Consider the following 72,089-nt stretch of genomic DNA (forward strand, 5'->3'; position numbering starts at 1 on the left):
TATAAATAAGCGAAAAAACCAGAGGAACATCTAACAGCCTTTCTGTGTGAAAGGATGGACATTTATTGAACTATAAAATTACTCCAAAAGGCAAGGCTTGATCTTTAATGTTGCAGCTCATTTCAAACATTCCTTTTAATGAATTCCACGTACAGCAATTTCCTAGAGGTATGAACACCCCAAATCTCCTCTCTAAATATAGGGAAGTTTGTAACAGGTTCAATTGGAGACATCAAAAACATTTTAAATAGACACCACAAGATGCATGAGTAGTTTAAAGGTCAAATTTATTAGGAGATTAAGAGATGTATTATACATGGACTATAAATACAGCACAGCTGACTTTATTCACAGTCAGACGCAGAGACAGCCAATGCCAACCTATTTTGTGGACACCCTTGTTCTTTTGTTCCAAGAAAAGTTTGCACCATAAGACTTGGATTTAGGTTTTGGAATCCTCTGCTCTTGAACATCATAGCTCCAGCCTAGGAAAAAACATGTAGAGAATTCTAAACAACACACATGCACCCAATAACAGAGCAAGTGCAACACAAACAATTGCAACGTCAAGCTTTTAAGAGCTAACAAAAAAGAAATAACCAACATATTTGATATACTATATGTAATTACTAGCTTATTCTTTTGAAAAAGGCAGAGAACAATAATCCTTTAAGACAGATATGCCTTAAATGTGACCTCCACCTGTTCTCAGGTTTGTCAGATCTCAGGCACTGTGTGTTCCAACTTTCGCCGCTCCTGCTGATAGACCAGCACCAACAGTTGACACATGAAGTCCTGTAATCTCATGCATCTACACCTCTCTTTCTGATGTCGGGCCAAGTTTTGAAAATATGCATGGTAGCAGAGTACCACAATGCCACAAGGAAGCCAGAAGGACAAGGAGGTGAGCTCGGGAGAATTTATTAAGCAGCCTTCTAATCAGAATCAGCTGCTCTGCAGACCAGGGACACTGCCAATTCTCCCATTGCTTAAAAAAAAAAATCAGATGAAATCAAAGGACACTAATCTCTTGAAGGGGGTTTCTCTCCCTGTAAACCTTATTCCAGTTGCACCCATCAGATTCAGCATATGGACTTGCATATGATGATAATACCGGGGTGGAACTGCTGACCACAGAAAAGAGATGGGGAGTCTCTTGCTGATAGATAGGGTTAAATGAAGGGCAGACAATCTTGATAACAGACTATTCAGATACTCAGCAAAAGTGTAACACAGCTAACCTCTGTCAGTGAGCAGGTTCTAAAGGCTACCAGAGAGTAGAAGGGAGGGACACTTCCTTCATTCTTATATACATCTTATGCATATAAACCTGGGCCGAAGGAATTCTGCATATGCTTTTTTTGTGCCCAAGTGTGTGTTCCGGACTGATGTTTCTGAGGTGGAGCTGAATATTTCAGAAGCAGTTTGCAATAAGCAAACTGTACTTCACATTTTAATCTAGGCATATTAGCGTATCTTTTTTTGAGCGATATTTTGCCATATATTCATCAAAACATTTCCACTCCTTTAATTTTTAATTCGACTGATTTCTTATTATAGCAGTTAATTTTGCCAAAATTAAATATTCATTTAGTTTACAAATCCATTCCTCCTCTGTGGGTATAGTTTGTGACTTCCACCTAGCAGCAATCACTATTTTAGCAGCTGTACGCATATAGAAAAAATATCACCCCCCCCCCCCGCACCATGGTATCTCTTTATCTATCAATCCAAGGAGATTGGTTTCTTGGTTATTGATATTTTCATCATCTTCTTTAGTTCTTCGTGTACTACTATCCAAAATTTCTAAATTTCCTCACATCTCCAACAGAGGTTGGATTTCAATTTGCATATCTTTGCCAACTTAACTGGCATTAAGTACCACTTATAGAACATCTTTACAAAATTTTCTTTAATTGTATGAGGCAGTAAATCGTATATCCTCTCGCCAGAGTTTCTCCCATTGCTCTAGATAGACATTTTATGTCCGAGATCCTGAGACCATTTAATCATCGTTTCTTTCACTTCTTCTTCCATCAATTCCCAGTCCAATAAAAGATTATATGTTTTGGACAACAATTTCTTGTTATTCTGTATCACTGTGATGTTAAATTTTGAATCCTCTTTTGCAAATCCTTTCTTTTGATCCAAACTGTCCCCACCGCAAGCCTTCAGGACAGGTCCGGGAACAGAAGGGAAGGCGCGCTGCGCTTCTCCTCTGTTCCCGGAGCTTGCGGTGAGGAGAAGGGCTTTTGTCCCCACCGCCAACATTCAGAACAGCATTCTGAATGTTGGCGGTGGGAAGGAAAACCCTCCTCCCACCGCAAGTCTTCAGGACAGGTCCGGGAACAGAGGGGAAGTGCGTTGCTCTTCAGAACAGCCATCTGAAGCCTGGCGCGGGGAGAAGGGCCTCCACCCCACCACCAGCCTTCGGAATGAGGTCCGAGGACAGTGGGGAAGATGCACTGCGCTTCCCCGCTGTCCCCAGAGATTTCCCTATGGGCTTTCGTCTTGTGAAGGAAGCCCATAGGGAAATTCGTCTGGCGAAGCACCTCGAAAAATGGAAAACTCATCTTGCGAGGCACCACTGTATATGCAATTTTGAATTTCCTTTATGCACCCAGAATCTCTTCTGTACTGGGCCGAGGTAACAGCTATGTTTCCAGAGATCACCCAATTTTATAGGAGCAACTTCTCCGAGGGAAAAGTGGCACAGACCAGCTCCCTCTTATCCCTTAGCCTGGTTAATGTCCTGTCACGCCATGATCCCAGGGGAGCCCTCCTTCTCCCAGATAGGCAGGCATGAGCTTCTACTTGCCCTCCTGTGACTAAGCAGGGAGGAGCAAAAATGCTCTGCGCACACATACACAAAATAAAACCCTACAAATAGAAAAGGTGCTGAACTTCCAGTTTCAGTTAAAAATACCTTCAGCATAATTCTATTCTGGGATTCGTTTAAGGAAAGTTTATCCTGAAGCAAAAAAAATATGCTAAAAAGGAAGATATTAGACAGGCTTGGGTTTAGCACACTAGCCTTCATCCCTCTAGAGACAAGCTCAACTTTTGACTCTAGAATTTGAGAGTGAAAATGAGTTTAATGGCCCCTTGTTTCCTCGAGTGTTATAAACTAGCACATAATTTGGCATCTTTGCCAAGCAGCTCCAATCTCTGTGCTCAGGAGGCCTAGTTGTGGAATTAGTGAAACTTGTAGACCAAGATAAAGGTGCCCTGGCACCGGCAGAGGGAAAACCTTGTCCCTCGCCCGCATTACACTGGGCTGTAGGCCAACACTCTTGGTTCTTCACGTTAGCGAGCAGAGTACTAAGTTTCTTGTCAAATATTTGCAGGAAATGAGATAGATAAAAGGGTTTCATTTTTTGTGCCAACACTTAAGGAGCTGCAAATGCTTACAAGTCCTCCTCCTCAGAAAGCCCTCAGACTATGCTAGGGAAAACTGACACATCTGAAGTGTGTTTTATTTCCGTTAAGAAGACGGCTAGTTGAACACTTTCAGCCTTATATAAATAGAGCCAGATAATAATAATAATAATCTAAAGATGGGTTTTTAAGAAGTGGTTTGATAACCGCCTCTTTGAGCGGGTCTGGGAAGGCTCCCTCACAGAGAGAAGCATTCAGCACCCCGCAAAGCTCATCGCCCAGCCCTTCCTGGCTAGCTTTTATAAGCCAGGATGGGCAAGGATCAAGGAGACAGGTGGTTGGTTTCATGCGTCCAAGCAGCCTGTCCACATCCTCAGAGGTAACAGATTGGAATTGATCCCATGCAACTTGACTAGACAGGCTCGGTATCGGAAGCCAGCTTCCCAGTTTGCAAAACTGTAAGGATGTGTGCCCCGCACTGACTTGTGAGCCACATCAAACTATTGTGCTTTAAGCCACAGGGCTTAAGCCAGTCCTTTAAAAAAGATGAGTCTGTATGCAAATGCATATTGTAATTATTTTTCCAAATTCAAATTTCTCACAGTAGCAAAGAATGTGGCTTGGGACAGCAAAAGTCAGGAAACAAGGCAATCCCTGAGTCAGGCATGAGCATTCAAGGCTGGGTGCCGCTCACCACCTGGCCCAGGGAGGGATCTGATGGCCTCTATAAAGGACTGCTGCCGCTGCTGGGCAGAGAGGGCTCCATTTTGTTTTTTGTTTAAATTGTTGTTGTTTTTACCTATGTCATTTTAAACTGTGATATTAATGCTGTATTCTTAGTTTTAGATTTTGCTTTATATGGAAATTGTTTCCCATTTGGCTGTGTATTTTTTTGATGTGGTTTATTTATTGTTTATGACTTGTAATTATGTAAATCTTGTTATGCTGTAAGCTGCCTTGAGCATCGTTTTTTTAACTGTGGAAAGGCGGCATGCAAATAAAAAATGATGATGATGATGATGATGATGATGATGATGATGGAGAAACCTGCCAGGGATAGTTGTGGAGCACAACCGGGCAGAGCACTTGGTGGGTAGGAGAACAATGGATTCCTCTTTCCCATTAAGCGGCAGAAGCAGCCAGTGTGCCACCAAAGCACTACATGGAGTGTGGTCTGCACATACCGTTTTTTTCAGCGAAGGCTATAGCAGCTTCTTTCGTAGAAAAGGTCATCAACACATTGGACAGAGGATCCGCGCTGCAAAATATCAATGTTTAGTTATTTCTTTGCTTACATCATTTTAAATACCACTCCCCATCACAAAATTTATATGAAAACTTATCCCAAGGTCACAAAATGGGGAAACAGACCCTTTCACTGAGGACATGGTTGCATCATTATTAAAACGGTGTTTTGGCATGCAACATACAGATGCTTGCAGAATATTCAGTTATCTTCTTTAGAGATGCTGAACTAACTTGCTAACTTTATATGCAAAGACTGATTGTGAACATGATTGTTTTTTACCATGCCTTTTAAACACAGAATTGAACATAATTCTGTGGAGATGCCGCCGCATGCTACTGTCATACAAACATACACCAACTCATTTTGGAGGTCACTCAGTATCAAATTAGGTGGAGAAGGAAATCGAAGGTATTTTCCAGCCCCTTGTAGTCTGCCTTGGGCGACAGCAATTTAAATATGTTACTGAACATATTTAGGGCAGCAGAGTGAGCTCCATTATCAGTGTCACTGCAACACACACTTATTGTAACTGTTGCTGAAATTTAAGTTCATTGAATTGCTAAGATCTCTTCTCAAATGTGCAGTGAAAGATCCTCCAAAATCTAATTTCAGAATAAATCTGCTCCCAAAATAATACTTAGTTGTTGTTGTTGTTGTTGTTGTTGTTTTACTACATTCCTATCCCACCTTTCCTCTAAGGTGCGCATGATGGCATACATGCTCCCCTATCCCCATGTTATCCTCCCAACAACACAACCCTGTGAGGCAGGTTAAGCCAAGAGATTGCGACTGGCTCAAATTCACCTGATGGGTACATAGCTCAGTGGGGATTGGAAATCTGGTCTCCCAACGAGCATTGCAAATATAATGCTTCGTGTGTTTTATTTAAATAATTTCAATACATTATCTTGGTAATCTTTCAGTCCCTCAATACAGTGGATCATGAGTATTGTGCTCATATTACAGATGGGGAAATTAAGGCTGAGAGCTAATGCCATGCCTCTGTACTTGAAAGTTTCTAACTTGCTTGCTTTGAGAGGAGGCAAAAGAAAGCCCTCTTGATGCACAGGCAGTTCTGCGTTAGCAGAAACTGAGCATGGACCTTGGAATTAGAATCTTGTCTCTCGATGTCCCATTTAAGCAGTAACACCAGTGGCAGCCAGAAGATCTGCAACAGCCTGTCTACCAAGCCTCACTGCAATATCAGCTGATGGATTCTTCGGAGATGGTGAAGACAGACAGACAGATGAGAGAATGTAGATTCAAAAGGTCAGAGAATAAAGCTCCATAGCACTTAACAGCCTACCAGCTATGGAACTTGCCAGCTATTTTATACTTACGAAGATGCCCAGCCCATCAGTGGGTTTTCCCAGCGCTCCCTTGTGTCAAATTCTATCTTCCATTTTTTTGTATTGTTAACACCAGCTTGCATGGCATTACGGGCTGGAACAAAAATGTGAACTTTTCTGGTTTTGATATGCTCCTCTGGTACACCTGTTAAAGGTGAAATGTCCTGGGGGGGGGGGGAGAGAAAAAAGAAGAATAAACAGGTTACTTTCCTCTTCTTAAAATATGTCATTTCCATCCAGAGAAATGATACGAACAATCCAGAAGAAAGAGGCTTATCACTTCTGGGTTGGATTTAACCAACTGCTCCCACTAGTGCAGACCCGTGCAAGGACTTTTGGTAGTGTTAAATCCAACCCAGAAGTGATAAACCTCTTTCTTCTAGACTGTTCTATCCATTGCCCTTAGTGTTACATGTAATTCCTCCCTCTGAATTAAACTAACCTGCAAGTAAACACACTCTTTTGAGACTCTCTTTGCTCTCTGTAGAGTCTTGTTTGAATCCCAATAGAAGTGGATGAGACGTTTAGACATTGGGGGTTGCAGAGACGGATTTGAATGGGCTGCTGTAAACCTATTTTCCTGTGGCTGTCAGTGCTGAGCATCTTGTTTTGGACTAGCTGTACCAACCTCGGTCATTGCTGCTTGGTAGCAAGTGGTGTATGGGCAGGTGTGGAAGGATATGGTTTCAACCTGACGAGTCAGAAATTCCAAACTAGGTTGAGGCAAGTATTTGGGCAAGATTACTTGAAAACATTGACTTCATAGACAGTTTTGGATGCCATACTGAGGCTTCTGAATACTTTGATAAAGCAGTTATGAACTGTAACACAATCTGGTTGAAATCTAAAGACTTGCAAGTGCACTCAAAGATTTCCAGATCTACACCAGGGTTCTCTCTCCTCCTCCAAATGCAGTTTCCCGTGCAGCATCAGAGGCTATTTCAAAGGCTCCCCAACTTTCAGGAGTGTCTTTTGGGGCTGTGAAGGGGTTTGCAATAGCAGCAGAAACATTCAAACAGCCTGCAGTGTTCATATAACCCTTTTGGATCCTAAGCATTGCTGGAAGAAATTAACCAGTTTAAAATATAATCTGTCTTGTTGCTACAAAGCAGCATTGCAGAAAAGAGGGTGCCTCCCATGTTACTTTTTATTAGTAAAAATTTGTTTTTTTAAAAAATAAATGCTGAGTTATTATTATTATTCAGGTTTTTAAAAAGGCACATAATGGGAACCTGAAAAGTCAGTGTAACCAGTGTTAGAAAGCTAGGTGCGGAATGGCTCCTAAACCAAGGGTGCAGTCACCAAAACGGAATGTCTAATTGCCATTTTGAGCCAAACAGCTTGAAAAATGTATTTTTCAATACAACTTTTTGGTTCCTGAAACATGTTCTGATTGTGCAGATAAAATATCACAGATAAAATTCTACAGGATGTGTTGCCAGTGTGTGCAAACAGTCAAGATCCAAGGAGGCATGCATGGGTCACAAGTGGCCACTAGCCAGGTGTAAAATGTGCCTGGCGAATTTTGAACGCTGCTAGGAACTTACTGTAGGCAATAGTGTCATTGTATGCATTCTGTTAAGGTTTGAGAGGGGAAAGGCAGTGAGAAAACTGGATTGATAGAATGATGGTGTGGAAAGAGAGGGTTTGGCTGTATGATGCAAGGAGCGGGCCAAATTTAACCAACAGGAAGGTATCCATCTCAAGCCCTTTGTGTTACCTGCTCCCCGCCCTTTATTCAATTATGTGTGAGATCCTGCGGGACAGAGAACTGTCTCTTTACACTGGTGCGGTAGTATTATATCCATCTCAAGCTCTTGTGACTGGGTCAGGCTATGAAAGTAAACTTTACGGAAAGCCTCCCAGCAGTTCTCTATAATTTGCACAGCAATCCTAGTCCTTTAACAGCTGTTGACAAAAAAAAAAGTGTGGATCATCAAATACTTCCTGCAGAAGCCACCACATTAAGCTAGCAGAAGTAACTCAAAACTGCCGCCTACTTAGATTCTTGCATGGACAATGCCAATGGGAGAGGCTTGGACTGTCTTCCGCTGCCTTTCTCCAGGAACAAAAGGCTGATCTGGTACAGGTCCAACTGCAGGCAGACAGAACTAATCCAAACCAGTGATGACATGACTTAAATTTGAGGAGGCAAACAAGTCTAAATAGCACATTGGGATTTTTAAAATAAGCCTCCAGCTACCAACTTCAGAGTCTCTTCTGTCACAGAGTTTAAAAGCTCTTCATATTCTCACCAGACCATCCTTAGAAAGAAAGAAAACAGGAGGCCCGTCTTCTATCCCCTTCCTCCCCTTTTTTTGCTTCACTTTATAAAATAAACTCAGAGAGATCAGTCACAACTGCCAAGTGTGAAATGTTTGTCTTGCATTTAGAACCAAGGAGGGGGGGGGGGGAACCCCACAGGAAATTACAACAACGGCACAAAAGCTGAGCTCAGACTACCTAAAGCAAACTGTCAAAATATTTTAACAATTTAATCATAAATGTTTTCTTTGAGTGCAAGTAGTGTTTATGTTGAATACCAGTCTAGTCATAATATGAAGACACACCAATTATTAGTCAAAATGTTGCAACACACAAAACTACATTCTCTCCTGACAGATTGGCATTTGATGGCTAAAAAAAGAAATATCTGAAAAGTTGTTTGGTTGGGCAACCAATTGTCAGGCTTCACACAACGTGTTTTACCTGCAGAAAAAAATAAGGCGAGGCTTGATTGTTCCAACATGTCTGTTTATAGAAATCAACTAGCAATAATACATCCGCTTTCATATTAACATATCCTTGGGATTAGGACATATTAAAAAAAAGAAGGCGGGGGGAATCCTTTATAGGTCACCGACTAAAAGGAATCCAGTTCTCATTAACTTCCAAAAGGTGAGGCATTTTTTTAAAAAACCAAACAAACATGAAAAACGAAGTAGAAGATATTAAGGAAGAATAAAAATGCAAAACTCATTTTTACTGGTTTGAGGGTGTGTCACATATATTCAAATGATACGATTCAAGTCTCTCTTTTTGTTAGAGAGACAGAGATGGGGTGGTGTGTTTGTACACAAGAGGGTTTTGGGTTTTTTTTAACAACCAAGTGGCACATAAATTTTATGAAATAAGAAAAAATGCTCTTTACAACAAAGCTTATAGGAGGCTTCAGCATGAGCTGCCCAGCTCTTTGGGAAAAAGGCAGAAGATCAACGGAAGACAAGGAAGGCACGAGCAAAAGCACACTATTTGGGTTGCCTGGAGGCAACAAGTATTTTGGATGGAAAAGCGAGAGCCAGAAAGAATACCCCGATCTCCTCCACCAAGTGCGACAGCTCAGTGCGCAGGGTATATGCATGGTCTTAAGTGAGAGAGATCCTGGGTTTTGGTCTCTCGGCTTTTCTTTGCCCTTTCAAGCAGCACAAAGCCATCAAGAGTGGTTGCTGACTACATCACACTGGGCCAACATCAAGGAAGCAATCTCTTCCCTTCCTCACACCCTCAGCATAGTTTCCATTTCTCCTACTGACCATCTATGTTGGGAGCTCAGCTGTTGGGGAAGACAACATGGCCCTTGCCCTTGCAAGCACATGTTGGGAGTTTGCTGGCTCCAGGGGTGCCCTACTACAACCTGCAAGCTTGCTTCTGGGTCCTCTGCATCAGGTATGAGGAACCTTTGGCCCTCCAGATGTTGCTGGACTGTAATGCCCAGCAGCCTGAGCAAGCGTGGCCAAGGATGATGGCAGTTGCAGTTCAGCAGCATCTAGAGGGCCAGAGGTACCCCATAGCTGTTCTACATGCTCATCAAGTAAGGGAGCACTGTTCAGTGTTACTTATAACTGCAGAGCAGGTGGGGGAGACGATCATCTGCAGCCATATTTTGCACATCTATTTCCCTACCCCAGTAATATTGAATTATTTAAAGAATCAAAGAGAGAGTTGCAGGGGCTATATGGCGGAGCCCTGGCAGCCATGTTTGGCACATGTGAAAAGGGGCTGTACCATCTCTAGAATGGACCAGGATGCCCCTTGTGTATAGAGGACCAGTGTGCATGAAGAGCCCCATGACCACTGAACACACAGATGGCAGCAGCACAGGGGACACACACATGACTACTGAGGGCACTGGCAGAGGCAGCATAAAGCACCCCACAACCACCACCCCTTAATTTATTTCCAATGTAAAAATGCAGCATCCCAAAAAGTAACGCTGCCTATTTGTTTGCATTTATTTATTCTCTCGCGCACTTCTCCATGAAGCACTTCTTTTATCGCTCTGTGGTTTTTCATACCATATACAGTGGTACCTCGGATTAAATACTTAATTCGTTCCGGAGGTCCGTTCTTAACCTGAAACTGTTCTTAACCTGAAGCACCACTTTAGCTAATGGGGCCTCCTGCTGCTGCTGCGCTGCCGGAGCACGATTTCTGTTGTCATCCTGAAGCAAAGTTCTTAACCTGAAGCACTATTTCTGGGTTAGTGGAGTCTGTAACCTGAAGCGTATGTAACCCGAGGTACCACTGTACAAGAGGTGGTAGCCAACTAAGTCATGCTCAATCCACTGAAACAAGCGAACTTAAGTGGATTGATTTCAATGAGTCTACTCTTGTGTATGTCTTAGCTAGCTATCACTCCAAAAAAAAAAAAAAAAAAAAAAAAAAATTCCCTAGTGTCAGAAACTCCCCAACCCCTTTTTTTGCAAAATCTATTTCTTTTGTGAGCGGTCAGCTATAGCTTTGCAAAATATGTTCTCCCTGCCAATCAGCTCCCACCTTCCCTATTTGCTAATATTTGTTCAAACTCACAGATGACTCCCAGCCCGCTTGCTGCCCCCCTGCACACACTATCGTATTTCCCTCTTTTTTTCCCATACCACCCAAAACACGTGCAAGGACTTCAGGACCACAACTGTTCCAGAAGTGTGAAAATGCATAGTCCTGATGTCCTTGTATCTTTTTTTTAAGAAGAAAAATTAAGTAATATTAGGGATGAGAGCCTGGCTCACATGGAACATAGCTCCTGGAGTTGTCTGGGTGGAATGCTTGCTTCACAGCTCACATTCCACTCATACTCTCTTTTCTACCGCCCCCTCCCCACAGTGTACCAGTGCTAAGCAAAATAAACTTGCTTCACTGCTTGCATTCTATTCAGCCAGTCCCACCTCCAAATGTATTTTGAGGCCAAGCCAATTGCTCACTTTTGTCCCGACTCCAGTGTTACCTCTCCCTTCTTTGCGCTTGCACAGAGGCTTCAACTCCTGTCTGCTCATCCCCAGAATCCTCCAAGGGTCCATGCAGCTCAGTTTCTCCCGATTTTTTGGCTCCCCCGATCTTGCCCCCCTCCTGCAACATTGTACGCTTTCCTCCCCAGTTCCACAAAACTAAATGATTTAGTTTGATATATCTCAACAGTTTCCCTAGGCTTGTTCCTGCATCCACCTCATTTGCATGTGGAGACACTAAGGAGCATGATAGTATTATAAGCTTACACACTCTCAAATTTGCAAAAAATAGCAGGTTTTTAAGGAATTTTCTGTGTTAGCTTCTGCAGTACACAAATCATGGCTGCTTATTTTTTTTTTTTGCAAACACATGCAGGTAGGGGAATCCTCCCACAAAGTGTGTCATATTTTTTAAGATACTTGAACAGGTAAATCTCTGTTTTACATTGTCAGATATAAGTGAGAAGATACGATTATACGTGACTCACCATCTCTATGGGAAAAGCATGCCATGGAGGCCTCCTGTTTACCATGGTTGCTAAACATGCATTGGTCTTTAGACTACCACTATACCAGGTGATCTTCCCAGGTGCTTTCCTCACGTCAAAAGTGAAAGTACAATCCTGGTACACATGGCGCTTTGGATTATAATCTGTGGGTTGTAGCCAACAGTGGCTTCATGCTAGCAGAAAGTGCTTGTCCATGGCTAGTCTCCATTCTTTTCTTCTTCAACCCTCTGTACCAAAATCCCACATGCTACTCCAGAGAGTCACCCAGCTCTTAACAGCAGGCCTGTGGGGAGCAGGAAACTGCAGTGGGTAGATCGGAATTGATATTCTTGCACAAGCAGAAGTGTTTTCTATTAGAATTAGGTCACCACTGAATGCAATCACATTTCTGTCCTTTATATTCTCATAAGACATAGTAATCATAACTTTTCTCCTTCCCCAGTTCTGAGCAACAGCGAATCGTCCCCTGCCACCCCAAAGAACATCTCTTGTTGGTCCTGAGTACATGGAAGATGTGCTCTAGATAGAGGCCAACTGCTGTCTGCAGTAGCCGGACTTGCAAAAGAAGCCAAGGGAACTCTGGAGAGGAATCTCCTTCGCGACTCGGTGGCGGAGGATAGAATCCAGTCTCTCCTCTCCCCAGAAATCGATGGGGAAAGTAGGTCACAAGAAGGGGATATTTCTACTGAAAAGCAGCACATCAGAGATGAGGACTTCTTCACTACTGGAAGTTAAACAACTAAAGAAAGCTATGCTATGTCCTAGGTGCACAGCATCAAGTCTCTCTTTGCCTCACTCCCATCCAGTCAATCCACTGCAGGGCCTTTTCTGTAGTTATTTTAAAACTAGTGTATAGCTTTACAATAGGACTATGCTGCCCTTGGAAGATTTGTTATGCTTAAAAATTACTTCTAATGAAGAAAAAGGTCTAGTCTAACGTGAAAAAGTCAAGCCGTAGATACCATGGTATTTGACTGGCTGCAACTAAAGAGAAAAAAAAAACCCTTTAGTGGTGGCAAGGGATTTATCCTTCTGAAAGCCTCTTTTTCAGAGCAAGAAGAAAAACAGGGCCTGCTTTAATAATTTAAAATAGCTGCATGATGCTGCTAGCTCGTTGTACTTTTGATTCATTACAGCCAAAGTTTCCATGCCTTCTGGGAATACAGCAATTGTTTATTGATATCTCCCCTCCCCTCTCCCCACATACACACTCCTCCCTCCCCTAGTTTAAAGCTGGCAATTGAACAGACAGTTGTTTAGGACAATGAGTTTCTGGATTGTGAAGCCCTGAGTTGTCCTGACACAGAATTGCTGTTTTTGCTTGCACTAGACATGTAAGGTACTGTAGCATTGCTGAGCTGTTGCCAAAGATATGGAATAAAGGCTTGGCATCTCACATACTTGACACCTAAAGAGCACAGAAGCTCTAAAATTCCTATTCCCTGTAGGCGCACTCTCAGTCTAGACAAACTGATTTCTCACACTTTGAAAATGCATTACAACACTCTATTGTGATCATTTCATCCACACAGCTTCAGCTACTGACAGAAGAACCTGTCCTTTTAGCGACATTTCAATGGGCTAAAGCTCCCGCTTCAAGACGCCATTAAAAACAATATAATACTTGAAAAGAACTAAGTCCAACTCTCTACTGTGTCTCCAGCGCTTTGTTCCGAGTTCAAGTTCTCAGTGAAAACTACCTGTGAACCAACTTTCTGAAACAAAGATGTTGGGAAAGAGTTGGGTTTCTTAATTTATTTTTTAAAAAATACCTTTTTATACATTTAGCAGTATTGTGCTTAACAATTCCAAGCTTTCTGTGTCCATTCATTTTCAAATGCTGACAGCAGAGCACCTGTGGGATTTCTTTGATATTATGTAGGGGTGTGTGTGTGTGTATCTTCAAAATATAGAAAACAAAAAACTGGTGCTTTGCATATATAATGAACTAGAATCCTGTTTGGCATGGCAGATGATTCTTTCCATTTTGAAGCAGGTTTTCAGGTGGAGTGATATAAGAGAGGCGCTTTTAAGAACAGGGAACAAAGAGAGGAATTTTAATAATGAAATACCTCATAACACAACTGTAAAACAACAACAACAGGAAACCAATTTCTAGGGTTCTAACCTTTAATTTTCACTCAAAGCAGAAGAAGTGGGCTACTTTTAAATTAGATCACTCCCTCCAAAATCATGGAAGAAGTTTCATCTTTAGTGTTCTGCTTCATTTCTGAGAGTAATTGTATTACTTCAGCCACCTTGTTATGGGGAAAATTAGTAATGTAAGCTTCTAGACAATGATATGGCCACAGAGAAGAAACAATAGAAAACCCACCCTCCTACCCCCACAACCTTTGGGCATCAGCAGTTTTTGTTTCACAAAATCAGGAACATATAACAATTTCACATTTGCATAACGACAGAGCACACAAATATGACCACCAGAGATTGTACAGAACCCATGAGAGCAAATATCTACTGTTTAACATTTTCCTCCTCTCTAAATAAAAGGAAGCCGGGAACAAGCAATGGGAAGTTGATGTCAAAATGCAGAAAACCTCCCAGCAAGCTTCCAGCAGCCACCCAAGATTCAGAGCCTTGCTAGTTGCCCTCTTTTCAATGCCAGAATTTCACACATTTCAATGACCATTATGACTTCAAAGAATCAAATTTTCATCATTGTCCATCATCTGCCGGTTGATTTGTATAAAAGGGTTCTTCTGCATGCACTCCAGACAAAAGCCCCCTAACTTCCATTATATCAAGTTTAAAAGTTCTGTTTGTGACAGTTGTGTCTGTGGTAAATTAGGGTAACACTGAAGGAGTGCAGCTGCTCTGCAGGAGCCTCCTTTCTGGCACCATTTCACTTAAATAAAAAACTGAATAATTAGCCTCTGCCTTTATTAAACCACACTGGACTTAGTAATTACTTCCGGTTGCCCAACCTACTTAACCTCCACAGTTTATACTATTTTATATATAAAGATAGGGACTGAAGAGATGGTTATCACTACTTTAGATAAGTTTAGACAAATTTGCTAGCATGCCTCATATTTTAAATAGACCACTAAGATGTTGCAACGGAGTTGGTTAAAACAGACTGTGCCAGGACAAGCACTGGAAGTTTAAAAACAAAATTCAAGAGCATGGAGTTGAAAAACATACGACTGGGACAACTACAGTGTCTGCCTCCATGATACTGCTCCTGAAAATTGTTTGTGTGGCTTTTTGAGGGTGAAACTGTTTCATTTCTCAATGCTTTTCCCTATTGTCTTCTGGGATGAGGTTTGAGGAAGGGAAGTCTACAGAATAAACACTTAACATGAGCAGGTATGTAACTAATTGATTCAAACAGTACAAGCAGTGGAGAAGCGCATTAGCCTTCAAGAAATTACTTACTATACCCAAACGCTTGTCTTTTTGCTACATAAACATTCATACAGTAATTCTGGGTTGATTCCCACATGGAGGGCAGCTGTGGTTTTTCTCCATTTGATCCCTTCTGTCTATCTCCCAATAGGGAATCTTTGGGAGAAATGTCAGCATGCTGTACAAAGATATTGTTAGCAGTGGTTTCCATAAATACTGTGGTGGAAAAAATTCTGTCAATCACTAACATTGCTGCTGGCCTGGTTACTGTATCTATGTATAACCCAGCTCATGCTTGTATTTCCCCACAGGCACCTGGAGATGACCAGGAGGGAACGAAACACCAAGCTTTCATGCATCACTGGGCACTGATCTGCCCAGAAATAGCATCCTACCTGAACCATTTGCAATGTAATGGCTTCCCTGCCACACAAAAGTACTGAAGGAACAGCATCAAGGAAGGGGTGAATATTAAAGAGCAATTCACACAAACAAGCTCTACCACAGTTCCTACTCATAGTTTTCATATTCACAACAATCTAGTCCAAGCCTCACCCATATATGCATTAAACCACAAACGTGCACAAATGAGAATGCAAAATATGGCTGAAGATTTGCTATCAACTTACTTCTCCTTTGCCTATCCCGTGTTCACTAGAGGGGCAAAATATTAGAGACCTGAGATCCCATCTTGATGACAACCCAACAAGAGTTGTCACTGAATTTTCCCTAAAGAAAAAACAGCAGTAGGAACCAAAGAAAGCAAAAACAGAATTTCTGACAGAGGGGATCAGCCCCCCATTTTCAGGGACGATTTGCAAATTACTTCCTTCCCCCTTTTTGTGAATACCTATGGTGTTTCAATAATGCATCATAAAAGCATAACACACTAGGGCTTATTCACACTTCCTCTGGCCCCACTGCTTTCTCCCAGGAAAAACAGCTCTTTGCTCTTTAATGCTCAATTTCAGGTATCCAAGAGATGTCACTTGATCTGAGATTGAAGAGATGTGTCTGTAGGCTCTTTGGTTTTAGCCATACTATCAGTAAGAACAATCTATAAGCTTAACAACCCAGCCTGACACCATCACAGGCATTAGTAGCATTAAAAAAATTTTGAGGGAGAGGGACTATCAAACCAAGACTACCTTACTTCTCTTTTGCTTGTTTCATATAACAAATTAGTGAAACAGTAATGTTTGCTTTTGTGTCCCTCGTTGTCTTCTCCCTCCCCTGCAACTATAACAAAAACAGAGAAAAAGTATAAGCCCTGGTAACCCCTGAAATATTTGGTGCTTAAGAGATTTCTTTAAAAATAAAAAAATCACCACTGCTGTATTTATCCACAGGTACACTAAGATCCTGCCAACAAATATTTCTAACTACCTGTGCACATTAAACCCTTCCATACAATTTCATCAAGAGAATGAGGTGTTTGGAAATTGTGAGTTATACCCCTACCTCAGAAAGAAAGGAACAAAACTGCTTGCTCTGCAGGCAGACACCCAAATTTTTCATCCACTCCAAACACACACACAGGCTTTAAGTATATGCATTGCTGTGCTTGAGTTTTTCAGACAAAACACAAGAAAACCAGCAGCGAGGTTCAACACAAAAGGAACTGTCAGACTAGACATGCAGGCAAAAAGATAGATTTCTGAATTTTCATCTTCCCAAAAAGAAGCACCATGCTACACAAACCTGAGAAAGGCCAATCATGAGCAATTTCCCACCAAATATGCTCAGTTGCAGATTCTGGCAGTTTGCCACTGCTACCTTGCTGCTGCCATTCTGTGCCACAATGAGCATTATTTTCTGCTTTAAAAATCAGGGAATAATGGTTAAAAAAGAAGAAACTATGACTATAGAGCAGCTAAGGGGAGTTGCACAGGATTTCTTTTGACTCCACTGTATAGCATACCATTTACACTGTTGATCAAAAACACAGCTATCAATGGCCTCCACAAAGCTGACAGTGAATCATAGAACTGTAGAATAGGAAGGGGGTCTGGGGGTCATCTAGTCCAACCCCCTGCAATAATATTCTCTATCATTCTCATAACTTATATTGTCTTATATTGTTCTTCCGTAGTGATGTCAGAGCAAGTTCTAGCTTTGGTACGATCATGAGAACAGTGTATTGGAGTGTCATCCTGAGATGCATGGAGCAACTACTGAGGTGTTGTTCTCTTTATATAATTAGAATGGTGAAATGGGGAGAGAATGGACATGCTAGCTAGCTTCACCCACTTTGTCAAATTGGGATTGCCCTCCATGTGCTGGGGTTGCAGAGTCTGCTGTGCTCATGGAGGCTCTCCCCACAATTTAGTATTCTGATCATGCATGATTATACCTAAACATGGCTAAAGTGATTGATGAACCTGTGATCATTGCAGAGGTAAAGCATGCCTGAAGAGAGAAAGGGTTGTATAAAGGGGGGTGGGAAGAGTTATGGATTTTACTGAACTTATTTCTTGGACATAGACATCTTTCTGTGAAAGCTTTGGTCTCAAAACAGTGTCTTCCCAACTCAATTAAAAGCTATTGAATTTTTTTTTAAAAAAATAACTACTACTACTACTACTATATTACTTATACCCCACTTGCCCATCTGACTGGGTTGCCCCAGCCACTCTGGGGAGCTTCTAATAGAATATAAAAACATAATGAAACATCAAACCTTAAAAAATTCCCAGTATACATTTGACTGCCTTCAAATGTATTTGGAAAGTAGTGTAGTTGGTGGAGATGCTCCTTCAGGTATACAGTGTCGGGGCCATTTAGGGCTTTAAAGGTCAACACCAACACTTTGAACTGTGCTCGGAAACATACTATGAGCCAATATAGATATTTTAGGACCGGTGTTATATGGTTCTGGTGGCTGCTTCCAGTTGCCACTCTAGTAGCCACAGAGTAGTTTCTGTTAGTTTCCAAATCACCTTCAAAGGTAGCCCCATGTAGAGCGCATTGCAGTAATCCAAGTGGGAGATATCCAGAGCATGTACCACTCTGGTAAGACAGTGTGCAAGCAGGTAGGGTCTCCATTGGCACACCAGATGGAGCTGGTAGACAGCTACCCTGGACACAGACTTAACCACAGAATTAAAGGCAGGTTCTCCCACTAATGTGTAACTGTGTGGGAAGACAGGCCACAAGGCATACATAAAGCTTTTAAATGTTCACATGCAAGAGGCTAGGGCAGTTTAGGAAATAGGAAAAGGGTCCAACATGCCAATTTCAAGCATTATCAATAAACACAAGGTTGAGCTGAACACAACTACGCATCTGCCACAGAGTAAACAGTGTGGGCAAAGATTTTGGGTCTAGAACAGCCTGCACTAACCTGGAGCCTTTCAGACATTTTGGACTACAACTCCTATTAACTCCAGCTAGCCTAAAACACATGGAGGTTACTGAAGGCTACTCTAGAGCAGCCTCTGCAGTGGCTTAGAAGGTCCTCTTACGTTAACTTGCAAGCGTTAATATGAAATATTTTAGGAAGTAGAAGTATTAGATGCTGTGCCCCCAACCTTTGCCAGTCAATATATTTTCCCCCCACTCTTCCCCGTTTTGAGTAATGAGAGATGTTTCACTTTCATGCTGTGATAGGCATTGTTAATGAAAGCGGAAAAACAAGCACCAAGTAATGAAGATTATTTCCAAAGACAGCAGGTGGGGGAGCTAGGAAGAACTGACACAGTTACCCTGTTAAAATAGTACACAATAGAGAACTGTTAGTGTTAGCATTCTGCACTGCTATGCTTTAGGGATGTCACAGCTATTAACAGTTTAAACTTTCACTTTGTTTTGTTAATTAATGCCTAGAACTTTCAAGTCCCCATTAAACACTACTACTAGAAGCCTGTTTTCCTAACTCATATTTATTATATACCAGAAGTACTCTGGTGCCCCCCCCCCCAGTTTCTCCTCTCAGCAACTGTAAATACCCAATACATTTGTTAACATTTATTTTAAATTTTCCCTTGCCCCGATTACAAAACAGAAACAGGAACCTCTTTGTTGTAGAAGTCGTCTTTTGTTGTGTTTATGCGAGCAACTTAGAGGTTTTCTCTCTCTATTGTTTAATATAGTAACAAAAATAAACAATAAATAACTTTCCAAATTCAGCAAAAGCCAATCCAAATTAAGGAGGTCTTTTCCAAATTGTGGCAAGATTTCAACTCTCTTAGGGAAGCAAAACTGAATTTAAAAATGTATTGAACAAAACCCACACAGATTTCCCCCTTGCACTGGCAGACCCCAACATCCTTCTTCCTGCCACACAGATCTCTAGTAGCAGGGGGGAAAGGAATGTGTCTGGTTGCATTGCCCCTCCAGACACTCCTCCTAATGCTGAACTCAGCCTGGCCTTGTCAACTGCTTTGTAGGCGAAACAGCCCCACAGAAAGGCAAGAGGGCTTATATGCTTCCTATGCAACACCCCTGACATATTACAGACCTGTGGGGGCACATTAAAGAGGTAATACTATAGACCAGCTGAAGCATGATCACATATGACCTAAAGTAGCCTTTCCCAATCTTGGACTACAACTCTCATCAGCCTCAGCCAGTATGGAATGTTGGGAATTGTAGTCCAACGGTAACTGAGGTTGGGAAAAGGTGACCTGAAATATCACAGGAAGCCATTGCCCCCGGCCTTCCATAAGAAGCTGCAGCACTTTGTTATCTTTCTGGTTGTATGCTTGAACCCATATTTTAAGGTGGATTCAAATAAACCAGACAAGATCCAGTTTATTTGAATCCAAATATGTGAAATTCATAATTTCAAAAAATAAATAAATAATGAAATATATAATATTAGAGGGGAGGCTCAATGAGCACATTTAGTTTGTAGCTGGTTGCAATGAGACACTAGATTAGTTCAGAGGAAGCTCTAACTGTAGGTAGCTAATTAATGAAAAACTTCTGCAGGGAAGCTGAAGAATCTTTAATAGAAAAATTCAATAAGATATTGGAGGGGTGTTCAACAAGGATAGGGAATTCTGCCGCCTCAGGGAGTTGTTATGGAATTGCTCTTATTAAAAGACCCCAACAATTAGAATTCTGTGTTATTTCTGGAATTAATTGTAAAACAAAAGGCTTTTCTTTAAAAGGAGTGCTAAAGGGACATTTATTATTGACAATGACAATCTCAGCCATTTGTATGGAAGGTACGAGAATTGTCACCTCCTCAGAACAGGGGAAGGGGCTGGATTCAGTCTTGTAGCATGCCTTCTCCTGCCCAACCACCCCAAGAAAGCTACTTTGCACTGTTCATATGGTTCTGATTTCAGAAATTAAGTTCAGAAATTACATGTGTGGTTCCTGATACTACAGGGAATGAATGCACAGAAATCTTCTGTGAGCATTAAACTAATGCTGGATTGGAGTGGTTCTGGATAGCAAATTTGAAACCTTGCAAAGTTACTCTGACAAGTGTCTCCCAAAGTATCTAAAACAGATTGATATGTTGCATGTCTTCTTAAAGGGCTGCACTGAACTTCCATCATAATGCGGTCTGAAAACCTACTATTCTTTGATGTAAAGTGAAATGCTACTTCATGAATAAAAAGGTCTCCCATCTGCCTTCTAAAGAGACATATCCTTTGACCCAGTGCTCCAGACTAAAGCGTTGAAATCTCTGCACAAGAATGCCCTCTGAGCAGACAAAACAGACACTTGAGATGTTAGAAAAATTGTATAACCCCCAATCTCAGACGCTCCTGCAACCTAGCAGAGATAGCACAGCCATGTACCAAAGTGAAAAGAAACTGAAGAAATGAAAGCCAGATTCACCAGTCCCTTAATCTGAAAACTAAATGTAGCTACCATCACCAAAAAGTATTTTGTCAGGTTAGTAATTCAAAACGAGCTGTTGCCGACCCACAAAAATACTTGAAAAGCTAGCAAATGATGATCCAATGCCATCATGGGAATTGAGCATCTCTCATGTAAAGCCTCTCTTTTGGAAGACCATAAAACCCTTTTACAAACAAGGATAAATATATTGATTTCGTTGCTAGATCTGCCACTGCTACAGTCTGTCGACTGGCGGAGAACTTGTTGCCTGCAGACATTTTACAGAAAGCTCTGTATCACTAGCCAGCCAGCTGAGCTTGCTAACACTACCACATGCTTAATCAAACAGTAATTACTTAGAAAAGCAAGTGGCAGCAAGCACTGGGGGCTGAATTGAGATACACTATTCCAATTAAAGAGGGAATTAATTGGCAGGCAATGAATTGCAATGAATTATCAATCTTTTAAAAATTGAATATACTTATCTAAATATAAATATGCATGTACTATGTTACCGTGACCTCTGTTCTCAAAATCCTATTCATTTATTTTTAAAGGGCTGCGTTGGAGCATTCTTTTTTTGGGGGGGGGGGGCGGCTGCAAGCTATATGGTTCTATTACAGAAATGCACACCGTCTCAAAAAGTTTAAGGGTAATGGCTTGCCTGTACTAGCCCCAAGGCCCATTTGCAAGGGTTCTTGTACAGAAAAATCATGTGGCATATTACTGCACTTTCTATCAATCAAATGCTATTTTAAAATGTACCTTCACCACCAAGGTTGCTACATAACAGCCGATAATCAATTAGTAAGCTCTCCAGAATAGAAAACAAGGCACCTCAGTGTTTGCAGAGGTCTGCCCATTTACAAATGGCTTCTATTTTCTACTCCCTTGCTTCACCTACACTACTTGCGGAGTTGAATCTGCCACCACTAATTGTGGCTTTGATTATCACTTTCAACATGGCAGACTTCAAAGTGATAATCATGAGCACAATTAGTGATGGAAGAATGCAAAAGAAATTGAAAGTTAAGCATTCTGGAAAAGAAGGACTGAAATAAAGTTAGATAAATTGCGCTAAACGTTAAATGTGAACAGTCAAAACAGACCATAAATTAATTGTACATTTCCATTGTCTTTAAGTCTGAAGCTTGTCTCCCATCTAATTAATCTGGAATTTCTTTTCATAACAATGCCACCATATACACAAAACAAGACTCCACAGCTAACATGGGTTCTGTGGCAATAGGGTACAATTCAAACAGATGATGCTCTAGTTATCTCTGCTTTTAAAGCCAGTTTGGAGTTATTTTGTCTAGTAAATACTGTTAAAAGTTTCTCTATATCTAAAACTGAACCAGTTTACAGTTACAGTGCCAAATACTAACCAGTGATATCACCTTCCACTAGAAATGAACATACAGATAAATAGTTACTTTTGTCTTAACAACTTTCTCTTCCTTCACTTTCCAAGGATGCAAATCTCTCCCCCCCAAAAAACAACAACCCCTAATTCAACCAACAAATTGTGTTCAAAGAACTTCAAAAGAGAAAACCTCACCCACCTCTAGGGAAATGTAGTTTAAAGCCATCCCAAAAAAGTCTGCAGACCCCAGATATACTAACTTTTCCAGCAATGCAATTGCAGCTACAAATCTGATGTGCCTAAACATCAGGGCTACTTGAAATTCATCAAATTAAACCAGTAATGATAAGCAGAGAAAGTGCAGCCAGCATTTGAGGCAAGGTGTAACACCAGACACAAAAAAGGACTAAATTGGGATTTTAACATATTCTGTGCACTCTGTGCTTATAGCTTAAGCTTTAGACAGCTGAAATAAGTGTGACAAGAAAGAGTGCCCTTTCCTGTCAAACTCCACCTTTCACATAAATGAAACTTTCTAGAAACTTTAAAAATGTAAAAATGCACTTTAATTTCTACACAGATTACAAGGAAAACAGTTTCATGTAATAGTTACTTTTCTTCTCCAAATTAATGTGCATGAACATGTTTAATATCAAGAACTATATAATTAATTAAGCACAGTTTTACAGCTCTTATAAGAATTTCAAGCAGTAAGGACCGCAGTGTACTAAGAAGTATGGCATTGGAGCCCCATGCCAAGTTATTTAGGCATGTCTTGGATTTGCTTCTGAGGTTCCTTAATTACCCTTGGAAAAGATGGGTGGGAGGGCAAAACAAATGTTTGAAATAGAAAGCATTAATGTTGCAGTAAACAAAAAGAACGGTTATGTCCTTTAGTCCAAGGAACAGTGTACTAATAGGACACAGCATATCAAGCAACCAGCAAATAAAGTAAGAAAGCCTCCATATTTTCCCTAGAAAACACCTCCATATAATAAAAACTGCAATTTCATTGGGGTAGGTTGAAAAATACATGAAGAATGGATGAGGATTTGTGGGGGGTGGGCTCTGCTAACCATAGCTGCCTAGGAATTATATCTTGGTTGCACAACACATGTTGTACATGCAGAAAATCCCAGATTAAATTCCTTGTATTTTCTGGGAAAGATCCTATCTGAAACCATGGAAAGTTGTCGTCAGTGAATGTAGATCATTGGTCCAGAACTGGTGGATAAGGACCCACTACCAGGCTGAAGCCTTTATCTAAAGTGGGTTGTAACAGGAGTACAACTGCAACACAAATACCTGATTTTAAAACTAGAAAAGCGTTCCCAAAATCGATGTTTGGATTAAAGGTGGGTCCCACTGATAGGGACAATACTGAGCTGGATAGATCAGCGGACTGACTCAATGTATAAGGCAGCTTCTATGGCTGTATGTTGACAATGTGGCACTGCAACCTATTAAGAGAGTCAATTCCAGCAAAAAGTTAGGTCTGATTGGTAGATGCTGAGGAACAATATAATTCTAGTGGGGAATACTCAAAAGCACTGAGCTTCGGAGTTGGAGTGCTGCTCAGATAACTGGGCCTCATGTGGTCATAAGACACTTGAAATAAAATTTGCCCGAGTAAATGCAAGTCGTCATATAATGATTCTGTCAACTGGTCAGGAAAGAAAGAATGCTATCCTATCAGTAAGAATGGTGCCAAGAATTCAGGATATTTGACAGCTATCTTAAACAACATTGCAATTTTTCCAGATTTCTCTTCAACAAATTTGTGTGAGTGTATGAAAAACAAACAAACCAGTTCCTATATTGTTAAGGTCAAAGAAGAAAAAGTTTCCTCCTGTCAAAGACATTAACCTTCAGTTTAAACAGAAAGCTTTGGTCACATGGCAGTTATAATCCTTCCAATGCCTGCGTCCAAGATACAGCTGTCCTTCAACTATGCTTTGAACTGGAACTAGCTGTAAGAATATATTTGGATGGAGACGAGAGAGTGAAACTAGTCTTCAGCAGCTAAATGGGGCAAACCACAAGTCTTGGAGCACAGAATACAGTGGTACCTCGGGTAACATACGCTTCAGGTTACAGATGCTTCAGGTTACAGACTCTGCTAACCCAGAAGTAGTACCTCGGGTTAAGAACTTTGCTTCAGGATGAAAACAGAAATCATGCTCCGGCGGTGCAACGGCAGCTGGAGACCCCATTAGCTAAAGTGGTGCTTCAGGTTAAGAACACTTTCAGGTTAAGAATGGATCTCCGGAACGAGTTACCATATTTTTCGCTCTATAACATGCACCCGACCATAACATGCACGTAGTTTTTAGAGGAGGAAAATCCGTAGGCATGCCACCCGTAGGCATTCCCTCCATAACACACACAGACATTTCCCCTTACTTTCTAGGAGGAAAAAAGTGAGTGTTATGGTGCAAAAAAAAAATACGGTAAGTACTTAACCCGAGGTACCACTGTAAGCTGCAGATAAGGCCTGAGCCTGTCCTGTGGGGAAGGCACTCTGGGGAATCTCTTTACAGAAGAATTGGCTGCCTCTAGGATGCTTGTACAATGCTAGCACATTGTTCCCACAAATGGAGTTTTCAGCATAGTTAGGAAGCACTGAACAATTCATTTGAGAGGATATTTCAGTAATTGTGGCAAAATCGCTTGCTTGTGCCAGAAGCCTACTGATACTTGTTTAGGATTTAGGTTTTCATGAGCTAGCAAAGACAAGGTTATGTTTAGATTAGGGAAGGTATCTCCAATAACAAAAATGCAAATACAGCAGCCTGAGATATGTTTCGGCCCTGCCTTTTAAACATGGATTTTTCCTCCAGCCTACTTCATCTGCTGAATAGGAATCACGAACCCAGTCCTTTTTGTATATCTCACAACGGAGGACAAGCAAGAGTTAAACCACATTTCATCCAAAGTATGTTATAGGACATGCTATGTCTATAAAAGATTACAAGGGATGCCTTTCAGCTCGGTTCTTTTTAATTTATTCCAAACTCATAATGGCAGCTCATTATAAAACCAAGACCTTTGATTTATCCAAGACATTCCTAGCAAAGAGTCATGTCCAACGAAGTCATTCTGCTCGCCCAAGGACTTCTGCCTGCAATCTCCCCCTCCTTTTCCAGCCCCACAATCTAAAACCCCAAACAGATAGGGGGTGGGGGATGCTGTGGAAGGAGAAGTTCCATTGAAGTGGAAGTCCTTGCATGAACAAAAAGATGTCGCTGGATAGTATTTTTAAAGAGTAAGCCAATACTTCTTGTCCCAACAACTCAGACCTGTTGTTTCTCACCAGGCTACTTGCCCAGGTTAACTATTCTTCCTGGTGAGTAGTTTGGCAGACCCAGTCTCTCTTTCTCAGGGACATATACACAGAAGGGTTACTAACATTTTGGGAGCTTATTTGCAAAATATATATATATCAAAAAATCATTATGGATATTTCTATGCTATCACTCAATAAGATCCCCAGGGAGAGTTACATAATCACAACACACTCCCTATGTCGAAACTTAATCTAAGCTATCAGTGCCATTTACAGGGAAACCTAACATAAGATGCCCATCCTTTGTGGTTCTAGATGGTTACTGATACATTTCCAGACTAAATTCAAAGTGCTAACTATTACTTTTAAAGGCTTAAATCATTTGTGGTCAGGACACTTGATGGATTAGTAGAGGAGGTTTATTTATTAGAGGCACATTTGTGGGGTAAGTCTTAAAGAGACTGCTCTGGAGCTTCACCAAATTGTGGAACCCTCTGTTGCTCGGTCCCAGCTCCTGCCAACCTAGCAGTTCAAAAACACGTCAAAATGCAAGTAGATAAATAGGTACTGCTCCGGCGGGAAGGTAAACGGCATTTCCGTGCGCTGCTCTGGTTCGCCAGAAGTGGCTTAGTCCTGCTGGCCACATGACCTGGAAGCTGTACGCCGGCTCCCTTGGCCAATAAAGCGAGATGAGCGCCGCAACCACAGAGTCGGCCACGACTGGACCTAATGGTCAGGGGTCCCTTTACCTTTACTACCAAGGAAGATCCATGTTTTACCCTCTTCTGCCTCTTTTGGCAGAATTTTTTTAAAAAAACGTAACTGGCTGGTGTGTTTTGGTACTTATCTGCTATTCATTTGTAAATGTTTTTTAAAAGTTTTACTTGAGTGTAAGTTTTTGGTATTTTATATTGTTAGTTGCCAAGTGTGTCCCCAGGTGGAAAGGCAAGACATGCATTTACTAAAATAAGATAAATCGTACGGCATTCCTAACATACCAGGGAATATGTAAATCTGTCTAGCACTACAAGTCCTGTTTCAGCTTAAGAACCATAGTGTTTCTCTTAAAAAAAAAACAGTTTAATAAAAAGAATTTGAAAAAAAAAGAACCATAGTGTGCTATTCTGTCTGTCAACTAAACATTCATCTCTCTTACCAGTCTTAAAAGAATTTTTTAGGAACTCTGTGGAAATGTTCTCCTTTGCTCCTGTATTCTCCATTTTCAGATAGCTCTTATTATATTTAATTCCTAACTGCAATTCATTAATCTGTTCATTACTAACGAACATACCAGATCAGACCATTAGCCTACTTGCCCAATCCAAGATGGATCATCTTTATCTATGCCAGTTTTCATTTGCATTCATTTTTAAGACCCAGTGATGTCCCCTAACCACAATAAATCCTAGAATAGGAATGAAATACACTCTTAAAAGACCGAAGTGCCAAGTTAAATGTAAGAATCAATTTTAGGCCATTAGTACATCAGACTGTTAAAACATACTGCTTGAGGTATTGGCAGTAACAAATGTTCTAACTGATTGCAAAGTATTGTACAATGCCTTATATTACCAGCAATTCTGAAGTGACAGCTAGGAAGTCAATGTTAAAAGAAATTTAGAAATGAAATGTATAATTCAAACTCTGTTCCTTCAAATCTTCAGCTAAGCAGACCTCCAGCTCCCTCAAAACACCAACCTGTATTTTCTAATTTTACTGAGTTCTTCTGTTACTGGGTGGTGTTCTACTAACTCCTAATCGTACAGAGTTCTTGAAAAACAATACTGATATCATGGCTAGCAATCTGGGGGTTGTAGCATGCCCCCTAAGTTGATGGGCATGTGGTAAAAGCCTGGCTACAGGTACCCACAGTGAATACTTACTCTTCTAATTCACTTACGTGCAGAAACACACACTTGCTTGGGGTATGTTCTATGGAACTAAATGAGACTTTCTTCTGAGTAGACACACGTAAGATTGCACTGGGACTATTGTGTTATCAGTTCAAGAACTGGACAAGAAATCCACAAGTCAACCTTACAATGACCACAATTTTCAGTATCACTAAGCTCCAGAACAGATACTGAAGTATCCATAGCATTATCTACAAGAGGTCTTAAAACTGTGTCACAGAGAGCCACCCCTAACTCAAAAGAATTATTTGGGCCTCCAAGCGTAACCAGCACAAAGTAAAGACAAACAGCTCAGCTGGCAGCATTCAGTTATCTCCAGTCTGAGGTCAAGCAGATCAAAGGAGCAGACAGGGATCACAGAGATGCTTTCAGGTTCCCTGCAGAAACAAAACAGGCCATGAAAAATAAAGGCTTGCATTGCTGGTCCCTCACTACTACCACTTGAAGAAGTGGGTGGGCACATGACCCCTGACTGGGAGAGAATAAAACAATACTTTCTACTCCAGTCCGTGTCTTTTGGGCCAGGGATGAGTCTACTTTACATTACCCCCAGGGTACCTCTCTTAGGAGCAGCCAGACTCTCAATGTGAGAAGTATGGCTCCGAACCACAGTGAGGACATTAAAAGTACAAGATATCTCTAAAGATCCTTTAAATTCTACCCCACTTACATCTCCACAGTTCATTATGACTAACATTGATCCCTTCAACTCTATGGGAGAGGAGAGAAGGCAGGAAGATTCCTGCTACTCCTTTGTCCTGAATGAAGTCTGCCAGTTTGGGAGAGTTTCTCCTATTCTTTCCAATATACAAAGCCCAACTGGAATGGGGACAAATGGCATCTTATATCAACCTGCATATCTTTAGGAAGTTGACTCATTTTGACCAGGAATCCCACAGAGTTGCAGTATTTATTATTATTATTATTATTATTATTATTATTATTATTATTATTATTATTATGCCAACCTTGCCAGCAACAACTTATCACTGGTATTTTTATTATTATTAATTAACAATAGTATTGTGATACTTATGTACTGGATTAAGCATTTCTTGCTATAGCATATAGACAAATTAGGACAGCTACTTTTATATTTTCCTGTTTTTGAGCTGCAAAGTGATCTGGAAGACCATACTTACAACTCAACAAATCAGAATGTGAGTGGACTAACAGGCACGAGGGCTCATGCAGAAACACCGCAGAGATTACTGAAGTTTAAGAGAACTATATGTGACACAAACACAACTTTATAAAAGGAGAAACAGGATTTCTATAATAGTACTGGAACCAATTTTGTTTCATATGGTAGAAGTTAAATCATTTTAAGTTTCACTAAGGGAGACCACTGCTGACATCTCATGTCAGCAACAGGGCAATTTCCCAACATAGACAAAGCCTAGAGGGGCCACCTCTCACCCTGAATTTTATAATGTCAGCCAAGATCAGCTGGCAAGCTATAGATATCAGCTCCTCAAGATAAACTCCAGACCTTTGGAATGCAACCCATGGATGGTTCACCTGGTGTTGCTGTTAGGCCACAAACTCAGGATGCTACAGAACACCCATGCTTTAGATCTGACTGTTTAGATGTAGGAAAAACATCTGTGGCAAGGCTAAGTGAGGAATCTTTTTGAAAGCATTTTTTCTGCTATATTGAGGACTTCTTCCTGTCTCATTTAAGCTGAGTACATATCACCCACATAAATTATCCTCTGCAAATGTCCACATTCTGTCTCCCAGTCTAGGAATCACTACAATATTTTGCCTATTTCTTTTGCAGACTTTATCAATGTCACCATAAGGGCATTCAAATTTAAGAAACACATTTAAAGGTCAACTCCACTGAAACATGATGCAGTCAAATTATTCCATAGTATCCCATTTCAGCAATAAAAGGTGAGGAAATAAGGGCAGCCACTTTGCCAGAAAAACTCATGATTAACCAGTATTATGAACTGTGTGTCTGTCTCTATGGATGTATGGATGGATATAGATATAGTTATAAGTTGGTGGGTGCTAGAGTTTGTGGGTGCTCTTAACCCCTGGACCCAGCAAACGTTAAAATATAAGCCAGGCTGGCTTCCTGAAGAAATAATTGCCTTGGGAGATGGACCATTAAAAGAAGACAGATGGGAGAGGCCCCTCCTCCAGCTCTGAGTCAGGCAGAAGACGAAAAGAAGAGTTTTTGAAGAGTGGAATGGAGATTTTAGAATGGAGTTTTTGCAGTGATACTGCAGATGGTAAAATGCAGCAAGCTGGAGAGAGGGTCAGACCCATTTTTTTTGAGTTATCTTTGATTTCTGTTTGAATCTAAGGCTGCAGCTATGGGAGAGACCAAACCCCCTTGGAGTGCAATGGTGGGAGCCCCTCCAACACAGGGGCTCAGCTTGTATATATGTGTAAATAAACCATATATCATAAAGACACTAGAGTCTTTACCGTGCCTCATTTCCAAAAGGAAACAGGGACCCTGGGTGAGTGCCTGGAACTCCTAGAATCTTGCACCGCTGAGAGGTTGGGGTTTTGTGAAAGAATATTAACGCTGCTCCACTGAGCTAGAAGACTAGTGGCAAGAGAGGAAGAAATGTGCAGGGTTGTCCATTCAAATTTCAATAATTCCGATTGAAGTTAAGGAAGTTACAGAGTCAGTCTCAAAGTATATACGAGTAACCAGAGTTTGGGTTATTAAATTTTATCACATTAAATGGACACGGTGCATTTGTGGCGCATTGCTGTGGGTGTTGACATTAAGACTTCTTAAAACTGGATTGCATTGATTTATTTTTCATCATCAAACATCAAAAGTTCAGTCTGCCACAGAAGCACAAACTGAACTTTTTGGAATGATCTTATAGATTGCTAATTCATTCAGGGTCCACATTTCTAAATTGAGTGAAGACTAGTCTAGCCATACTTCAAATGATCCTTGTAAGTGACTAGAAGTTCAAATAGGCTAGGGAGGGCAAGGGGCAAATTAGAACAGACATATTTAATTCTAAGAAGCTTGGAGAATCCCCCAATAGCTTTACAAGGATTGATTGATAACAAGTATTATTATTTTAGGGGGAGGAACTATTCATTTAACAAAAAATACCTGTAAAATATGCAAAATCTGTATCTAAGGTTAACACAGAGTGCATTTTATCTATAAGATCTACTTAACTTACACAGGCTGTCTTACATGTAAAATATTTTGCTATATTTAAAGAATATAAAAAGTGCAGTTGAATTTAAGTGTGCTCCCACACAATGACCAAGCATTTCAACAAAATCTGCACCAAGAATTGTTCTTCATAGATAATGTCACTGAAGAAGTCAATCGGAAAGTTTCATTTCATTTAATATTAATTGTAATGGCATTATTGAAAAGAGGGAGCACAATTGATCCCCACCCTGATACCCTGAAATGCTCCTGGATGCATAGATGAGCTGGGAATCCCCCCCAGAATGCAGCTCTGCACTTGCTAAGAGGGGCTGGATACATCCTTCAATAACCACCCTGTTTAATTAAGGTAGCACTGCAAGTTTCGCCAAGCACTTGTTCAGCCACTGCCATTTGCTTTCTAGAAGCAACGTTCTTGCAATGTTCAAAGGTAAGCACACTACAACTTACGTATTCTTGGGGGTTCTATTACCATTTTCCATCTCCAAAAATCAAACATGATACAATTGTCAATGAAAATTATTCTTTTAACTATGACATTCCCACTAGGAGTTTTGGATGTTTTACAACAAAAGTCAGGCCATTGTATAATGTAAGCATAAATATCAGGTTGCATCACTGTACTAGTGATGGACCACACGCTGCAATATGTTAGAACTTAAAGGCTGCCAAAATTATGATCTGGTAATGATTAGCAAAAGAATGCTACACAGTTGTTTCTAATTGAAACCCTTCATGCATATTTAAAACAGGGTGTATGAACACAGCTTACAATTAATTTACATGGCTTCTTTAAACTGTATTGCGATAAAATGAGACAACCCAACAGTTAATTTTAAGAAGTGTTTGTAAATCATCCATGTATAACAGGGAAGTGGGCAGATTCCAATATGTCACATTAAAAATGTTTTTACTGCTTCCTAATCACAATTTAGTCAACATGAATGTAGTCAAGATGCATAATTTCGTATTTTAAACTCTTGCATATCTCTGTACACACTTTTTTTCCTGAAGACATATTCCTGCATTGCAGGGGGCTGGACTAGATGATCCTCAGGATCCCTTCCAACTCTCCTACCCTACCCTACCCTACCCTACCCTACCCTATCCTATCCTATCCTATCCTATGACTTACCAAGGTACCCATTTTAGTCAAGAAAGGCCTTTTACTCAGCAGTTACACTCTTTTTCCAGTACACTATGGAGGACTGAATACCTGTTGCACAGAAACAACCCTCAAGGCAGCATACGCAGCAGAAAGCCCTTACCAATTTTTCATCAACTGTGATGAGTTGCGTGTCTTGAGCTTGGTCCTGTGCCAGCCGCCATGTGGAAGTGTTCAGTGACCTGCAGTGCAAGACTTGAAGTTAAAAAATGATTCATGCAATGAGAAAATAGAGGCAGACAAATCTTACATAAACAAGTTACTTTAACAATATCCATCTTGTAAAAAATGGGGAGAGAAATGAGGGCTCAAAAATCCACCCACCTCCCGCCACCCCCCAATTAGTTCTGTCTACTGAGTTTTTGGCAGACTCTCACTTAGCAGTTCACAACAGGCTGCACTTTATGTCAGCCTACAGGCTCTCTGTCACACAGAGACTGCCAGTGGCAAGGACTGTACTACTCTACGCAAGTACAGTAGCTGGTTTGTCACGAACAAACAGAAAAAAATGCAAAGCTACTGCGACTCCTCTGCAACTCTGAACCTCAATGAAGCATCAGAGGACTTAAACTCATTAGTCCCTTTCCAAACAATTAAAACTGTAGTGGAAGTTTCAAAGCAGGCTCATAAATGAAAGAACACTCCTGAGACTAGTTAAGACACAGATTCTGAATTAATGCCTAGGTCCTGTTCAACATTTCTCTGATGTACACATTTATCTACAAATAGCCACTGTAACTGACTTCTAAAGATCTGTCCCAGAAAAATGATTCAAGTCATTTCTATGGTTCAGTTAGTACATTAGGCCAACACTGGGCTGGATCCAAAAGTTGTCCTTGCACTGGACAAAAGGACTGACACTTTGCAAGGGGGACGCTGTGCAAGAAAATCCAACTAAATTCAAAGATGTTGCATAGCCTCTTGTGTAGGCAGAAGGAAACAGAACTGCTACAGAATTAACCTCTCATATCGCTATGCGAATTCTTGCTCAAGCATGTGAGGAAAGCGGTGGCAGCTCTTTTCCTTCTCAAGGTTCTTTGGATCCAACCCATTGTCTTCAACTGTAGTTATCAATATTCATTAAATAAATGAAAGATTCCAAGCACACACTTTTTTTTAAGATGAAGCTTGAGACTTCATCTTTTTTATTAGTCTATTGTTTTTATTAATTTACTGTATGCCACTTTGTAATCAAGATACCAGTACAGCTCATTATGTTTTATTGTTTACCTTAAAAAGCAAGACAGAGCATTATAAATGTCCATCTATTTCACTTCCATCCCACTCCTCTTTGGGAAACATCAGATCAGCAAGTTTACTATGGACAGAATTTAAAAACCAGACTCCTTTTAAGTTTTGACTTGTCTCTGAAGTAGTTACATAATTCACAAAGCAAGCAGACTTCCAAATGCAAATTATATTTTGAGTTTATGAGGTGCCGTAGCTGCCTTGCTGGCATAGATTCCACCACTACATGAGCATCACAATTTTTGAAAGTCAGCTATTTGGTCTGACTGTAATTTGAACAAGTTTGAAAGACAATATGTCCCACTCCCACAAGACGCTAACCATCAAACAAAGAGCAAAAAAACAGTTTACTTCCTCAATATTAGCTTTCTAGTAGCTTATACTTTAAACTGTGGTGATTAATTGAGAGCACTTTCAAGCATGCAAACTTAACTAGTATTTTATCTTGGTTATAACACATCATTCTTAATAATGACTAGAAATCAGGCTTACCCAGATGTGCAATATTTTAACAAAGCGAAGCAAGCTTCCAAAGCAGAGACTATCCCAGTTGTTTCCGACTGAAAATGAACTTTAAGGCTACTCACAAAGTTCCATTTATTAGAAGAAAATAGCTAAGAGTGTCTCACATGCTGCCTTGTGAACTCCAGAATGCTAAAGAAAATATATCTGAATGGCTCCCAATGTGAAGCAAACAAGATAAAGCCAGAATTGCAGGCAAGTGGTACATTCTCTTCTTAAAAGTTTGGACATAATAAGAATCACAAGAAAAAAGGGGCAATAAGATGGTGCTATCATATCTTACATAAGAACAGGGCAGAAAGCAGGGCCACACAGCCAAGGATCAGGCAGGTAGGTGTGAGGGCAGACACTTTCAGAAATAGCCTGCTCTTAAGCTGTTTAGGGCTTTTTTTTTTTTTTAATATTTTTTATTCATTTTCACAAATATAACAAAATAAAAACATAACATAACATACAATGACATAACATAACATACTAAAACATAACATACAATAACATACATAACACGACTTCCCCTAGCCTTCCCTTCACTGCACCCTTATTTTTTTTAAGACAGCATTTCTAGCAATCCTTCATTCCAATTCATAACTGATTCTCTTTATATTTTATTTAAATTTAAGATTTAACAGCTATAATTCTCTATCTTATATCCCTTGACATTTTAGCATTCCAAAATTTTACAACAGTTCCTAAGATAAACTTTAAATTTTCTCCAGTCCTCTTCCACCGTCTCTCTCCTCTGGTCACGGATTCTGCCGGTCATCTCTGCCAATCCCATAAATTCTGTCACCTTGGTCTGCCATTCTTCCAGAGTGGGTAGTTCTTGCTTCTTCCAATATTTTGCTAGTAGAATTCTTGCTGCTGTGGTTGCATACATGAAGAATGTTCTGTCTTCCTTTGGTACCATTTGGTCGACCATGCCCAAGAGAAAAGCCTCTGGTTTTTTAGCAAATGTCCGCTTAAGAATTTTCTTCATTTCATTATAGATCATTTCCCAGTAGGCCTTAATCTTTGGGCAGGTCCACCAAAGGTGATAAAAAGTTCCTTCACGTTCATTACACTTCCAGCAATTATTATTGGGCAAATGATATATCTTTGCTAGCCTGGCTGGGGTCATGTACCACCTATAGATCATTTTCATTATATTCTCTTTTAAGGCAGTGCATGCCGTAAATTTAATGCCTGTGGTCCATAACCTTTCCCAGTCCGCAAACATAATGTCATGACCAATATCTTGTGCCCATTTAATCATCGCTGATTTAACTGTTTCATCTTGGGTGTTCCATTTCAGCAGCAAATTATACATTCTAGACAAATTCTTAGTATTGGGCTCCAATAGTTCCGTTTCTAACTTTGACCTCTCCTTCTGAAATCCTACTTTCCTGTCTTGCTTAAACGTTTCATTAAGCTGTTTAGGGCTTTAAAGCACAAACCAGCTCTTTAAATCAAGCTTGGAAACAAAATCAGTTTAGATACATGCTCCAACTGCTGAAACCCAGACAAAAATTTGGCAGAACCGTTTTTGCACTCACTGAACCTTATAGAACTGTTTTTAAAAGCATCCCTACATTGCAGCAATACAGCACTATCTGAAAGTAACCAAGGCAGAGGTGACTGCTAATCTGTGGCCCTCCAAATGTTGCTGGGCCTGACAGGAGTTGCAAGTTCAACCTCTGGAGGGCCACAAGTTAGTCATACTCTACTACAGGATGAGTTACTGACACCAAGACCATCGTCTGCAGAAAAGGCCAAATAACTGGCTAACTAGCCAAAGCTACCAAAAGGCAATTCCTGCCACTGTGGCCATCTGTAAATTTAAAGAGAGTGACAAGTGGGGATTAGAACCACCTGCACGCTATGGACCTGCTGCTTCAGGGAGAATGCAGCCCATCTGTGCAAGCTAGATGTGGTTCTATTACATTTTTGATCAAATATTCTCAAAAGGCAAGCACAGCCAATCTTCGGCAGGCCTTCAAGTTCCATTCTTTGCCAATAACATCTGTACAAGGCTGTTAATATTATCAGTGTTAGAAAATGGGATTGGAATGTCAGGAGCCATGTGGCTCCTGGGATTTAGGACAAAATGTCTAGCCACCTTTTTTTGCTGCTCTGCTTCCAGACCAGGCAGCCCCGCAGCAAAATAAATAAAAAGAAATAAATAAATGCTGCCAGGCGAATCAGGGGGTCAGCAGGGTAGTGCAGCAGCAAAAGACACGTATTTTGCTAGCGCTCTACCCTGCCAAACATCTGATTCATCCAGGAGGTAAAGGTAAAGGTTCCCCTGCCTGTACGGGCCAGTCTTGTCAGACTCTAGGGTTGTGCGCTCATCTCACTCTAGAGGCCGGGAGCCGGCGCCATCCGCAGACACTTCCAGGTCACGTGGCCAGTGTGACATCGCTGCTCTGGCAAGCCTACACCAGAGCAGCACACGGAACGCCGTTTACCTTCCCGCTTATAAAGCGGTACCTATTTATCTACTTGCACTTTAAGGGAGCTTTCGAACTGCTAGTTGGGCAGGAGCTGGGACCGAAAGACGGGAGCTCACCCCGCCGCGGGGATTCGAACCGCCGACCATACGATCGGCAAGTCCTAGGCACTGTGGTTTTACCCACAGCGCCACCCGCGTCATCCAGGAGCATGGCAGTAAAAAAATGGTGCATCTTTTGCTGCTGCGTGGCTGGGTGAATTAGATGTTTGCCAAGGGTTGTGCTGCAGAAAAAGAGGTGTGTCTTTTGCTGCCGCTGTGCCCGGCAGACCAGATGACTGCAGCCAGGCAGGTGGAGATGCCAGGTGCCAAGGACACCCCCCGGACATCTCCATCCAGTTGCAAAAGTCTGACCGCCAATCGCAAAATTCCACTGGTGCTCAGTCTTCAAACGCTGCGGGGGGGGGGTACCCTCAAAACTACTGCTCTTCAAATTGAGGAGATGCAGTTTCCACTTTAAACAAGTGAGTGAAAGTCATAGTTCATGGATTTACACTCTGAATAAAAACAAGACAGAAGTGATGATGGTTGGTGGTCCCTGGACCGCAGTGTTTTTGTAGGTGATTGATGGTGTTCGCCTCTAGCTGCAGCTGATCAGGACCACAGGAGTTGACTGACTGCTGTCAAGACCCAGAAAACCAAGATCGCTGCTAAATACATTATGCTGTGTGTTTCTCCATAAATAAATATAGCTATCAGCTGAATCAAAACCTTCAAGACCTGGAAATATCCAGTGGGATTTACATCCAAAGAAGTTACATTCAGAGAGGGTGGGGGTACAGTGTATAATGTATGGAATTTATTTCAATCAAAGAACACCAGTCCCGTTTCTCTATTGCTTTTGTTTGTTTGTTTGATCCTAACACCACGGGGCCGTTTCCACCATTAAAGTATAAAATGAAAACACAAAATACATCTCATAAAATGAACAAAACAAACAAACAACCCCCCCATAACAATATACACATTTACTACTTATCTGGCAGTTTTTAAATCCTGCTAATTTTCCTAGAATTAATTGCAATAATATTCCACAGTTAAATATGTGCAGGCAAGCCACTACACACCTGAGAAGTGCTATGAAATATTTCTTTTGTGACATATTGACAGGGAAAAAGAGATAGAAAAATCAAGCTCTTTTCTATGTTGCATAACTTTTCCTGTCTAGAGACAATTTTATTCACCACAGGAAACAGGGCAAGTGACCTTTACTATGTTATATTTATAAATATCTAAAAATAATTGTGTTTGTACCCTAAACTAAAGATATTGTAGATAAACAGAATTTGAAACACAGATCTGAAATGAAAATGTTCAAAAGGATAGATAGTACACATGGAGGAACTTAACTTGGAGAAAAAAGTTACCTGACATTATGTCCAGACATAGACAGGTGATTTCACTATATCAGTCTCCTGCAACAACATTGTCTTGGACACACAGATGCCACTCATTTGGTGCATGAATAAAAACCAAAATAAAACTAATTTTAACATTACTAGCCAAAGGTCAGGCAGCTACTTGGTATCATGTATCAAAGCCAATTACTACAGAAAGTTCACCTGTCTTTTGAAATTGAACTCATGACCCTTTAGGTAATAAAAACATGATTTAGGAAATGAAAAACTACTCGGCATTTCATATGAGCGTTACAAATAGATAAGTACAACTGAAGCCCCCCAATGTTGATCACAACCAATGGTGCTATCAAACTCCAAGTGAAAAAAGTGCATTTCTTCTTGCTTCCGTATCATCAGATGCCGAAATAGGTCAATCAGAGTGCTAGTTATACATACAATTGCTTAAGAACAATGAGTAATTTGATAACAAAATTGCTGAAAGAAAGAGTCACCCACTGATAACAAGCCAAGGAACTGCTGCCTAGGCCAGACAAGGTAGGAAATGATGCTGGTTCCAATAACTGCTGCAGCAAAACAACAACAACTTTTCAGCTTAAGAAGGAATACAAAATATAACAGAACAGTAATTATGCCCATGCAGCATCTCCTTAGCTCCTGACTAGTACTGTACTGGAATTCTGTATTTGTGGGCGGCTGGTGGGATCAGGGAGACGACTGGGGGAGGAAGGATTACAAATTTGCAAAAACCACAGGTGACCTAAGTTCTGCCCTGCCAGTGTTTTCTGAAATGTCAAATGTCTCCCCACACAAATATATTCAGATTGTACCAAAAGCCGCAGTAAATAACAAGTGTGCTTTTATTATCACAAAGTAGTACAAAAGTCAAAGGGTTTAATTCCAGAACTGCGAGGAATGAAACAGCTAACGTTCCACAACCCACCTCTGTGTTCAGGAAAAGCTATAATATTTTACTTTTCCAAACTCCTTCTGAATTTTATAAACTGGTTACCGGGGGGGGGGGCAGCACCTTCCAGATAACAAGACAGGTACAACATCTTCAAACTTTAAAATGTGTATGAGTGGCATAGTTACGGAAGATAAGCCTTATAGAAAGTTTATTAACATACAGAAAGTAAAAATTAGTTGCCAAAAACAGCAACACTGAATTTAGTTATATGGAACATCACGATATAGGAAGCTACTTAATGCGTTCTAAATGTTGTACACCACCCTGGGATCTTTTGGTGAGGGACAGTATATAAATCGAACAAATAATAAAAAATAATTAGTGTGATGAATGCCAAGGTTGCAGGTTTGATTCCCGTAAGGAACAGCTGCATATTCCAACATTGCAGAGGGTGTAACCAGATGAACCTCATGGTCTCTTCCAAATCCATGATTCTAATTATACAGAGTCAAATCATTAGTCCATCTAGCTTAGTTGTGTCTACACTGACTGGTAGCTCCCCAGTTTCAGATGCTAATGCTTCACAGTCCTACCAGAGTTGGTCAACGACTGAGGCTAGAACTTTCTGCATACAAAGCATGCCACCAAGCCGCAGCTGCTCTTCCTCCAATTTTGATTTATTTTACTTAAATTATTTATTAAACAACAAGACATCTCAGAATGAAACAAAAAAGTGTGAATAAAACTAATTCACGGCACAAATACAGTTTACAATCAACAAATAAAACACAACGAAACAAGTGACATTAAAAAAAAAAACAACCTAAAAGAACTGAATGGAGATAAAATCCAGAAATTATCTAAAATGTCTGCACAAGTAGGACAGCATTCATGTAGTACAGTGGCACCTCTGGATACAAACAGGATCCGTTCCGGAGCCCCGTTCGCATCCTGAAGTAAACGTAAGATGCATCTGTGTATCTTGCCGCTTCCACACGTGTGCGACGTCATTTTGAGCGTCTGTGCATGCAGTGAAACCTGGAAATAACGCGCTCCGTTACTTCCGGGTCGCTGTGGAGCGCAACCTGAAAATATTCATCCCGAAGCTACTTCATCCCAAGGTATGACTGTACTGAAAAACTTGTAACACTGGCACCAGGCATGGTTCTTTGGGAAGGGTATTCCAAAGACATGGTGCCACTGTGAAAAAGGCCCTCTCCTTTGTTGAAAATGTGACAGATTTCTACTAATGCTTGGAGTAAGCCTGTTACAAAAGACACCCCAAGAGTCATTTCTGTGCTGCCAGTTGTCCCCCAAAGTCAAAGGAACAGTTTCAAATAGCTAGTTTGAGGGGTGCTGTTTATATGTGCAACTACAGTTATCTCCCCCTAGTAATTAATAAAAGTTATATTGTGAAAAACGATCAACACTGACATTGTTCACTTATTAACTGTTAACGAGTTTGTTCACTTCTGATCAAAAGAGTCTGCGCCTTTAGTAAGAAAACTTACAATAATGTAGGGCACAGTACAACTATAAGGGCAAAATATAACATCACATTTGTGTATGCAATAGGACTTCTCTTTCCATGCCCCCTGCCACCACCTTCTACCCCCCAGGGTGTCTCCCCATTCTCAGGAGCAGACCTGGGGGGCATTCAATGGGAGAAGAGAAAAGAAAATCCCTGTTTTCATGAGTGGAACAAGCAAAAAGCCACAACTGGATATCACCCATAGGGGATTTTATCACTTTCATCTTTCAATGGTCACTAGCTTGGTGGCCCCAACTGCCTTAGCAATAGTTCTGAAAAAGTATATATTAACTAATCATTTACTTAACAATTTAGACCAAAGCCATTAACACTATTATCTTACGAACTTATTATTCAAATATTTTTAACAAACCAATTACGTATATCTGTGTGAAGTATAACAGCAATACAAATAGGAAGAAGCAAGTGTGAGAAGATGCCAAAGAGGCACCTTTAATAGTTGTGAATCATTTCAGAACAACTTCATAAAGGGAGCTTTAGAGGGAATTTCAACAAGTAAGGCAGGTCCGCCATCCATTTTCCTTCTGGTCACTTCAGAAGAAGTGGGTATAAATGTCAAGAAGAATTAACACATTCAATGGCAACTCTTCACACAAATCATTCACACACAGGCTAGTCCATGTTTGTCACAATAGAAAACAAACCAGACACACTTGCCCCATTATATATCTCCTCAACATACTTCTATTTTTTACAGTGCAATTCTTTCCCAATCACTTCAACTGAAATACTCCCCAAAAGGATGCACAGGACTGCATCCGTAACTATCCTACGTAAAACCATCTCACATCTTATTCTGCTTTGCCATGTGCAGATGTGAATTTGCTCCCTGCTCTTAAATTTGCATTTTAAAGCACTGTACTTTGAACATGCTACATCCTTAAACATCCATTTCAAATATATACACACACTAATTACAAATCTACAAACAGTAGATTATGAATTATGAATATCACTGCATTTCTAGGTGAAACCAATAATCAGTCAGTTGACAAGTGTACACACAACCGGGGAATGCATTTGGTCATGATGTTTTGAGTCTGAATAAATGGTTCTCTACAGAAAACAAGTTATCTATATTTATTTGAGGTTTTGCAGTATCAGCTGTGCAAAGGGCTGTTGCAACTCATCTGCTCTCTGGACAGGACTGTTCTGTTGAAGGATATATATCAACTCAAAATATTGTGTAATATACGTACACAAAATAATCCTATTTTATTCTTTCCAAAGCACGGACTTCAAAGAGTTTATCCTGTGATGCCATACAAAAAATGCAATTGACATCCAGCATTATTAGTAGGAGTACTAAAAGACAAAACAAATCTTTTTAAACAGAGAAATAAGAGGTAAACAACACCTGTAAGTTTTCCCTAATGAAACCTAGAGGTTTTTACGGAGATTCAATGGAATCTGCACTCTGTGGCTGCTTTTAAATGATTTTTTTAAAACCTTGCAGACTTCTAATCAAGACCTTTACATACTGTTTAGTTTCATCTTGCTACAACTATTTCAAAAGATGCCTACAAGTGGGTTGGTGAAAGTTCAATCTCTGTCAATCATGGAACTGAAACATACACAAACAAATAAGAGGCAACTTCTTCATTCAGAAATTGACTAAGGGCATGTATTATTTTTTTAAAAGTACAATAATAAGCAATGTTATGAATCATGTAAAAAACATTAAACTTATTTTTCTGCTTTATCTAAAACTAAACGAATTTTATTTAGTCTAGAAAAAAAATGTGATGTTAATCTGTATTGCCACCAATCATATTGATTGAAGAACAAAGTTCAAATACTGCTTGAAATTGCCAGCTCTCTTTGGATATAGGGAATGACCTTACCAATAGAATGGAAGTTTCTCACACTGACAATCAAATATGTGCTTTGTAATGAGTAACATTCTTGAGATTCCTGAAAAACACAATGGCTGGTTAAGTAATAGATCTTTCAAAGAAGACTGTTTATCTGCCAGAAAAATATAGGTGCCAAAAGCGAGAGAAACAATTGGAAGTCATGCCTCTCTAAAATGCAAGATGAATATTGAACATATAGTGATACTGATTATTTGAACACAACAAAAACCATATTTGCATTTCAATTGGTTGCATACCATGCAGTAATTAGAACTGTGATATAATCAGAATTTTAAAAACCAGCATTGCTTTTGATTTATTGTCCTACAAAATTGAGTAGTAGGCTCTAATTAAGGGTGGATTAAGACATCGTTAGTGTCCGATTTTTCCACTATTCAAAGAAATGTGAAAGTGGGTTCATTCCTTCAGCGAATTAAAATCCTAGACTGCATAAGCAACCCAAGCAATTTCTTGAGGCAATATTTTAGGGGCACAGTGAAGCATCATGAAATCAGAGATGGACATCTTGGGAAACTTTACAATATAACTCATTGTGCAGGCACACGCAATCAAGTGCCTTTTATAACATTGCAAGGAATACTGGGACACACTTTCCAGATGATGCTGTGTACCACTTGGGGTGATCTACTGCTTTGAGGTAGCACTAATTGGATATTTGGGTCCAAGGAGATCGGTTAAATACATCAATGTTTGTCTCAATGGGTTGAAAAGAAGAAGAAGAATGCAATGTAAAGAAGCTGTTACTAGAAGTCCCCATTTTAGGATAACTTAAGACCAGTGTTTTTTTCCTTTAAAAATGTTTAATGGTACTTTCATTTGGACTCAAGGAAAGCACCATTTTATAGTTCAAATCGGGGGAAATAAATACAGTAAATGGGCCAAAGTACAAAGATTCACAGAATGTTCAGGGATATGCATACCCCTGCATCACCCCCCCCCCCGAAAAAAGCACTGCTTAAGACCACCCAAGAACTGAAGCTCCAATATTCAATATAGAATTCTTTTTTAAAATGTATTACCAATGAGATCTAAGATACAGAAGACAACCCATAAAGCATTTGTCCAGAAGTGTAGCCATTTTAAACTATGCTAACATCAGACTATAAAAATGTTGTAACTGCTCAGATCCTGATTCCCAATGACACAAACATTTGCATACAACTGCGAAGTTCATTAAAAAAGGACAGAGGTAGGCCAAGAGACAAGTAGGCCTTTATTTAAGAAGACCCTTGTAAACTACTTGTATTCCAACATTATACACATTTATTGGGAAACTTATTTTGCAGTAAGTCTCATTGAATCCATGTATAGGGGTTTGGGTTTTTCCCCAAAAGGAAATTTCTTTCATATTTTGCTCCAGTGCAGATTCATTTCTTCTTTCTGGTTTAAGAAACAACAGCATAGGAATCTAAATCTTCTATTTATTCAGCAGTGTTTCTGTGCAATTTTTTCCAACCAACACTGGTATATGTACTAACTGATAATAAAGCTATAATGGATGAGACAGGTTAGGGATGATTAGAAAAATCTTTATAGCCCAATCCTATAGTAAGGTAAGGCATGCCTTAAAATCAGTGCAGAAGAGTGTGCTTGATTCTGCAAAAGATTAGGACAATTTTCCCTTATAGGACATTAGGGAGTACAGTATTTTATTCCTCCTACAGGTAAAAGAGTATACTTTTATAAAAAACCACAATAACAAATCAGATGGGTCAAATTTAGCCCAGAGAAGAGAGGGAGAAAAATACACAGAGAAAGACTACTCAAAAGTTAAGACTTTTCTTCTATACAAGCTCCAAAAAACACCTCTGTAGCTCCTCCCTTCCACTTCTCCCTCAAACTGGTTGCTGATAGCATATGGTACAGTTCAATTTGTGTGAACTAAGTGAACTTTCTTTAGCTCTAATTAGCTACAAATGTAGTAAGTTCTAATAATAGGCAACTATCAAACCTAAACATGTATGAAATGAATATACTCTTCCTCTTATTTTCTCCACTAAATCAGCAATGAATTTGTTAGGGAAACATTGGTTAAGATGCAAAGGAAAAGTCAAAATGTGGTGTACATATACACATATTCACACACTATAATAATATTCAGTGCTTCCCAGTCCCCGAAGAGTTTGTTGACAGATGAAATTTGTCATTCAGAAGCAGCTACGGTACAGGACATTGTCCATGCTGTAAATAATATGTGTGTCTGAAAAGAGATCAGGTGCCTTACAAAGCTTTGAATATATTTATTCCAACATTTTTTAATGTCTTCATGTTCTCTCAAGCCATACAGATAGAAGAGTTTACTTAGAACAGAAGTTACTGCAGTGGACTTCCTATTCACCCACAAGCAAAACAACAGTATCTCCATATGTATATTGTACAGTTTACACTATTTTTTAAAGGAAGAGGGAAACATGATTTGCAACAGTGGAAGTTCTGAGAAAAGCACATCTTAAGCAAGCTTCAGTCAGAAGATCAACATCAATAAAGAAATCATCAGCATCACAAGAATGGAAAAACCAGGCTTCTGAAACGATGGGCTTCTTTCCCATACAGGAGTCAAATCAACATTAAGACAAACCGGAAGGACTATCATCACAGTGACCGCTGTTGCAAAGGGCACGTTCTTATCTTGTACTGTATTGTATATACTGCCTTTCCGCACGGAAAAAGGCACAGGCCTACCTACTGCTTCCTTTTACATTTCATGGCCTTCACCATGCCCGGCTGCTTGCAATTATCACCTTGCGCCAAGTGACTGCACCTGACAACCAAACGCTACGCCTCACGCAGCTGAGGTCTCCAAGCGAAAACATATAATAAACCTGTTTGTTTAGGTGCCTCTTAGACAATCTAATTCTAATTCTCTCTCCCCGTATACAACTGGACGCAGTGAACTGCGCATAGTGGAGGCCAGATAAAAGAATCAAAACCCTCAAGAGATGGGGGTAGGCGAAGAGCTGCTCCCCCTCACGAGTAGACTCCCAGGGGCATCCACGGGGGGGGGGAGAGGCAAAGCTGGGTGAGGGGCGTCCCAGTTATGTCTGTCGCATATAAACACGTGTACATGTGTACACACACACACCCTGGCTCATGGCCTCAACCCACGCCCTTTCTCTCCGACGACACCTTGACAACGAGACAAATACACATCCCATATCCCGTCCCACCCCCAATCCCATTCCTGGGCTGGTGGACAGTGGAGGATGAGGGGCCACGGCCCTCCCGCTTCCCCTATATACCTGCCGACGCGCCCGCTTCCCGTATATAGATATAGATAGATATATACCTGGGCCCGAAGCCGCCGGTGGAGGCAACGGCTGCCGCTTCTCTCCCTGCCCCGCGCGCCAAGTGCCTCGCCGCTGCAGCCGCTGACATTGAGAGCTCCTGCAGAAGCAGCACCGCCGCCATGTTGGTGCGAACAGCTGCTGCGGAGACGGGGCGCTGCGAGGGACAAAACGCGGAAACGCGAAGCGGGGGAGGGGGAGGGGCTGAATGGCGGCTGCTGCTGCCGCTGCTGCTGCCGCCGTAACAACTTGCCACGAGAGGCGAGAGCAAAGTGAGGGGGCGGGGGAGGAGGGAGGGGCCAATTTTAAGCAGGAGGTCAAAGTGAAAGGAGTGGGTGGGGTGGGGTGAGGTGAGGGAGGTTAGGTATGGTGCAAATCATACCCGCGCCATTCCGCACGTGTCTATTTGGGAGTCATTCCCGTTGACTTCAGTGGGACTTGCTCCCATCTCAATCTCTCGTGGCTGCCGTAATGTGTGAATTGAAGATTGGCGTTGGGCTAGGAAGGTTGGGGGCTCGGGTTCAGTTCCCTCCCCAGCCATGGAAGTTTGCTGCGTGACATTGGGCCAGCCGCCCTCAGCCTAACCTAACTCGCAGGGTTCTTATGAGGACAAAGTGGCTGGAGGAAAGAGTCCTTGAGCAAGTCTGAGGAAAATTGGGATGTAACCAATAGAGGCAGGGGGCCTCCTTCCCCTCCCCACCCCACCCCAAGCCCCTTGGTTGGCCCCATCTTCCTCACCACCAGAAATGGCAGATAGGCAGGTATGGTCTGGAGAACTTGGCTTGCTGACTGGCTATAGCTTCTGTCTGTCTGCTCATCCACCTCTGTTTCTGGGCACCATCTAGAGGTCAAGGTCAAGGAGGCAGATGTGGCGGCAGCTGCAGACACCTCTTCCTAGTTGCACAGCAACCTCTAGTCAGTTTCACAGTGGTCAGGGATGGTGGGAGTTGTGGTCCCACAACAAATGGGGAACAGAGGTTGAAGAACTTGCCTAGACAGTCCTGCTGGGCCCTAGTCCTCCATGCTTCATTGCCCCAAGAGCAAGGATGGGTCAGTAAGTATAGATCCTTCTGAACAGAGAGGGCCTTCAATAGATGATGGACATATAAGTGATCCTGGGCAGGTTTGTGCAACCATCAGTTACTGAGTCCTCCCTGCCACCCACTCCCCACCGGAGAGGAAGTGAAAGTGAACCAGAACAGCCTCCACACAATTGCTCAACTTTTTTCCCTACTCTCTCTCTCGGCAGTCTTGTTTTGTTTTTGGTTGTTGTTTTTTTCATTCTCTGCATGGTGCAATTGGGTGGACTGGGTTTGCTGGTCGTCTCCAGTTCTTTTTGCAAAAAAAGGGGGAGGAAGAGAGAAAAGAATATGGCAGCTCCTGTGAGGAGCAGCTGCTGCCTTCTCTTTCTCTAATGGTTTCTCTAAGCAGAACAGCTGGGTCCAGTTCTCCCTCCTGGGTTGCTCAGAGAATTAAAAGAGGGTGAGGGGACAGAGGCAGGAACAGCCATCTGATGGCTCAACCACTTGCACTCTCCCTTTAAGTGGCATTTCAGGTTGATTTCTACAGGAGTCGCCAATCTTTTAAAGTCCTTGGGCGCAATTAGATTTTTGAGCGAGTGCTGTGGCCACCACCCTTCCTCTGGAGAGACAGAAAGTGCATACATATGCACAATAGATTTTAAGCTCACTGTTTCCCCCAAAGAATCCTGAGAACTGTAGTTTATCACTCACAGAGGTTTGAGTCCCAGTACCCTTAACAAACTACAGTTCCCAGAATTCTTTGGGGGAAGTAATGTGCTTTAAATCTATGGTGTGTCTGCAGTCTTCAATTCAAGTGGAATTGCCGTAATCTTAGCCTTGAAAAGCCCATAGAGCTGAACGATGAAGTGTGAAAGAGTGTCATTTGTTCAACTTCCTCCTTCAGCTCTATCAGCTTTTCAAGGGACAGAAAGGCACTTCCCCCTCACCAGGTCACAGCAGTGGGTTATCACTATTCCTAATTTTTGGGGGGGAAGTTGGTCACTATCCTTCCCAGAGTCCTTATTAGATAATAATTATTACCAATGGAATACATTCTATTCACCAGATATTTGCAGTCACCTGCAGTTATTATACCTACTGCACTTTGTAAACCTTTTAATGACATCTGCTCTTATTCAGTTCTCTGCATGTTCATTCAAAAACAAGACCCTGTGAGCCAAAGAGCTGATGAGGCGGGAGGGGGGAGGGGTGGACGCCATTTGTTATGGCCTGCTGGACTGCATATGAAATTTACAATGAAGTCAGAGCTGTCTGGTTTTAATTCCCCCCCCCTTTCCTTTTGTATGAGTCTTCAATAAAACATCACAGCCCATGGAGAAAAAGAAAAATTAAAAACAGGCAACTTCTGCTACATTGTCCGTTTCACATGCAACTAAACAGACGGCACAGACCTACAGGGAAACTCCACCTTTCCCCCATAAGTCTGCAGAAAATCATTTTTAACGGGCACTGCTTTCGTGCTGGCTATTGATAATGGGGTTTGAAATCTACTGTTTAAATGTTACTCTAGACTAGAGGCAAGTAAGAATTCCAGTCAAACCCCTTGTTATCAGAATGAGTCAGGGTAGATTGTTTGTGTTGCAACTTGGGCTTCTATCAAGCCCACCCTTTGGGCTGTAACCAAGAGAGGGCTCATAATTCTTTTCAATGCAGCTTGAGATTGTTGTTACTCCTGCAAGTGACAACACTACAGTTATAGCGTAGAGTCCATCACTGATAGGCCAGGAATACCATGAATGCCTTCCTTGAATCACTGTTGCTGTTACAATTGCTCACAACTCCTGTGATATTTGGTCATAGCAAATATTGATATGATATTCGATACAAAGAAAGGTCCTAGAACAGATAATTAAACGGTCGGTCTGTGAGCACGTAGAAAAGGATGCTTTGTTTACTAAGACCCAGCATGGGTTTCTAAAACACAAGTCATGCCAGATGGCTCTCATTTCCCTTTTTCATAATGACAAGCTTGGTGGATCAGGGGGAATATTGTAGACACAGTGCACCTTGATTTCAGGAAGGCTTTTGACAAAGACCCCCATGATATTCTTACAAGGAAGCTGGGCTGGACAAGGTAACTGTTAGGTGGATTTATAGCTGGTTGACTGACTGAACCCAAAGAATACTCAAGTACAGTTCCTCCTCACCCTAGAAAAAAGTGGTAAGTGGGGGTGCTGCAGGGTTCTGTCCTGGACCTGATGTTCAACATTTTTATAAATGACTTGGTTGAAGGTATTGAGAGGATGCTGATCAAATTTGCAGATGACACCAAACTAGGAGGGCAAGTCAATGCCGCTGAAGTCAGAACTGGGATTCAAGATGACCGTAACAGATTGGAGAATTGGGCCCAGACTAGCAAAATGAATTTCAATAGGGACAAATAAAAGGTTCTACACTTAGGTAGAAATAATCAGTACATGTGAAAAGGATCTAGGGGTCTTAGTAGACCACAAGCTTAACGTAAGTCAACAATGTGATGTAGCAGCAAAAAATGCTAATGCTATTCTAGACTGCATCAACAGAAGTATTTTGTCCTGATGAAGGGAAGTCATAGTACTGGCTCTATTCTGCCTTGGTCAGACCGCACCTGGAGGGCTGTGTTTAGTTCTGGGAACCACAATTTAAGAAGCATATTGACAAGCTGGGACGTGTGCAGAGGAGGGCAACCAAGACCATCAAGGGTCTGGAAACCAAGCCTTATGAGAAACAGTTGAGGGAACTGGGTATGTATAGCCTAGTAAAGAGGAGACTGAGAGGATTTAAGATTTCACATGGAGGAAGGAGCAAGCTTGTTTTCTCCTGCTCTGGAGCTTAGAACCTAAACCAAAAAAGGAGATCACAACTCCATCGTGTTTATATTCTTATTCTTATTCATTTAGTAAATTTATATCATGCCCTTCCTCCCAAAGGATCTCAGAGTAGCAAACACATCAAATGCATGGCTGTTAGGAAACTCCTCATGGAGCTAAACCTACCGAACACCTGTAACAAACTACAGTTCCCAGGCTTCTTTAAGAAGCCATAACATTGAAAGTGGCATCATAGTGCTTTAAATGTAAGGTGTGGACTTCTATATGTCTCCCAGGGGTTAGTAAGGCTTTGTTTGTTTGTTTGTTTGTTTGTTTGTTTGTTTGTTTTCAGAGACATTTTAGAATTGAATTTATTTTGCTTCCTGGCACAAATAAATAAATTGTGCCACACAGTTTTATTGCTCTTTGAAGTAAGATTATTGATTATTTTACCCAGGTTTTCTTTGTGTGCTTATGCACATCACCTTGGGCACACACTGGAAAAATGATTAAAATGTTCTTTCACAATTGCTTACCTAGCAGACAGGGAACTGTAATTTTTTTTATCCCCTACCCCACCCCCACTTTAGAAACCTGCAAGATGAGTGGGAGGCAGGGCTGCGAAGATTTAAAAAAAACCAAACTCATTTCAGGTTTGTTTAGCGGCCGATGCTGTTAAGAAAATGTTTATACTGTTTGACGTAAGCAGGGATTTTCTTTTCTTTTCTTGTATTGTCTATGCAAAAGCCCCCTTTTTTTCTCCACCCCCCCCCCCACTTTATAGTGTCTTCTGTGGGTGTAAAATTGGTTATGTTTTCCATGAGAAGAAAGAGGTAAAACAGATTTTTGTCTTTGAATTTTTATAGCCATATGCTCCTATGTTCTTTTTTCCAGGTTTTCCCCCCTTTAAAAAACTTTTAAAAAAATATTGGGTGTGCCTAACTGATGCTTGAGCCTTGTGAAAATAAAAAAGGGTGCTGTTCATAATGGCTAGAGTGTCTCGAGCAGGATAAATCAGACACATCTTGGGAGATAATAATGTTAAATGCTAATCATCCTTTGCTGGGAAGAATATGTCTCTTTGTTGTTCTTTTTGAAGTCTGGTGGTGAAGAGAAGCAGGGACTTTTGAGGCTGGTTTAGCAAAGACCCCACATATTGTAAATTTGATGGGTGCCTTGTCTATTAGATCTCACTGCTCAAAGTTAAATAGGCCCTCTTTACTTGTTCCATCTTTAGAGTGTGTCTAATATTCTCAACAGACTGTTGCACACACATACACCCTGCCTTCTCTCAAGTGCCGTCTACAAGTCTTGAAGACAGGAGTGCTAACTATGAATCCTGAAATCTGGTATCCCCCTAAAAACCCATGCCAATGGCTTGTGCTAGTTTTCTGAAGTCATATACCACCACCACCACGTGGAGGCCAATATAACCAGAGTTCCTGGTTAACATCCTCCTCACCCCCCAAAACAACCCAGTCATATCAGTTCTAAAACTAAACATGCCAGCTTTGGGGAGACTAAGTTTCACAAACATCTTTCTGTTTATTAATTATTCACTGATAGTCTTCTTTCCCCCAGTGATAAAAGAGGGAAACAGTTTTTTTCTCTCTTATAAAGTGTCTTCATGCTGTTTCCTCAAATAATTTTATGTTATTCAAAAGTCACAAATAGCAAGAATCTTTTAGCTTGCACATTATCTTTTAATTAGGATAACCAGTGCAAAATGTGATCAGCTCAGTAGACTGAGTATTTCAAAGAATCAGCTTCATACAGTTACAGGTATCTTAAGCTCCAGCTTGGATATCTTCTATGTGCTGTAAATTAGTCAGTGGGGAATTATTTCTCTTTATTATATACCAGTTTCTTGTTGGTCAACCATTGTACTCCTTCCACATCATTTTTCTGATGATAGTCCATAATAATGCCATGTGGCACCCCTTCCCCCCAAAAGACCCCACCCCAACAGTACTTTTGAGGATATGTCATCCTACTAAGACTGACCTAATAATAATAATAATAATAATAATAATTTACTATTTGTACCCCACCCATCTGGCTGGGTTTCCCGAGCCACTCTGGGCGGCTTCCGTAGAAACCAAAAATACAGTAAAATATCACAGATTAAAAACTTCCCTGAACAGGGCTGCCTTCAGATGTCTTCTGAATGTCAGGTAGTTGTTTATCGCTTTGACATCTGATGGGAGGGCATTCCACAGGGTGGGCGCCACTACCGAGAAGGCCCTCTGCCTGGTTTCCTGTAGCTTTGCTTCTCGCAATGAGGGAACCGCCAGAAGGCCCTCGGCACTGGACCTCAGCGCCCGGGCAGAACGATGGGGGTGGAGACACTCCTTCAGGTATACTGGACCAAGGCCGTTTAGGGCTTTAAAGGTCAACACTTTGAACTGCTCGGAAACGTACTGGGAGCTAATGTAGGTCATTCAAGACCGGTGTTATGTGGTCTCGGCGGCCGCCCCCACTCACCAGTCTAGCTGCTGCATTCTGGATTAGTTGTAGTTTCCGAGTCACCTTCAAAGGTAGCCCCATGTAGAGCGCATTGCAGTAGTCCAAGCGCGAGATAACTAGAGCATGCACCACTCTGGCGAGACAGTCCGTGGGCAGGACTGTCTTCCCAAGCTGCACAATGCACTGGCCATCACTGGTCACCAACTTTTATGCGGTCACGCACAGGTATGCCTTTATAAAGGCTAGATTCAATCTTTTCCCATCAAACGTGTTTAACAGACTCTCCAACGGACAGATCTCACTCCTCTGTGACTGTAAAAGTGGATCTATAGAATCGTTATATCATATAATCTTCTGTTGTCCATTACATTCGGCTTCACGGTCCAAGTTTCTGGCCCCATATTTATCGAAAATTGCTGACGGACCTCAGGAAGCCCAAATAATATACTTTTTAAACGACGAAGATACAAGTAGATCCCTTGCAGTCGCTAGATACCTGATTAATGTTTTATTTCAAAAGAGGAGAAATGGATCACTGTATGACTCTGACAGCTTAGCTAAACTTAAGAACCATCAATAAGTGCCATAACTAAGACGCATACCCCCCAAAATCTGATGGATTTGAATTGCGGTTTACATAGAGGGAGCTTATTGTGTATAGTGTTTACTTAACTGAAGTAAAATTGGTTTTATATGGGTGTTTTAACTTGGAACTGTTTAAATTGTATTGTTTGTGGATAAATTTTGATGTATTGTTTTCAATATGGGCCAATGGCCGCAATAAATAAATCTAATCTAAAATCACCCTACAGCCAATTCTGGCTAATGGTACCAGCAGCCCTTTGCCATCTTTCAATAAATCTACCAGTTTGTGTGAAGCTAAACCTGCCTGATTCCCAAAGGCTATACCCTACCCTATATGTGTTTTAGCTGAAGCCCGGCCTGTACTGTTCACTCTTACTGTGTAGGACAGAGACCACTGACTATTAACTGTATTCTCCAGTGATTAAGCCCCCCCCCCCCGCCCCCCATTCCAGTCTACAGACCATACTGGGTAGGCAGGGAAAGAGCCTCAACTCTGTAAGTGAGGCGAATAGATTGAACGATGAAAGCCCTATTCAGGAGTTTCTCCCCTGCACAACTAGAATCATCTGAAGTGGTTGAAGATGTTTGCCATCACATCCTCGTCACCCATCTGTTGGCCTTCCACACATTGGAGGGGTACCTTTAGCAGAAGGCAGACATTTCTACCTGGGTACATTGAACCCAGATTATACAGAGCAAGAAACTGCACCTTTTAGTCGCAAGAGAGTTTAATGAGCAACAGAACATTGTGGTGTTGTTGCTGGCTCCAGTTTTTATTTAGGGAAATTCTAAACGTTTCAGTTAACTGAACTGGTCATTGAAAATTTCTGATCACTTTTATTACACATTTTTGTACCAACAAATATTCAGGAATATATTTCCCAGTAATCTTTTGAGGAATATATTTCCCAGTAATCTTTTGAGAGTTAGATCCTTCTTTTACAGGAAGAACTATATGTTATCAGATACATAGGCTGCCACATAAAACACCAGTTCTGCATCCACTTTTCCCTGTCCCAGAGGCAGAGCTAGCGAATGTCCCAGGGGGGTGGGGTAAGCATCCCGGGGGGTAGGACGGTGATGTCACCCCCCCTCAGGGATGACACCTGGGGTGGACCACACCCACTGCACCCATCTTCTTCCGCCAGTGCCCTGTCCCCTCTATAATACATGTATGATTTAATCAGTTTCCTGAAATCATGATGCCATACCCTGCAAGTGTTCAGAAAAACCATGGCAGCCATTTTGGGCGCCATGATACAATCTGATCTGGTGTCAAGATCTTACCCTGAAAAAGCTACACATCTACCCTGGTTTTGAAGTGTTGAAGGGGCAAGTAAAGGTAACCTGAGAAACCTCCATTATATCTTTAATCCATGTTCCCCCCCCCCATAAAAATATTTCTATACTATTGTTCCATAAATATATATATCACAGCTGCTTAGAACAATATAAAAACACACAACCAAACAATAAATTAATAAAAAGTTTAAAACACATTAAAAGCAAATAGAAATTAAAAACAAACATCAATACCCCATTGTAGAGGTTGTAGAATCATGGACGTGTAGAGTTGGAAGGGATCTTGCAGGTCATTTAGTTGAATCCCCTGCAATGCAGGAATCTGCCCTCAGCTGTCCCTGGGTGGGCTCCAACCACAGGAGGTATAGGATATTCTCAATTGCCTGCATTGGCCTGGCTGAAAGGTTTTCGGCAGGTGTCTGAAAGTTGGCACAGAAAGCACCCATTAAATCTCTTATAGCAGGGTGTTATACAGGTCTGGGCTGGAGGCTCATTTTCTTCTTGTTGTCAAACAAGCTTCACCAACTCAAGGAGTGACCCAAGATGCTCCTGCAGATGATCTCAGTGATCATAGCCAACTCCTAGGGGCCAATGTCCCTTCAACCCCCCCCCCATAAAATATTTGAGCCCCCCCCAAAGTTAATGAGCATTGCCATTCAAAGGGTGTCCATTTACCACGCCAAGTGACCAGGGTGGGGCTTACTTGGCCCTCCCACCCAATATTTTATTCAAGTTGGCAACCCTGTCAGTAATCGAGCTGGAATATAAGGATTCAGGCAATCCCTGAGGTATCCTGGACCCAATTTGTTCAAAGTTTTGTACATCAACCCTGAACCAGGCTCAGTAGCAGATTGTAAGATAGGTCAACCAACACGATTACCTGCTAATGTGACCTGTTTTCAAAGGCAAAGAAGCAGCAACAGCCTGTAAAGCAGGTGTGGAGAACCCCCTCCAGAAGCTGCTGAATCACAACTCCCACCAACCCTGGCCATTGGGCATTCAGGGTGGAGCTGATGGGAGCTGTACCCCACATCTGCCCCTGAACTTTAATTGAAACATGGGAAGTCAGTGAGGCTTGGCTACCAAGCGGTTGCTGATTTTGTTTTTGACGGAAACCCTTCCTTCTACCATGAAAAAGAAGAGAGTTCCACACTGATTTCTTTAAAAGTAGAAATACTTAAAAACAGCAACAATTGTGTGTACACGATTGTTATGATGATGAAGAAGAAGAGTTTGGATTTGATACCCCACTTTATCACTACCCGAAGGAGTAGTGGTTAACATTCTGCTTTCCCTTCCTCCCCCGCAACAAACACTCTGTGAGGTGAGTGGGGCTGAGAGACTTCAGAGAAGTGTGCTTAGCCCAAGGTCAACCAGCAGCTGCATGTGGAGGAGCGGAGATGCGAACCCAGTTCACCAAATTACGAGTCTACCGCTCTTAATCACTATACCACACTGGCTCTCAAGAAAGCCCAGCTGAAGATGTCAAATGGTTTTCAGGAAACCCCAGAAGGCAGACAAGTGGAGAGGGGATTTGAAGAATAAGGGGCAAAATGGGAATGTGCCGCTTCCCCCTGCTGTCACCCTGCCCCCTTGTTGTCACCCCAACGCCAGTGTCGCACCTCTTTTACCTGCAGCGCAAGTGGTATCCCATCTGTGAAGTGCCAGCAGCAGCTTCTGGCAAGATATCGCCGAAGTCTCGTGAGATCTCACGCATTCCGTGGGATCTTGTGAGATTTCAGTGCACCAGAAACCACTACCACTGGTGGTAGAGACAACAGGGCAGGTGTTGGAGGCAAGGTGAGGTGAGGCAGGCTCCTCACCTTGCCCCATCAGTGGCTGCGCCTCTGTAGATTTCTTTGTAGATGAAAGGACATGTATAGGATTGCACTGTTGGTCTGCAATCCTATATGCACTTGCTCAGGATTAAGCCTCCTTGACCTCTGTGGAGGCTTACGTCTGAGCAGCTTTGGACTGTGCTGTATTAGAGCTTATTTGCTGGCAACTAGAACCACATTGTGCCCTTTGTCAGTGGGGTTTTCACCTGTCCAAACACTTGAAAATCCCTCAAACCATTCAGATAAATGAGGTGTACTCCAACATCATGAATTTCTGACTGAATTTTTATAACGCGTAATAGACACATCACTAAAGCTTGCAAATAAAAAGCACCTCTCTATATTAGCTTATTATGGTGGGAATCTAAAGTCTCAAAAGTAATTGCTGATGATGTGAATTTCTTGTTTCGGTAGTTGCGCTGGGATTTCCACCTTATTGTTTAAAAATAATATTATCTGGCTAGCTAACCTGATAAACAAAACATTTTTTTTCCAAACAACAACGGTTCTGATATTTGAATAATAAATGTTAAAGTCATTATGCAGCAGAACTCAGGCCTTTAAAAGAAATTATAATTTATCTTAAATTCTACCCAGTTGGAAATGTTCAGATTCTTCAAGCCAAATTATAAATTACGAAGGACTATTGCAAAACTGGGGAGAACAGGATGGAGGTATCCCATGCCATTAAAAGGCTTAGCATATTAATAGCCCTTTGACATTATCAACCATTCAGCTGCAGGATTCTGTCATAGGAAAGAAAAGGCTTCTTACCCCAACAGGAAGCACTGGCAAAGCAAAAGTGACATTAATTCCCTGTCAAATGAAACCTAACTCTTGTTTCTGAGATGCACAATGCATGAAAATGCTTGCTTGTTTGTGCACAAATTATTTTTTTATTAAACTTCTTCATATATTAAGAAGCTCGTCCTTTAATTTTGAATCACTTTTTTATGAATTGTGTTTTCATCCTATTAAGTTTTGCAACAAAGACATTCCCATTAGCCATTACAGTTCAGATCACAAAATGTCACCTCCAGCAGAAATCCAAATGTGTGTGCGCTCTCTCTCTCTCTCTCTCTCTCTCTCTCTCTCTATCTCTATCTCTATCTCTCTCTCTCTGTGTGTGTGTGTGTGTGTGTGTGTGTGTGTAACACATCTATTGAGGCTTTCTCTGCCCAAAGTCAATACTTCCACTTATATGTCATGACAAAAATTAAAATCCAAAATTAAATTACTCATCAGGATCCATGGATTGCTTGTTTTGCTGTTGTTTTATAAGAGTTTACATTTTGTGTTCCGAAGAGGCTGTGTGTGCTTGTTTTTCTTTGTTTTTTGTTTGTTCCAGAGCTGTCACTCTAAATTTGGTGGTAGTGGCGTGTCTTTGCACAGTGAAAACTTGATCCTTTGCTAATTTTGTTTACGCGTGTATTATTTTTACACACCCGCTCCTACGCTGTGCTATACACTTTATATTGTCAATTATTTTTTCTTTCAGTTAACATTTCAAAAGAAGGGAAATAATCATTTAAGGGAGATAATCTCTTCTGTAACAAAGAGAGAGAATCAGATTTAAATGAGGCAGAGTTCATCAAAGAGACTTGTAATCCTTATTGTCTCTGTGTATTCCTCCCATCAATTCACAAAACGTACTTTTAAAAACCATAGCACAAATCGCAGCAAACCTAATACATCAATTTATATTCACACACAATGTTTGACATTTTCATATATTGCAAACTTAAACATTACTTTAAATATCTTATTCTTCCTTGCCTTTTCCATGCACCACATGGAAGCTATGGGTGCAGAATTTAGATTTTTGTTTTCTTCCATTGAATTTAATTGTACCCACAAATGTATGCGTAACAAAAGTAAGAAACATTTTGTTGCTCTAGACAGAAGTGCACCAAAAAAAATAAAAATAAAAATAAAAATCAAGGTAAGTTTGGAACCCTAACCATATCTATTCAGGCATATGCCCTATTGAATTTAATGGATTATTGCCAGGTAAGTAGAGTTAGGATTGCAGCTTTAGGCATCTGTATTCTATATGATTTTTATTCAAATCTTTTGAAGAGAACTAGACAATCTGATAAGAGAAGCTTTAATTTTTCTTGAACAGCTGAGCTGATTTGCAGCCAATGTGATATTAGTGGTTTAATTTGCATCAAGCTAAATAGATTAGAATTTCATTATTTTATATAAATCTTTTTTATATCTCCAGGTAGTTCTGGTAATTCTTATTAATCTAAAACTTGTTTCACATACTCTTATAATACTTAGGTAGAGAAAGCAATAGAACTAGGCAATATTGGAACTATAGAAATATACATGTTAATGACACATTCAGTTTAAAGTTTTCTAGTCCAAAAGAGATACAAGTATAATCCCCTTTAAAATTCTTCATTCTACATACTTTTAACCATTTACCAAAACAAAAAAAAGCATAGGCTAAGATTTAGATAGAAAGCAGTGGAGCTGTATAAAACGCCACATGAACAGATTCCCAGAATAAGGTACCCTACTTAAAGAAAAACTATTAGCTCCTATTTAGACACTGGCTATGTTCACAACAAGGGACACGGGTGGCGCTGTGGGTAAAACCTCAGCGCCTAGGACTTGCCGATCGCATGGTTGGCGGTTCGAATCCTCGCGGCGGGGTGAGCTCCCATCGTTCGGTCCCAGCTCCTGCCCACCTAGCAGTTCGAAAGCACCCTTAAGTGCAAGTAGATAAATAGGGAGAAGGTAAACGGCGTTTCCGTGTGCTGCGCTGGTGCTGGCTCGCCAGAGCAGCTTCGTCACGCTGGCCACGTGACCCGGAAGTGTCTTCGGACGGCGCCGGCTCCTGGCCTCTAGAGTGAGATGAGCGCACAACCCTAGAGTCTGTCAAGACTGGCCCGTACGGCAGGGGTACCTTTACCTTTACCTTTAGGTTCACAACATGGGTGACACTGTGGGTTAAACCACAGAGTCTAGGGCTTGCCGATCAGAAGGTTGGTGGTTCAAATCCCCGTGACAGGGTGAGCTCCTGTTGTTCGGTTCCTGCTCCTGCCAACCTAGCAGTTCAAAAGCATGTCAAAGTGCAAGTAGATAAATAGGTACCACTCCGGCGGGAAGGTAAACGGCGTTTCCATACTCTGCTCTGGTTTGCCAGAAGTGGCTTAGTCATGCTGGCCACATGACCCGGAAACTGTACGCCGGCTCCCTCGGCCAATAAAGTGAGATGAGCGCCGCAAACCCAGAGTTGGCCACGACTGGACCTAATGGTCAGAAGTACCTTTAACTTTATGTTCACACCACACTACAATTTCTGGAGTGGCTTAACATCCAATCCCATTTCAGAGAACTTTGGGAGGGAAATCAGGTCTTAACAACTCTCTGTACCCATAACAAACTGCAGCTCTTGGGATTCTTTGGGGGGAGCCATGAGTGTTTAAAGTGGTATCATAGTGCTTTAAATGTATGGTGTGGACACGGCCATCTTGTGGTCCTGGAATGGCAAAGTCCAGTGCAATCCTATGCATATTTACTCCGTGGGACCAATTCCCAGAAAAGAGTTACAGGATTGACAGAAGCTGTCATGAAATGGACAGCAGCTGTCTAGGGTTTCAGGCGAGGGTCTTTCTCAGCCCTGTCTGGAGATGCCAGTACACAGAGTCTAATCAAACTCTCAGCAGGGCACCATGGCACAGCAGTCGTAGTATGATTTTCATGTATGCACATGCTACATTAAAATATCTGCAGAATATTTTCTGAAATACTAAGCTTTGGTTTAAGGCAGTCTGCCCCAACCTGGTGCCTTCTACATATCTCTGAGCTACAATTCCAACCATTCCTGACCCTTGGCTTTGCTTGTTGGGATTGATGGGAACTGGAGTCAAAATACCAATTCAGGCATGCACTATACTGGGGATGGGGTTTTAACTTAAAGCATGGGGATTTTAATTCAAGGCACTTCTCCTCCTTGCCATAACATGTGAACGTGGGGTGAAGGACCTATGTCTCTCCATATATTGTTGGGCTCCAGTTTCCATCAGTCCTAGCCAGCATGGTCAATAGTCAGCAATGATGGACCTGGGAGAAGAGAGGGTTGAAGTAGACTGGAAGAAATTTAAGATTTATTTACAAAAATATTGTAATTTGGTTGAATGTTAAGAAGGATGCTAGATCACAAATAATTGTCCACCACTGAATTAGATCTGAATTCGACGATAAGTGAGATTAAGGAAAATATAAATCTTTTGGAGAACTGCTAGATCCTATTTAAATGAGCGGATATAAGATTGTAAACAAGATTTGCTTGGAAAAAAATTTTTTTAATGATGTAAGTGGGAGCGGGAGACGTGAGGGAGTCCAAAGAAGTGACGAAATTATGTTATGATATAATTAATGTTGTTTATTATTTATGCATTTGTATTCAAAAACTTTAATAAATATTTATAAAAAAAATAATAGTCAGCAATGATGGGAATTGTTGTCGTTCAACAGCTAGAGGTCCACAGTTCCTTATCCCTGGTGCAAGTAGTAAACATATCGTGCAGTCTCACATGTTGTGTTCATGTACGTCTTGGCCTCCATGCATCTTGATCCAGGACCAGCTTCATTTTTGAGAGGACCCCGGACAAACTGTCCACTGGTTGGTCCTTCTGTTGTATTGGCAATAATCCAAGCAGTGCTGGGCAGCTTGGTCTACCCATCCTTTAAATTCCTCATGACCAATGGCCATCCTGGCTTGAGTTTATGAGAATGTAGCCCAAGATAGCTGGCGGCACCAGATTGGGGAATGCTTATGAACACATTCTTTTAAAAATGGATAATATGCAAAGCTCAGCTCAGAGTACAATAGTGAAGAAGAGGAGGAAGATGAGGAGGAAGAGTAAGATGAGGAGGGGGGAGAAGAAGAAGAAGAAGAAGAAGAAGAAGAAGAAGAAGAAGAAGAAGAAGAAGAGGAGGAGGAGGAGGAGGAGTTTGGATTTGATATCCCACTTTATCACTACCCGAAGGAGTCTCAAAGCGGCTCACAATCTCCTTTCCCTTCCTCCCCCACAACAAACACTCTGGGAGGTGAGTGGGGCTGAGAGACTTCAGAGAAGCGTGACTAGCCCAAGGTCACCCAGCAGCTGCATGTGGAGGAGTGAGGGATCGAACCCGGGTCACCAGATTACAAGTCCATTGCTCTTAACCACTACACCGCACTGGTGGTCACGGTTTACAAAATTGCATTTGGGAGGAAAATGGATTTCCTATTGCTGAAATATGATGCCATGCAACCATGTAAAGTTCTGCCAACAATACATTCAAAGCATCATCAGCATCAGCAAAACCATATTTCTTAATTATATCTAATGGATGAGGTAGAATTAACAGCAAAAGTTGACAATTTAACATTTAATCATTGTCAATTTAACAATTTAACCAATGTCTCTGAAATAAGGATTCAGTTCTCATAGACTTGTTGCTATGTATTTAAGAATGACAGTATTAAAATTAGCAACATGTTTCCTGCTCCGTGTTCTGCCTCATCACAGTTTCCTTTGACACGATCTATTCTTTTTAAAGTCTCTAAAATGAGACAGGAAATGTGTGTGCGTGAGTACAGGGACGGGGGGACGGACAACACTGATTTGGATCCTAACTTCATTTTGATTTGTCCATCAGTTCCCTGGATTCAGAATCTTCCATCACAATTAGCACTTCAGTGTCCGGATTTCCTTCTCCTTGAATGCCCACAAGGTTCTGCTGTGATGGCTTTTCAATGTGAAGACCTGGAACAAGAGGATGAATTCAATAGCAACCCAAACTGGTGAATGAATGGTATTCCCAGGCCATTGTGCTGGTTAGTCGCATGTGGGGAGGTAATAACAAGGCATTCTAGTCTTTCTTAATGTCTCATCTACATATCAGTCTCATGGGACCTGAAGCCTTTTCAGCCAAAGCTTTCCAAAATAAGAGCTAAGAGGTGTAGATTTCCCAGGACTGCCAGCATGAACATCAGTCATCTGAAATACGCAAGATCCCGTTTACACTTCACTCCCTTTCTCTTTCCCGACCCCCAAATGCTTGGGATATCTGTAACATCAAGTATTGGCCAAAGTTTGAATATATTTAGACAACTATAAAACTGGAAACCCAGCCCCAGCTTAATGCTGAGCATGGGTATTTTGATTGAATAACATGTTTCAGTTCGCTTTTGAAATGGGCAAGCTCTCCCAAAGTTGCCTCGGATTAACTCTGAAATTCTCTGAACTCTTCTGGGGAAATAAAAAAATCCAAACAATTTTTCTGAGCCAATCTGAGAATTTGGAAAACTTACCTGTCTGTCTGCTGTAAAGTTAAAGGGACCCCTGACCATTAAGTCCAGTCGTGGACAACTCTGGGGCTGTGTGTTCATCTCGCTTTGTTGGCCGAGGGAGCCGCCGTACAGCTTCCGGGTCATGTGGCCAGCATGACTAAGCCGCTACTGGTGAACCAGAGCAGCGCACGGAAATGCCGTTTACCTTCCCACCGGAGCAGTACCTATTTATCTACTTGTACTTTGACGTGCTTTTGAACTGCTAGGTTGGCAGGAGCTGGGACCAAACAACAGAAGCTCACCCTGTCACAGGGATTCGAACCGCCGACCTTCTGATCGGCAAACCCTAGGCACTGTGGTTTAACCCACAGCGCCACCCGCATCCCCATCTGTCTGTTGTATTTTATCAAATTGCTCATTGGAATAGAAGTTGCTTTGCATGCAGCAGGTCCCGGGTTTAATCCTTGGCATCTCTCTATAGGGCTGGGAGTGGTACCTGTCCGAAATCCTGGAGAATTTCTGCCAGCCAGTGTAGTCAATACTGACCTGTGATCCAACTCAGGATGAGGCAGCTCCCTTTGTTCTTAACAACATTCAGCACCGGCTCACACCCCCAAAACACGTTCCTCCTCCTCCCTATCCTCACCTGTAATTGGCCAATAGGGGCTGCCATCACCTGCCCCCACCCCACAAAATAATGCCTCTGGGAATGATACGACGTCATGGCGTGGCTTTGTTCTTTTCAAAATTACAAAGTGGAAAGCTGCTGGGATCCTGAGGGCAGGAAAGTCCCCACCCCTCCGTGCTGGTGCAGGTTTGTTTTTAATGTATCCTGTTTTATTTTTTAAATGCATAATCCACTTTTCATCATATCGGCCCCAAAGCGGCTCATAAAATACATACAGAAAATATACAAAATGAAAACTATAAATTAAACTCCAGAGGATTAAAACACCAGGGGAGCATTTGTGGTGCAAAGGCGCCTTGGAATAAAATGGCTTCAACCAGGCGTCTGAAATTTAGCAGGGATGGTCCCTGGCTGATTTCTACTGGAAGAGAATTCTGTAGAGTTGGGCCGACTGTACTGAAGGCACAGCTCCTCATTGACATGAGTTGTGCTTGTGGTCCATGGGAGACGACTAACAAGGCTCCACCAGGTGATTGGCTTTAGACCTACCAACAGCCCAAAACATCTGGAGGGCAGCAGGTTGGCGTAGGCTGATCTAGGGGGTCCTTCAGTTTTCCTTCATTAAGTCTACACAGTCTTTCCCCTCCCAGACAAGCACATTCAGAGCCTGCCAGGACAGTCAAAATGCAGCTTGCTCCTCTGCTCAGTTTCTTCCCTGTGTGCAGAAAGTTATTGTAAGTACATGTGTTCATGTTTTGTATTGCTTTATGATTTATTGTACCCCTTGATATTTAATATGAGCTGGCAGTATAATAATATTTTTTATGAATAAATTTCATATTGATTCTCACAGGAGCAGAGAATTGTCGTGGAGGGAATGTTGCTTTGAAACAGGAAATTTAAAAGGTGCAAATCCTGCAGAAAAGAGGTTGAAGGCTAACATTTTTGTGTGTGCGGCATGAACTTTCATATAGTTCTGTGGCTTTTAACTACCAAAGCTCATACTGCTGTGTAAGTGCGCTACCCATTGAAGGTGCCACAAAGCTCTTAGTTGCCCTCTCCTGTGGAATTGTATCTTTTTACACTCCCTGTTGCAAAGTATTCTGTAAATACCTCTATGTGCCATACAGCAAACTGAATTTAACAAGTCAGTTTCTTTCAGAATAGCATATAACTGAAGCACAGCACTCCTGCGTCCAATTACTCCCCTTGATTTTCCCAGCAAAATTCACACAATCACGGTATGAATATGAATTCAGCATGGAACAGTTGGCAGGTTAATACATTTATGCGCATTAACATGGACACCTCATATTCAATGCATCTGCAGCTTTGTTACTTCCTTTAATCTGTCTTGCTTATGCATTCAGTTAGTATCCCATAGGAATAAATGTCTCACACATTCCAACATTTCTGAAACAGACTGGTATCTCTTAAACATATGGCAGACTTGATTTCATAATGGAGCTCACCCATTCTAAGCTTCACATCACCTACCAATTACTATGTAACTTAATTGCTGCTCTGATTATAGAATACTTTGGGTTTTTTTGGTTGTAGTAGTATGAAATATAATTACAAGTTATTTGGCAGGGGGAGGTGGAAGAAGAGATGATAAATAGAACTTCTTTTGGTTTCTCATTTTCCATATAAAAATGAAGCTCCATCAAGCATACTTTCAGGGTAACGTGCTCGTTTGTTGGTCCACAAAAGGGGCTAGAGAGAATGGGTCAAGCGACTGTGCTTTCATATGATATATGTCCTCTTTTTCCAGGACATGCCCTCTTTTTCATGGATACAGTCATACCTCATGTTACAGATGCTTCAGGTTATGTCGTTTCAGGTTGTGTCCCACTGCGACCCGGAAGTACCAAAAAAGGGTTACTTCCAGGTTTCGCCGCTCGCGCATGTGCAGAAGCGCTAAATCACGCTTCACGCATGTGCACAAGCACCGAATTGCGCCGCACACCTGCGCAGATATGGCGCTTCAGGTTGTGCTCTTTTCAGGTTGCAAAAGAGCCTCCGGAACGGATCCCGTTCGCAACCAGAGGTACCACTGTATGTAAAAGGAGAGTCATCATAAGCAGTCTGTAGTTAAAGGCAGAAGTCGGCAAATGTGTCTTCTTTTTTGCTCTTCAAAATATGTCAACCCCATCATAGGTCCATTTATTGTCTCAGAGGCTGTGGATTTCTTCGCGTATCAGATGCTGGCCTATCTCTTCTTCTGTTCTCTTCTTGGGAACCTTTCACCAGCTACACCTGCCTATGTGACATGGGTCTCCATGGGGCCATTTTGTGAGATGCATTCTGCAACTTGTCATGGACACAAAAATGCCAAGAGAGAAGTGGTGATAAGAGTGTGAGGATGGCTGACCCCTGAATCGGAACAAACATCAATCTGCATAAAACCCATTTGGGTTTTCTTTGAGAAAGCAGCAGGGCAAACAAAACTATTGGACCAATGCCTAGAAAGTATGGGACAAGCAGAATGTGGATGAGCGATCAGTCTCAAACTGGACACATAGTGTTGTATCCCCATTCATGCAAGGACTTCCACATGTGCAACAGAACTTCTCCTCCCTCTCCTCCTGCACGCCCGCCATCTGTTCTAGGGATTCCCCCAACTCTCTGGAGGGGGGATGCAGGGGCACATGGGTGGGTAGGACAACCGATATAACCCATTACAGCAGCTTGGAATGAATAATCTCCATCTAGAGCAGAAATGGGGAACCAGTGCCACTCCAGATGTTGGGGATGCCAGTTTACATCAGTTCCAGCCAGCATAACCAATGGTCAGAGATGATGCAAGTTGTAGTGCAGCAACAACTGGAAGGCTACAGGTTGCCCACCCCTAATCTAGAGCCTGACAGAGGCAGTGAGAGTCTGTTAGAGCTTTTGGATCTCTCAGCATCTTTTGACACAACGGATCATCAAAACTTTGTGAGCTGGCTGAAGAAGTTGGGTGTACGAGACATAATTGTTGAGTGGTTCCATTTCTAGACCAGAATTCCATGTCTGCATCAGGACCAGTAGCAGAAGGTAAAATCGGATGAGTACTGCTCTGCCTCATATAAATGGAATGAACAATAATTTGGAGATATAGATACAGATGTTAGAATTCCTGCTCCATGATTGCAGTCATGGGATTTTTGTCTGTCACATGACAGTTTATATTTTGACTCCACAGAGTGGGAAGTGACGGAGACAGGATGTTTGTGTTACTGTGTTCTATGAAGTGGGACTATTGTCCTTTGTCCTTTTTCTCTTTGCTGTCTGATGCTAGAGAGACAGGAAGCCATGTTGCAGTGCCTGTGTGTGTTTATATGTAAATAAAGTAGATTAGCCAAAATGCTGAGTTGCTGAGGTCTGTTATGCAAACTGTGAACACTCTGCAGATCGCTAAGTGTGCCAGTGTCTGTTGGCATCGGACACTGTGATGTTTGGGCTGAAGAAAGCTTTTGAAGCTCCCAAACAAAAGACCAGGAGAGAGAGAACATGCCAGTCGGGCATGAGTCTCTGCCAGGGTCCTACTTGAGAGTAGGACGAGCTCCTGACAATAGATATGTCAGGTTATGTATCCACAGCAGTAACCAGAGGAGGAATGACCGCTGGGGGAAGTGCAGAAAGAAGAAATGCCATGGTACACCTGCAGCAGCTGTAAGGGATGCGGGTGGCGCTGTGGGTTAAACCACAGAGCCTAGGACTTGCCGATCAGAAGGTCAGCGGTTTGAATCCCCGCAACGGGGTGAGCTCCTGTTGCTCAGTCCCTGCTCCTGCCAACCTAGCAGTTCGAAAGCATGTCAAAGTGCAAGTAGATAAATAGGTACCACTCTGGCGGGAAGGTAAACGGTGTTTCTGTGTGCTGCTCTGGTTCACCGTGCTGGCCGCATGACCCGGAAGCTGTCTGTGGACAAACGCCGGCTCCCTTGGCCAATAAAGCGAGATGAGCGTCGCAGCCCCAGAGTCGGTCACGACTGGATCTAATGGTCAGGGGTCCCTTTACCTTTACCTTTTTACCTGCAGCAGCACAACTGGATGCCTTCATCTGGTCCAGCTGCAACAAATCATGTCTCTCCCATATTGGTCTCTACGGCGGCAGCAGGCGCTGTAACTCTCCAACGGTTTGACTTCACCCTCAAAGGCACACTCTTCCATTGTCTTCTGAGACAGACAGATGCCAACCTTATAGATACATATGAATTGAAGTAGCTTTGGAGGAAGCCTAAATCCTGAGCCGAAGCAGGGTGCTTTGGAGCAAATCGGGACTTGCCTGAGATGAAGTGGAATCGGTACAAGGCACCCCAACTCAAACCAGGAATCTCTGCTAAGCGCCTTGCAGTGCTTGAATGAATCAGATGCCGCTACAGACAAGTGTCTGCTAAAAGTGGAACTCATTTTTCTAACCTTACCTTATAAGGAAAACATCAGAATAGAGGGCAAAAGGGGAGATAGGGCAAAAGGGAGATTGTAGGGGAGATTCTGACTGTCAGGTCAAGCTTGTAATCAGGAGAGATGATTTTACCCAGACACTCCAATCCCAGCATTTTCAGAAAGGAAAACCAATAGATTTTAGTTTTGCCTCTCTCTGAAAATCAACTATGATGGTAGTCAGCGCTAAGACTGCTGGACCCATTTGTTTGCAGTTGTCAGTTTTCTTATCTAGGGGCACTTCTAGCATGCCTGCTATATTCCAACCAACTGGTTGTTGTTGTTGTTTTAAAAAACCAAACATTAAAGGTGTCATTGGACTTGCCTGAAAATTTGATCTAATTCTGCCAAAATTAAAAAGTTATAGAAGGTACACATACACACACACACACACACACACACACACACACACACACTTTTAAAGACATCTAGCACAGCACACACCCCGACCTATTTGTCTGTAATTTGGCATGTTTCTTTCCTCAAGGCACCTCTCCTATGTCTGGTATTTGCAGACCAATTGCCCACAGATCACTTGGGGAGATTAAGTGAATCCTTTTTATCCACTCCAAGGCTACAAAGGCTGCCCTTAAAGGAAAGCACCGCCACTATCCTTCTGAAATTTGGCAGGATTTATTCCCTTAGGAAGGGCTACCATGTCTGCAAATTGTATCCCATTTCAGCGTGTGTGTGTGGCAGGCACCACAACCAGTTTCTGCAAAATGGCCTTGTTTCTAGGGAAGAGGGGTGAGAATGTGAACTCTGAAAAATGCTTCCTGAGAAATTTCAACTTGCACTGCCTCTAAAGTGTCAGAATTACAGTCCTGGTATCTTGCTCTGCTGCTAGATACACTAGTAGCAAAAGTAGCCAGGATGGCTGATCACCACCTTTGATTTGTATTATGATCCTCTCAGATCACGAGCTGGCATCCATTCTGCATGCATTGATAATCTCCTGTGGATTGCTGTAATGCACTTTATGCGGGGCTGCCTTTAGAGACGGCTAGGAATGCTTTGATTATTGCAGAAACCAGCTGCTCTTTTACGGAAGAGAAATCATAGTCCTGCTAAGATTGGCTGCCTGTTTGCTTCTAGGGCCAATTCAAGTGTTAGGTCTTACCATTAAAGACTCAGATGGCCTGGTTCCTGCCTATCTTCAAGAGTTCCTCTTCCCATATGTGCCTTCGTGGTCTTTCAAATCTACCCAAGACGTCTTGCTCTGTTTTCTATCATTGTACCAAAGAGCACAAAACGAGGCCTTCACTGTAGCAATGACCCTTGTGTGGAACTCCCTAAAAATTCAACTGTTACCATTATAGAACTGCTCTGGAGGGCAGGGCCTGAACCAATGGCTTCAAGATACAGGAAAGGAGATTCCGACTAAACATCAGGAAGAACTTTCTGACAGTAAGAGCTGTTTGACAGTGGAAAGGTCTCCCTTGGATTGTCTTGGACTGTCCTTCTGCAGAGATTTTAAAGCAGAGATTGGATGCCACCTGTCAGGGATGATTTAGCTGAGATTCCTACCTTGCAGGGGGGAGTTGGGCTAGATGCATAGCTGTTTTTGTGTGTGTGTTTTTAATTTATTTAATCATTTTTTCAATACAAACAGCAACCACAAAAAACACATACAACAAAAACCACAATAACACAATAACACAATTTAACAATTCAGATTTGAGTACTGATATACCTATAACTACACCTTTTTAACAGTATATTTCCCCACCTGTCCTCCCCCTTCTTCCCTCCACTTTTTGCCTTATCTCTTAAGTAATCCTTCCAGATTTCTTCATATTTATCCATTCTTAATTTGCGTCAATATGCAATTCGTTCATATGTAACTAGTCTGTCCATATTGTCAATCCATGTGCTCAATGGGATCTTTTTGCGGCTCTTCCAATTCATCAGAACAAGTTTTTTTGCTTCTAATAATGGCATGGTATATCCATTTTTTTTTTTTCCCATTGTAATCTCCCACGTTTCTGGTATATAATTTCGAATTAAATTCAAATCCCCTAAATAACATTTTTTGTTATTAATCTTGCTATATATATCCTCACCTCGCACCAAAATGATCTTATCATCAGGCAGCCAAACATCATATGTACTAAGTTTGCATTTTTACTTCCACATCTCCAGCAGTTGTCTGCATTTGTTATTTTCTTCTGGTAAAGTTTTGCTGGAGTCCAGTGGATTCTGAATATTATTTTCTACTGAATAAGTCTTAGTCTTAGATCCATAGAAGCTATTTCTATTGATTTTATACATGACTCCCATATATCACTTGTTATCTGCACCCCCAACTTTTCACTCCATTTTTGTCTATCATATTCTAAATCTTACTTGCATAGCTGTCAACTTTTCCCTTTTCTTGCGAGGAATCCTATTCGGAATAAGGGAATTTCCCTTAAAAAAGGGGAAGCATTGACAACTATGGCTAGATGACCTTTGGTGTTCCTTCCAGCTCTACAATTCTAAATACAAACGTCACAGATCTCCTGGACCTCTCCCATTTCATGGCCTTTTGGCCTCACTGTTTACAAAATTAGTTTCCCTATCTGTGTCTGCCAAGTAAGGATAACAGTTCATGCATCCGATAAAGCTGATACTTTCCCCCTGAAGCTTGTGCCAAAATAGACCTTGAAGGTGCTTCAGAAAACTAAATTGTTTTTGCTGTACCAGACTAATCTGACTCCCCTTCTGGAGTTCCCCAGAAGTTAGGCATTCTTTATTTGATAAGGGTTTTGCTGGCATTTTGCTCATTGCACCAGAGCGTTCCAGAGGCTTCCACTGATGGAAGTCTTATTGCCAGCTGAGTGACAGTGTTGGATACAGCCCAGTGGTGTCTATTCACATATTTTTGTGTAGACTACGAAGTATAAATAAATCCAGCTATCATTTTAGGTTTGCATAGAACTACTAGGTGCAAGGAATTAATTCCTCAGCTAGTAGACCTGTTAATATGCGATTAAAACTTCACAATCCCAGTTTCCACCAATAAAAGCTTTATTGTATGCAGGCAAAATACATGGTTATATTGACATTGTATGGTTTTACAGGATAAATAGAGAGTCCCTGGAAGGATTCTTGAAACCGAACTAAGCTCTTAACGACATAAAGAGGAACAAACGCTGTCACTGTTGCAATATTTATCATAATATTTCAGCCTTCCTTCGAGAAGCTGAGGGCATTGTATAACCCACATTTTATTCTCACAACAACCCTGTGAGTTGAGTTTGACTGAGAGAAGGTGACTGGGTGAAGGTTCACCCCATGAGCTTTGTGGCTGAGTAAGGATTTGAACCTGGATCTCTGACGTTCTAGTTTAACATTCTAAACACTACTGCACACTGGCTCTCAGGTGCCTCAATATGAGACGTTGGAAGTAAGTTAGAGTACAATTTTCTAGAATCTAAATGTGACTTTGCACCAGAATGGAACGTTTATTCTGTGTGGGACAACCCTTTTACTCAATCGTGGTTGAATAAATAAGAGCAGATAAAATTATTTGACCTGTGCTTGTTTACCACTTTCCCATAACTCTAATAGATCACTTTTAAAATGTCAGTATTGCCGCAAACCCTGTTCCTTTTACCGGTACATCCCCAGTGGCGTAGGGAGGGTGTGTGTGGAGGGGACAGGCCACACCGGGTGCCACTCTGGGAGGGGTGACAAGATGGCCCCTGCCTCCCCTCAGCTGTAGAGCGAGCGAGGGAGCCCGCAGTCTGTAAGGGCGCCACTCGCGCACCGTCCGTACGGACTGTGCATGTGCGGCATTCTGTAGGGAGTGCGCACACAGGGGATGCTGCACATGCGCAGTCTGTATGGGCTGCGCCATCCTGGTTGCCGGAGAGGGTTCCTCCGCCACTGAATATCCCCCAGTGAACTAAAGTTCAGATTTCATTTCTTCAGGTTTACTATGGTTCAGAGCTGTAAAAATGGGAAACCAATGGTTCCTGCGTTGTTGGACCTCAACTCTCATCCTACAACCTCTGGCCACAGCCAGTTCAGCCAATAGTCAGGGGCGAACAGCAACATCTCTGGAGGGATGCAGGTTCTCCAGTCCTATGCTAGGCATTTTGCCAGAGGCCTGCAATCTCATGGCGATTTCTAATGATCTACTGGAATCCACTATGTGAATTTGTACCATCACACAGTGAAATTTTTCCTTTGCTTTCTGCTACTGATCATCACCAATGTGGCACCAAATCACACGGTGAGTTCAGTAAGTGATATGGCTGGGAGTAGTAAATTCACCATTTGAATATAAGGTTTAAAGCAGTGCTGCAAATAAGTCTCCAGAAGACCACTAGTGGCCAGTGTAGTGGTACGGAACTTAACTTGAGAGGGCAGAGCAGTGGGGTTGTAAACATTTTTGGGGGGTGGCTCACTCAGGTGGGAGTGCTGGATTGCCTCCACCATAGCCTTGCCCAATCCCCATCCAGGTTATCTGCAGCGACACTGGTGTTTGGAGGGTGACTCCACCCTTCCACACCAGCCAATACTGCAAAATTACTTAGCCCACAGATTAATATAGTCCACTTCTATTTAGTTCATCTGAAAGAAAACCACCACCACCAGTTTCCCAGCATATAAATGCTTCCCTTCCCAATCATGTGACACTTATTCCTGCTCACCACATGTGATGAGGCAAGCAGCCATTTTGAAACCCTGTCAGCACCAACTCTTGGAGTTCATCCAGCACTAGATTGGAATATTTTTTTCACACCCAAAGAAAAGTACAAATTTGCTTCCATGATGGAACTCAAAGTAGCATATAAGGGATTTTAATGCTGTATTGTTTTTAATACTCAATTGGGAGCCGCCCAGAGTGGCTGGGGAAACTCAGCCAGATGGGCGAGGTATACATAATAAATTATGATTATTATTTACCTCGTGGTCTTCCATTCAGACATTGCCCAGGGCTATACGTCCTTAGTTTTAAGTTGACAGGCCTTCAGACAATTCCCGGGGCTCGAAATAACAACCTGCATTTGCAAACTTGGTGCCCTCCAGCTGTTTTGGACTGCAACACCCATCCCTCCCAGCCAGCAAAGCTAATGGTGAGGGATGATGGGAATTGTATTTCAACACCTGAAGGGTACCAAGTTGGGAAGCCAGCTCTGAAACTAACTCCCTCCACGTTCAAAAAGCCTTGGTGGTGGTGGGGAAGAATCACATTAAGCAACCAATAACTGAAGCCAATGTATTATAGGGAAAAGAAATCCATTTTTTTATTTTTTTCACTCATAATTTATTTACAAATACACATTATAACTTTTATATACATTGCACATTTACATGGTAGAAAAGTACAAAACTATATATTTAAATGAATTTATATTTAACTCGCCATGTTTGAAAATATAAAATTGCCTCAGAAAAAAAAGTATTATGAAAAGCAAGAAACTTGAACTGATAAAGCTTTGATATAATATTCTGTGAACACTTTGAATGAGAAATGAAAAGGACTTTTAAAAATGGAACTGCAGGACTATCTTAAAGGAAACATCAAATAAAACGTTGATGCATGTGACAATGTATTTTTTTCCCAATAAAAAATTATGCTTTCATTACATTTAGCCATATAGCTATTAACGGCCTTCATAATCCGATCTTTGGGTTTGGATTCTCATAGTACAGTAGAAATGTCCAGTACACTGAGATCACCTCAATAACATGAATCAATCAGAAGAACATAA

General features: G+C 41.5%; 2 protein-coding genes across 4 annotated transcripts in view; both read right to left on the minus strand.

Moving 5' to 3' along the window:
• Window positions 1-270: 270 nt before the first annotated feature.
• On the minus strand, window positions 271-45,283 carry NDUFS4 (NADH:ubiquinone oxidoreductase subunit S4). 2 transcript variants are annotated; one of them, XM_083703738.1, is made up of 5 exons: window positions 45,013-45,283; window positions 31,878-31,956; window positions 5,968-6,140; window positions 4,563-4,636; window positions 271-485 (listed from the first exon to the last, which is right to left on the minus strand). In XM_083703738.1, the coding sequence occupies exons 1-5, from the start codon at window positions 45,132-45,134 to the stop codon at window positions 382-384; spliced, it is 552 nt and encodes a 183-aa protein (XP_083559864.1). In that variant the 5' UTR covers window positions 45,135-45,283; the 3' UTR covers window positions 271-381. The 2 variants fall into 2 exon arrangements, with proteins under 2 accessions (XP_083559864.1, XP_083559865.1); XM_083703739.1 differs by lacking the exon at window positions 45,013-45,283 and adding an exon at window positions 41,694-41,763.
• A 24,092-nt stretch (window positions 45,284-69,375) lies between these two features.
• Window positions 69,376-72,089, minus strand: part of FST (follistatin) — a 19,938-nt gene continuing 17,224 nt past the window's right edge. The window contains exon 6 of one of the 2 annotated variants that reach the window (XM_083703667.1): window positions 69,376-72,089. This exon is cut by the window's right edge and continues 661 nt beyond it. The gene's annotated coding sequence lies outside the window, so the exon portion shown is untranslated. The other variant, XM_083703668.1, reaches the window with a different exon arrangement.

This window comes from Podarcis gaigeae, assembly GCF_964106915.1.
Source record: "Podarcis gaigeae genome assembly, chromosome: 11".
In the NCBI taxonomy this organism is placed as follows: domain Eukaryota; kingdom Metazoa; phylum Chordata; class Lepidosauria; order Squamata; family Lacertidae; genus Podarcis; species Podarcis gaigeae.

Coding starts and splice junctions, on each gene's coding strand:
- NDUFS4 (XM_083703738.1), bottom strand. CDS start 45,134: ATGGCGGCGGTGCTGCTTCTGCAGGAGCTCTCAATGTCAGCGGCTGCA. Junction 4,637..5,967: donor CTGATGGGCTGGGCATCTTC/GTAAGTATAAAA, acceptor GATATTTTGCAG/CGCGGATCCTCTGTCCAATG. Junction 486..4,562: donor AGCCTTCGCTGAAAAAAACG/GTATGTGCAGAC, acceptor GTTTTTTCCTAG/GCTGGAGCTATGATGTTCAA.